The following is a 71,112-nucleotide window of genomic DNA, read 5'->3' on the forward strand; positions in this document are numbered from 1 at the left end:
ATCATAGTAACCTTATTTTGCAGTGAATAGCAGCTTGGTGATATTCAGTGGGAGTAGATGTCAAATATTCACAGCCTGCATTTGAACAGTAATTATGTAGACAAGTTAGGTGCTTCCAAAACACCTTTCAAAGTAGTACTTCATCAAACATTTATTACTTCTTTAATACATCTGCTAGGTGCTAGTACAGTGCTGTTAGAGATCCGTTTTAGCCCAGGACAACTATTTTGGTGTTTTGCCCTAAAATCTTTCACTGTGATTCTATCCTTAGTTTACTCTCATTGTGTTCTGTCACAATGTAATGAGGACCTAATTCCAGTTCAAATAGGTGCCACAGAGACCAGCATCTTAAGGGATCTGCAATACCATATTGGTTACAGCAGGATCCAAAACTATATCAAATAGCAAGGTCTGGGCAGAAGGCATAACTGTGTAAATTCTGAGTAAGTTGTCATTACTGTCATGTCTGCAGTACGTGCTCATTCACAGATTTGTTGTTGTCCTTGTTGTTATTATTATTATCCTCTTAACAAGGCTATTGAGTACTTTCCCTATGTTAAAAAACAGAACTGAAGCATCATGTAGTAAGGAGCTTCTCAAGAATATGCTCGTACACATATCCACATAATTCAGCGCTTGAATTCAGTTCTCCTTTTGTACCCTTACTCCACTGCCCTAAATAATAATATGTCCTTTATTTCTAATGTCTTTGATAGCCCCACAGGGAGTAATCCAGGTAGTTTATTTTCCTCTGCCTCAGTAACTTTTATTTGATTAACAGCGATTCTTTAAAAAACAACCTTCAAAGGAAAGAAAGGCTCTACAGGCTACTTTGTGAAAGCAAACCACTATATATATACATACATATATATTTATGTATGTATATATAGTGAATATCTTTTTCATATATAGGGAGATATGCACACATTCAACACACAGCAAACTAGAGAACACATCCATCATCAAACCAATCTGTGAGTCACCTCAGATAAACGCTAACTCTTTCAAGGCAATCCTATACAATAGATCAATAAACAATGTCTTCAGTTTGTGGCTGGGAATTTAGACCCAGTTATTTACAAGCTAAAAAATAGGTCAAGGAATAGTGGTGATAACTTGCCTTATCGTCAGGCAGTGTGCGCGTGTGACCATTGTCATCTGTAAACTCCTGACAAGCACGCTCACGCGGACGCCGATTCCTCTGTCGGGGCAACAGCACAGAAGTCACTGATGTTACAGTGCTGCAAACCTGAATGGAAGATCAGGGCCAGGATCTAAAAAAAGCTTTTGAAAATATGCATAACTGATACATTAAGATACAACAAACTTTTACAAAGAAAACAAATGCAGAAAAATACCTGAGTCAAATGAACACAGGGCTTCTCAATGGCCAGAGAAATCATCTGAAGGCAGTTTTGCAGACTCGATGTAGCAAATTCCTGCCGTGCATTCCCAAAGTCCCCAGCCTGAGTCACTCTGAGCTCGATTGCTCTCCAGGAGAGAGAGCTTGGAAGCTGATGAATCGCTGTTGAGCAGTATGTATGTTTTTATAATCTTCACTTTAAGGAATGCCCATTCAACATCTAAGCTAATGACCATCGGATAAGGGTGCAGATGGAATGTGGTTTCCACATTAGGAAACACACTGTGATGAATCTGTTCTTTAAGTGTGTTTATGTTTGAGGGACTTTGCATGCAGGCTATCTCCTCAATGGCATGTTAAACTCTGCTCTCCAAAGAGAAAAGTGCAAGAGATGAGGTAGAGGGGGGAGGAGAAGAATCCAAAAGGATGAAAAAGCTGCAAAACGCGTTTCTTTAGAAGCACTGAAGTCGAATCTGCAAGGTTTGAAGTGCCTTTCTTATTCAAAGGAAGAATATCAAACTGATAATTCACCACAAACAATTACATGTTGAGGGGTCTGAATGTGCAAAACTAGACACCATTTTCCAGTATCTGCACAATGAATGCTATTTGCCAGTATGTCCTGCGTTTGAACACTGAAATCTTTCAAAAAGCTTGCAAATAATTTTTGCAGAGTTTCAAAGCTCTATTAATTTTACACCATCTCCTTCCTTCTTTCCATATCTCCACGTGCACGCTGCATTGACACAAGCATTTTGCAGACCGACTACTGCAGTTTCCTACAGTTTCTAAAGCATGGAGACACTTGAGCTAGAAACTTATCTAATTTGAAGACAACACAGAATTATCCTCGGCTTTTCTCCCGGACTCGTGAACAAATTCCCCACTCCCAAAATAACTCGCAAGCTACCTTTCCCCCTCCTCGCACTTAAGTATTCCTCTGCACTTCCTGATTTTGGCAGGGATATTTCAGAAATAGCTATTACAATGATGTTTCCATTCCGAAAGAGGAAACACTGGGTGGGAGGAGTTATGAACGGAACAGAGGAAGCAAAGCTGTTTTCATGCCATCGCAGGCTGAACTTTTGCAGCAAATAGGTGGAAATGCATCTGGGTGTTGGGCCACCACAGCCCCGTCCTCGCCCAGCACCCGGCCAAACGCGAACCCGCACAAACCGAGGCGCGCGTGGCTCCTTGCATCACTCGGCACAGCTGACGCTGACAGGCAGCTCCGGACTGCTGAACAAAGTGAATGAAGCGAGGTCAGGAGGGAGCAGCAGCAGGCTTCCCTCCCTCCACCACGCACTGCTACATGAAAGGTGCTGCTGGGACGGCTCGCTAGTGCGGCTTTGTGTGCAGCAGTCATGCTGCAGAAGCTGCTCTGTCACATGTTTGTCAGCCATCCAAGATTTTAATTCTGAACTTTTCCATGAAACCAATAGCTATATTTTCTGGCTCTGGCCCGCTCTAGTGCTTGGCCAGGGCTATGGGAATGAAATGTCAAAGCAGCCTGTCTATGAATTGAGATTGCTTTCATGCGTCTCCACCTGCTGGCTGGCATTTCACTAATTGCAATAGCCTGTAGAGATGACAGCGTGCTTTTCGAAGTAAAGAGCTTACGTGGAAAATGTAACTCAGTTTTACAAGAAGATGAGCAAATAAGCATGATAGGAGAGATTATTTACTAACTTGATAAAGAGCAATGTTCTGCGTCACCGGTAAAAGGTAGAAGGCCGCTGAGATTTTCAAGTCATGCCTTTGAACTTCTGAAGCCTCAGCTGAGAAGATAAGCACTAAGCGAGATTTTTGGAAGGAATTCATGAAGTGTGGAAACACTAGCATGTTATTTCACGACCAAAACCAGATGCTAAGGATGCTAACGTGCTCTCATTGACACAGTGAAAGAGGGAAATTATTTGTTAATATCTGGAAGCATAAGTGTTCTGGGGCCCACAGCCTCGTTTCTGTGTGGTTAGGAAAGCAGTTACTTAGCAAATGCAGGCAGGCAGCTGTTTCAAATGGCGAGGAATAGAAATGATTAATGACTTCTGTGCTTTAAAGAAATGAACCCACAGGATTTCTTTCTTCTACTGTGCTGTCCCACTTGGCCATTTCTGTCATATGCCCTGGGACTTTTTTTGGAAGTTTTCAATGGTCTGACTTGAACTACTCTTTAGAAACTTACTGGACCAGATCTGGAGCCAGACAGATGCCAGCTGTGGATCTGATCCATTTGCACATACATTCACAGGCTCAGAGCACAGATTACCAACACTTGATATTCCATGAACTTTGTACTGCATCAGCAATAGTATATCTTGTTCTCAGATACTGCAGCGATGGGCAGTATTAAATCCTATTTAGGGTAGAATCAGCGTTACCATTTTCCTTTTTTAGCTGTGTTTTGTTCAGGATATATTATACAATGTAGAAGTCAAGGGGAATTCTCAGGAGATAAACCCATATGGGGAATGAACCCTTCCTCCGTTAGCAATCCATTCTGATTATTGATATTTTACCATCTTCTGTACTTCTAGCAACAGCTTCTTTTATCCTGGCAAAACTGCTGACTCTGTCATCTGTTTCTTGCCTGTGCTTTCATTTAGCTTCTTAGGCCTTCTATGCATGCTATCAGAAGGTGGAAAAGGTTAAAAAGAGGATGAGGAAGAGAAAGAGGAATATAAAGAAAAGAAAAAGGAAGGCTATACAAAACACAGATATTTTCACTGAATTGTTCACAGCAAATTGTTCATCCAATTTTATTAAGCAAGTATTTACTGAGGAGAGTGAAGTTCTCCTCTGTCTTGACTTTATGGAGTTATTTTGAATTTACTTGTGTACTAATGAGTACGTGATTTGATCCACTGGAAGTTCTTTTCCCATTTTTTCATGGTATGTTCAGGACTGCCAAAGCATGAAATATGAATGTTTGCTGTTCCAAAGTATTCCCCTATTTCAAAAGTGCTGTTCCATGTTACTAAGCATTGGGAACAGGATATTAACTACAGAAGGTGGTGAAGGTGCCCATTGCCTATCTGTATAATTAAGCCCCGTTAAGCACATTTATTGCATACCTAGACAAGCAACTTTCTTGGCAGTTCAGCATATCCAATTATTGTTAGCACTAGATATCTGACTAAATTACCTAGCGATGTGAACTCAAAACCATCAAGTAATTTAGAAGGTGTATGAGTTTAATACATCCTGAATACGTCTAATACCTTGGCTAAACACAGGCATTGAGCTAGAAAGAGTTCTCATAGATTACTTTAAGACACAGCGGGGCTGGAAGATGATATTTCCTTGTCTGCAAGTATATCGCTCTCAAGTCATCGTTTCAACACAGGAAGTTATCTGCTACCTGGGGCAACAATGTGCACTCGGACACAATCAGCCTGCTGTCTGATGATATTTAAGAATTAGCCACATAAGGGTTTCTTACAAAGTTGTCAAAAAGGCTCAACTGATTATTTTAACTAAGTCTATTTAAAATACCTGTATAAACTGATGTAAAATAAAAGTAACTTTTGCACATTTGCACTGCATGCTTCATTTACATCAGTTATTTCCCCTGTTCTAGGAATAAAGACCAGCTCAGATGAATAATGTTTCTTTTTGTGTATCTCTCTGTAGATCTCTGTCAGGTAGGCAGATGAATTAGCACTGATGCCACTCAAAGTTCACAACGTAAGGATGAGCTTTATACATGTTGGTGCAGAAAATCACATTTGGAGGTATAAATTCAGATCTCTGTTCAGTCCACTTTACTGAAAGAAGAAGCTGGTCCAATAGCATGAATCTTCTTTCAGAGGCTATTTTTGAAACTGATATCACTCGGGCAGGAAGTATGAATGTATGTATGTGTGTGTGCATTTCTGTGCTGCTGAACACCACATGAGGGCCGGATCTATTTTCTTAAGTCAGTTCTTACTCCTGGTCTTGTACTTGCAAAACACTTCCTGAAAAACTCTACCTAGTAAACCTACAGGGTACAGCAAGAAGTATTGAGGTTTTATTTCCACCTGGACCGTCTAGTTGATGTGCATATGGATTATTTTCTTCCTCTCTTGTTTTCTGACCCTTTTTATCTTTCAGACCAGTGCATCACTGAAGCATTTAGCATCTGCTCTTATTTGACACTGTCTCAGTTAACACAGCGTTTTACTGTCATGTTATAAATTCTTTAAAAATAGTCCCCAGTGAAAGATCCCTTTGTACTGTAATAGAGTATTTCTGCATGAAAGAGTATAAAAAAAAAAATGCTGTGAATTTTGTATGGCTTTCCAAAGTGTATCAATGCTGAGCAGAATGTGAGGTGGGTGAAGAGTCCTTTGCATCATTTGCAAATACACCAGTTGGTGTTCTCAGGCCTGGCAATTGCACTCCAAGTGAAGAAATACTGATTATGAACCTTTCGCTGTGAGTACTCTGATTAGTGTTTCTGTTTTGGCAAGAAAATTATTGCCTGCAAATCCTTTGCCAGTCTCTGAGTATAACGAACTATTACTAGGGAAAATAAAAGTCAGTGGGAAACTGATTGTCTGAGAGGCAATTCGGAAGTGTCTGGTGAGCTGTGCATTACCCTGACTGAGCCTATGTCTTACTGTATGAAAGACTGTGAAAATTAAGCGCAAAAATAGGCGTGATGTTACAGTCTGGGTAGGGAAAAAAAAAGTGTAAAGTTGTCCGACAGTTAGTGCACTGCTGGTGATACTAATGTGAAAGATACTTGACAAGACAGGCAGCTGCGTGCATCTCTGCAAAAGGACTGGAAAGCCAGTTTAGGCGGGTGGCTTAGAGGGGACTGCTTACAGAGGAACCCAGCCTGGAGACAGAGTTGTCCCTGTCTCACGTGAGCGACCAAGGAGCAGAAGGAAGCAAACCCCCATTCACACGTTAGAGACGCCTCAGTTCTGGCTCAGACCCTTATCCCTCTTTCTATCCTGCAAGCTGAGGCTTGCAAGCAGCTGGGGAGAAGCATGCTGTAGTCTAGCAGCACAAATGCTGAAGTAACTTACTTCCCCGGCTGGAACAAGGAGGAACCGTGGAAGGAATTGCAGCTCTCTGAGTCACACTTCCTCCTTGGAGTTTCTCTTGGAGTAGTGCAACTCTGCACCATGCCTGAGGCTGACACTGGAGCTACGCTCGTCCATCCTGTTACCCGCAAAGTGACAGGGAGAGAGAGAATGAGAGGAAGGAGAAAGACAGTGAGGCAGCAGATTATCATACCCTCAGATCTCCCGATTGCAGCTCTAAATATAGCCAAACAAGTAAAAATCTGTTTTTGGAAGCGGTACAACTATTTGGCTCCCAACCCTTCAAACAACATACATGCAGAAAGCAGCCAGTCCCCTCCCGACCGAGATGCTGGATGGGGAACCATGCTAAGCACATTCTGATCTCCAGCCAGAAAGCAAAAAATTCCCAACCGCCACACCTACCCAGGGTGTGACCAGAGACTATCAACTAGTTTATATTTGCACTTTGATACAGGGCGCAGGCTTAACATCATATGGTGTATCCTTGGAAAAAATAGCAACAAGTTTCAACACAGAAATTCTGTTAGATTGGGAGGCCAGAATAAATAAGAGGCAACGAGTTGTAGAATGACTCGAGGTAGAGCAAAAGATCTCATCTTAAAAATAACACGAAGGCAGAACACTGCAGATGAAACGCGTAATGAAAAAACATTCCAAAGTTCTCATCTGAGAAAAGATTACAAATAAAATAGGCTTGGGCATGCCAAGCGTGAAATCTTTGATATGGAAATGCAGTAATGGTTAAACGAAATGGGCTGAAAATCTATTTATCAACAGTCTGTAATGCCTCGTTGGATCGTCCCATGAGAAAAGCAAATAAGGAGTAGTAGGAGAACATACAGACACTGTTAAAAAGTTTACATACCTCCCGCCTTCATACCTGGACAGACAGTCCTTCGCCTAACTGGAGACATCTAGAAGGCTACAGGTCGGTAGGAAAACGTGCCTCGAATGATTCGGGGAGCAGACGCTGAGACCCAGCTCTGCAGGAGGGCCCAAGTGCGCTCAGCCTGAGGTGATCAGAAGGGCCTGGCCTCTGCAGAGTGACATGGAGTGTGCTGGCGCCAGGCTGCCGGGTGGCACGCGGGGTGACACCCCTGGGCAGGGGACACCCCTGGGCAGGAGACACCCCTGGGCAGGGGCACCACGGCTCCCTTCTGAAGGCCTCGGCCCGGGCCACCAGCGCTCACGGAGGCTGTCACGAAGGTGACACCGCACCGCTGGCTGAGGGCAGCATCGGGCCCGCTGGGTTGCCTCCAATTCATTTCTCCCTCTGTTCGTTGCCCTCTGTCACGTTATTGCCAATGGGCATGTAAGTCATTACTGCGCCCCGCATGTGAATCACAAGTGCGAGTGCCATGGAAATTAAACTCCTTGACCTGCTCACAGTCTTCTCTTTGATGTCGGTCTGAATAGGCATTTTTGACTGGAACATAGCTTTAATTTTGAGAGCTGGCAAGACGACCGCAACCTTTTCTGTAAGGAAGTTCTCCGAAGAGGTCTTTGTTGTTCTTCCCGAATTCCTCTCCTGCAGACAGAGCGTCGGCACGCAGCGCTACATGGGGCCCAGCTCAGGCTCTCACGTGTGCAGGTGCAGGAAACAAAAAGCATTACTGCCCTCCGGTCCATACCCCAGACACGTGGTGCTAAATACATCGGAGTGAGCTGTAAAACTCCCATTAATCTGACATGCAGCCAAAAGTGGAAAATGATTTCCATTCACCCTTCAAGCCCTGCTCTGTTGGGCTGGGACAGCGGCCGGGGGCTGACCGTGTCCTCTCAGGGGCCTCCAGCATCCAGAGGCATCATGGCCACAAGTGACCAACAAGGCCCCAGAGTCTCAAGGGAAGGACACGTGAGGACAGACCGTGGCACTGGGGGCCTGCAGCCATGCCCCAGGGGAAGCAGTAAAGTGGAGAACCCTGGCCACACACAGGAGCTGTTTGCTGGAGAGGTGTCCCAGGAAGCCCCCGTGAGCCAGTGTGGGACAAAATGTCACGGCTGCTGATTGGGGGTGCTGCTCTCTCAGAGGCTAGGGGGGTAGTTTGCAAGGCGTCCCAGGCCAATATTAAATTCCCGTCTGAAATCGTATGATGTTTTGCTGAAGCACTCTAGAGACGTCTGTTTTGAAATCTACAGTTTCCCACCTCACTGTTGCTGACCTGTTTAAAATAATAAAAACAGAAAGCTTTCCAAGATGGATGACACCGGGGCCAGGGATCAAAACCTCACTTGTGTTTCTAAAGGCTCTTTCCATGCTTGGAAACCTGGTTCTTGCATTCATCAAACACAGAGGACTCTTTTTTTTTTTTTTTCTTTTTTTTTTTTTTTCACACTGTCAGCCAGGCGACTTCAAAAAGGAAGATGCCCAGGCCACCTATGCTGCTAGTCTCTCTCTTTTTTTTTTTTTTTTCCTTTAAAATGTGGTTCTGAAAAGCTGCAGGGCTTCAGGTAAACAAATACTCCAGAACTACAAAATAAGCATGTATTCAAATTATACACCCATGCTGTTCTAAGGAATATTTTGTTTCAGACATGGTTATCTGGGAACTCTCATTGTTTTATACACTGTTCTGCAATTTGTCCACTCGACCTTTCATAGAATGCTCAGCCTGGCAAAGAGGAAGAAAAACAATTTTATGGCCAGGAAGATGGCACAGAGGTTGACTTGTCACCACTCCAGGTGGCCTCAAGGACCCACAGAAAGTCATATTTTATACTTAAACTGCTGGAATAGGAAATTTTCGTTGTGGAATCATTATACTAACTCCACCATTAAGATTTAAAGAACAGATTACTTATTTGGAGCCAAATTTTCAAACCTTCTCAAATCCACAAGGATAATTGATTGACTACAGAATGAATCTGTCAATGTCTGGAAGAAAACTTTGTGGTTGTTTTGTAAAGATGTAGGAGCAGTACTTTTAAAACTTCATGATTTTCAGCTTTCTTATGAGATTTGCTTTCTTCAGAGACGGGGAAAAGAAAATTTGAGAACCAGCCACTAGTTACCTCACTGCACTGCTTCTCTGGAGCTCTAGGATGAAATTCCAGGTGACCGTAAAGCCAGCAGCATTTTATCATTGATTTTGAAAGAACTGAGGTTGGCAGAAGATGGAGAGGGAAAGGCCAAAGCAAGTGCCCTGGCTTTAGATCTGCAGCGCTGGAAGATGTCACTGCAGGAGGTCTCTAAAAACAGAGTCGAGTCACCACACACTGGCCAAGCTGTATTTCTGTGCAAGCCTTTTATTAGCAGACAGGAGTCAGCAAGCAACACCATATCTGCTTTGATTATTTTATACTCTATACATGCAAGAACCTAATGTGGTAGAAACTAATCAGGAAAGGCTTATCACGTGACAAAGGTAGCTTAGCTTTTGCAGACAAAGTATTGGCTAGCAAAGTAAGTTTTTGAGGCTTATTTCCAAGAGATGAGGCTATAAAAGTCAGTTGCTTTGACCTAAAAAAATGGGCCACCTCTGGATGTACAAGACGTGTTTGCTCCCCTTGCCATTACATTTTAAAAGTTTTCTCGATGTAGCTGATTTTCATAAGCATAAAAAGGAGGCAAAATGTGTCTCAAGATTTGAGGAAGGACGTACATGAACTCAGACAATTGTAAGTAGCCAATGGAAACTGGATGCTCATAGGTTTGTGTGCTTGAGGTCTTGAATTTTTGCTAGTGAAGCATCGTTCATCATTACAGAGTATCTGCGAGTTTCACACGGGTGAGATAGATGGGACACAGACCCAACAACAGCCAGGAGAAAGCAAAAGCTCTAGCTATGACATGCTGTGCTGTGTTCGAAAAAGAATGAATGCAATGTAGAGAAACAAGAGTCCAGAGCTGCCCCATGCATGAGAAGTCTTCTGGTAAAAACAGTGTTTGGGCAGACGGTCTGGTTAGGTGGATATTGATGTTCTCTATTTGCTCCTGAGTCCTGCCAAATAATTCTTACACAGTGTTGGGCAAGATCATGAAATTTCTCTGGGTCTGTTTCTATGATGCAGGGAAAACAAAGAATGATTTCTGTCTCTGGTCCTCTGTTTCTTTCCTCTATATGAAAAGCAAGCTGTGCAAGACCGGGCTGTACCTTCGCTGGATGTATGTACAGTGCCTAGTGTGGCTGGCTCTCAGTCTCAGTATGGCCTCTAGGCACAAGGGTATTACAGAAATAATTAACTGGGAATGTGTATTTATTTAGTTAATTGTAATAACTTCAGTCAGGATATTGTACCTAATTTTAGTGTAGTGTAAGTCAGTTCATGTTCATCGATTGGTCTGCTCTTTCCCAGCCTGTTGCTTGTGACAATATTGGTTCACAAGCAGGATGTCAACATGTACGTGCTGTTTTCTATTGTTTTTCTTTTTCTTTCTATTTTTTTCCCCTGTGAAATGAGCAGGTGAGGATTCCTTACTGCCTGAAAGCTAACTGACTTAGAGCATATTTTAAATATACCTGATGCCTCTCAGCCTGTGAGGATGTAGAAGGACACAGTACAACTCAACCACTTCAGGAAGAACACCTTAATTACTGAGAGGCATGCTGAGTGCACCTCAGTTATCAGTTCTGGGACCTACAGGGGTATTTTCTCTTTAGTTGAGAACGATCACCAAAATGCTTAATTGCTAGTTACTGTTATATATTAGCACAGTTTTCCAGAAAGCTGTCTGGTGTGCTGGAAGATTACAGAAGCTCATCTTTGAGGGTACCATATTGCAATGTTTAACTGAAGATTAATCACGTGGTTCATCGTAGCATCCCAGTTTGGTGTAGCATCAAAGTTACTTTTTCTTTTTCAAAAGGAATTCAATGAATTCTCCTCTCCAACAGTGTTCAGCAACCTAAACATTACATAGAGACATCAGAAGTCTTTAATGCAGGTTTTCAGAGTAAATGAAACCTTTTTTCAGTGTGGTTGCCTTTGTAATAACAGTCTTCTTATTTGTTGGATACTTATGTAACATAAGATGAAAAGACGTTTTATAGCCTTCTGGCAAGAGGACTTAAAATTAACAGCATACCTGTGGCTGCCCTAAGCCAGGGAGGGAGTCATTTTCAGGCCATGGGAAAACTGCAGTTTTGCATCCTTCGCTTCTTCTGACCTCCTGGTATTCAGTATTTCCATAGGCTTGCTTTTCACGAAGGCATCATCATGCACACAAAGAAAGACCAGGGAATTGGTTCTGATGAAAGAATGGAGGCCAAGGTGGTGCATGATAGCTGCCACCCGTTAACATCTCCCCAGAGAATGCGCTGAAAGCTTTTTCTCTCGTTTTACTGCCTGATTCCCTCTGGCAGCCAAGCCAAGGAGGCACAGCGCCCACCTCCAGGCAGGAATCCCCGCCTGACGTGGCTCCATGGGCCACATCCTGCCGCCGGTCCTCAGGCAGGCAGCCTCCTGCTGGACCCAAGGGTGTTTTGCAAATCAGTGGCCCTTTCGCTGCCTCCCTGCTATGTGCAAAAAGGAAAACCACAACGAGATAGCGATCTGGGGCTTGATCTCACCCATACGGGCTGGCGGTGCCACCCCACTGACTTTGGCTGAGCTACCCCGCCAGCCAGATGGCTTTCACAGGCTTTGGGCTGGGCCTGCAAACAGATGTAAACTTGATCAGCATCAAGCCCAATCCCATTCATGCCCATTCTTGTTGCGAATATTTGTCTTCCCTTGCACGTTTCCACCTGGAACCTGACTGACCTCCGTGCAAAGTTTTATTACTTAAAGTTAACGTGACAGCTGCTTTCACACAGATAGTTACTCTCCACCAGAAGCACAGAGTGCTGCTAATCCCAAAAAAAGCTGGCCCAGTGTTCCCTCCTCCCCATTTAAGCACATAGCCTTTGGTGGTGCCCCATGGCTTCCGTGCCCGCACAGCAGCCTGCTGGGGTCAGCCAGGCCATGGATCTTCTCGCCCTCATTTGTGGAGGAGAGGGACGCGGTGGCCAGCAGCTTACGTGGGAGACATGTCGGGCCCTCAGCCGCAATTCTGCCTGGAAAAACCCCTCTGCCCTCCCCAGAGCCCTCTGCAATCTGCAATGGCCCCAGGCGGCGGAGCCCCCAGCTTGATGGCTCAAGGAAGTATGCAGCTAATTGGTATATTGCATCTGCTGGGATCAGACAGAGTAATGCCAGTGCTCCCACACGAGGCATGCTAATGCTCCTTAGCTTCTTCAGCCTTCAGACTGTTTGAACTTTTTCTCTCAGCAGTGACAATTACCCAAAACTCTAGAGCTGGTGGCGATATTAGATCTGAAAATGACTCATTATTGAGCTAGCCCTGTCAAGCAAGTTAAATACAATTTAGTTGTTAGCTAATCTATTTTTGTTTGTGTTCTCAATTCACCCAGGACAATGATCACATTGCAGCCTAGCATTAGGTATATTCTGCTACAATGTCCTTTGCTTTGTAAAGCGAACGTTCACGAATACAATAGCTGTATTTGTCTGTCAATATTACATCACTGCTGACGTACCGCGCGTCAGGTCTCTGTGCCATAACTTGTCGGATAATATTTTGGGTTTGGGGGAGTTAAATTATGGAAAGGCAACATTTAATCTACCAGCATTTAAGTAACTAGAAATCTCACCTCAGATGCACTTCTGATATCTGTCATTTTCATCTGCCAGCTCTTCCTTCCTTCGTCTCTGCGACTGCAGTTTTGTGGCTTGGTGCTGCGTCGAATCAGCTTTGGACTTTGTCACAATTTGGCCCGAGAAGGAAAGCTGACAGAGGCTGTTTTCAGTGTGCTTGTAGGATGCTTTCGCACCTTCATGCTGAGCTTTATCAGTGCTAGCAGATCTCAGAGGTGCTCAGTGCCTCCTAAATTCTCCTGAAACACAATCCAGGCTTTGGTATGACTTTGCCTTTGAGTTATTCATTTTCTTTGTGTTTCCTCTCCCTTTGTTTTTATTTATGTTAAGCACTTACTTAGCCTTTGGGAAGGCTATTTATGGAAATTAAAAATTTTCATGATAAAGAAAGTGTTTTGCAATTACGAGAGGAAGCCATTGATCTTGATAACAAGGAGAGAAACTTTCTAGCTTGCATGGTTGGCAAATCCATTACCAGCTGCAGAACTCTGCAAAGCATTAAAAAGCAAAGGTGCACGGTGAAAAGGAGGTGAAAGGCACAATAAAACAGGCGATCTTTCTCTGAATGTAATGCCAAGTTGGCATACCAGATAAGACATTTGTCAACTGTCATATTTTATGAAAGACTCAAGTAAAAGATCTTGCTAGATCAGTTCATGATCAAGTCTTTTTTTCTTTCTTTTTTTTTTTTTTTTCTGAGAATCAGACAGAGATAACTGATTATTTTGTGCATGCTGAGGAAAAAAAAATGTGGCTTTGCAGAGTTTCATTAGACATACAACAGGACTGCAATAATCAAGATTTCTGCTGCTTCTCTGCTTCTCCTAAAACTGATTACAATACTCTGCTGAAAGGACTCGGACAAAAACATTAGCAATGAATTTGCAATACTTAGGAATCCGGGCAGTTGTGGACGTTTTTCAGGAGAGGCAATGAATACACGCTTACTGTCCATCACTATGTTTCTCTTCTATTGTGGTGCTTTAGGTTGCTTGTTTTATTTCCACTGATTGTAAGAAATTCTTGCAGCCCCTATGGGTTAATCACGGTGCGTTAAACAAGCTGCTAAGTGATGTGGGAAACCATTGCAAAGATGCTCAGCTGAGCCTGATGTACTAGGCTATATAACCTCCTACCAGCTGATAGTGCTATTGTGTTGTATGGGCTGCATGGGAGGGGGCCTGAGCTCCTATCAGCCTGTGCTGATGGCCTCTGCCGCATTTCTCATGCAGATGGGTTCCCTGTCTCCTTGATTTAACCTGCGGCCGAGACAAGGCTCACCACGGAAAACGACTGAAGTAATTTCCATCCTCCCTCTTCTAAGAACGCAACGCTGTGTTGTAATACTTGTCAGGTATGTTTTAAGACAATAGTTTTATTTTTTTCTCATCTATAGCATCAGATATTCTTATCACTATCATTACTGTTATTACATGATATTATTTCAACTAGTCTGAAGTTGCATCCCTGCCTGCAATACCATCTCTCTCCGAAACACCCAGCTGAGCCAGGTGAGTGAGACAACCACCGTGAGGCCAGCGCCCTGAGCTGGGTGGGCTCAGCCTGCCCAAAGAGAGGGGCAGAGAGGGCTTCTAAAAAAGAGGCAAGTTGGTTATTAAGAGCTTATTAATTGTGCCAGCTTCCCTCGTCGGAAGAGCAGGAAAGAAGATCCAGTCTGAATTCAGGATCTGGCTTTCCTGGCAAGGAGATACACGGGAGCACCAGCACCCTGTCTGAGCGGTGTTTCCAGCCAGCACCCGTGGGCTGGGCAACTCAACTCTGGGGGCAGCTGCTGCCAGAGGCCAAGCCCTGAACTCCACCCCAAAGCGGTGCAACAGACCTGCAGCCTCCTCCCTAGCCACCTCCACTGCCCGCCTGCACTATAGCTAAAATCTTTACAAAGTGACTTCCTGAGGGCATTTTGAGATGCCTTATGGGCTGGCTACCAGGCATGCAATGAAAGCCAACAGCTGGTCTGGAAGCTTCCTCCTTATCTCCAGACTGATAGCATCAAAGACCTCAGTCTCTTCTGTTTTGGGCTGGTTCTTGCCAAACTGCAAATGACTTGCAAAAGTGGCTAAGAGTCAGATTTTAGCTGAGCTTAGGCACTGATGCACTCACTGCTGTAGCATCTGAGTTACAAAGGGCTGGATCCAGTGTAGGACTCAGGTACATGAAGGACAGCTGCCTTAACATCCAGTCTTACAGTGCATGGTCCCTGGAGGGGGATGAGGATCTGGAGCAACCTGGCTAAACCACATGAGGAGAGCAGGGCACTGGTGATGGCACCAACCAGTGTAACACAGCTGGGACCGCTAGAGAGAGATCAGCTTTAAGTCTTGCACGTGGCAGTACCTCACCTACAGCCAGAGGATGCTTTTGGCCACTGGGCTGAGGAGTGCTGAGCTCCCTCCTTGCAAATTCCAGGCATTGCACTTGAATGTTCACTTCTCGGTGCAGGAGCTGTGTGCACAGGGGCAGCGGGGCTCTTGGTCAGACTGTTTCCCTTCATGCTGACTGCACCATGGGAATGAGAGAGATCTTTGGGAGCTCTCCCACAGCCATCAAAAGGGCTGCTTAGAACCGAAGCCACAGGTGTGATCCAGTGAAAAGCATCAGAAATGCTAAGAAAAAAAAAAAAGTGTTTTCAAATGCTTTACATGGTTAAAATAGCTAAACATCAGAGCAGATCCAAGGCCTGTGGGGGCCCATCAGCAAAAGCCCTTCAGCCTGCCAGGCATCATCATCGGCCTCTGTTTCTCTGGGAAGGCATGCTGAGATGTGTGATGTTTTCTTCTCTCAGATGCTATGTTCAGCAATAAAATTCCCCTTTTTCCTTCTGGCCCTTGGCCATCCCAGGCTGCTTCCCACCAGAGATGGAACTGGCTCCTGTGGCTTGGGATGAAACCACAGGTGGCAGCTGTCTGTGCTGTAGGTCAGTGGTTAGCATCAGCAGTTTTCTGTGGAAGAAGATCCCATGGATGTCTGTCTGGGTCCCTGAGAGCTCCAGGGAAAGCTGAGGAATGAATCCAAAGTAAAGGAAGGTAACTTTGCGATACAAATGAAACCGACACATTTTCACCTACATTTTTGCTTATCATTAAAATAGTTCCAACTGTGGAGGCACCAGCTAAGAAGAATATGACCTTAGGTCCCCGTTGCGAACAACTGTAGCAAGGAGAGATCACTGCAAGACTTCTTACATTCAGTACAGGCTACAAGTTATGGACCTAAGCAGATAAAGTATCTATAAACATCACACCGGCAGAGACATGGTCATGAGATAACAAGGGAAAACCACACCAAAGTCCCTGTTCTTTGGCACTTACAAGCTTAATTGAAGGGTAATATAATCAAACTGGTAATTAATCATAAACTTTTTATCGATGGAGAGTGATAGACGTTCCCACCAAAGACTCCAGGGCCCACTTTGCTATCAACCTAACTTCACTGAGTACACACACTGAATATTTCCCTGCTCTGAAGTACCTTTATGGGCATCTGCAGAATCACACTCAGATGTGATCATCCTGAGGAGATAATCACAAGATAAGAGGATCCTTCCTTAAACATAGACACCTACACAGACTCAAGTAAATGGTTTTGAATCCATATTCCTACAGGCCAATAGGAAATTTTACTGGTACAAGTAGAGCACAGCTTTGGATGAATAAACTACAGGTTCCTTAAGGACATTACGCTTGCAGTTGTTGAGGTGAGGTATGAATCACCCCATTCCCAGCAGTACACAGAGTGGCACGAAGGACACCAATGAGGGAAAGCCATAATTCATCTTGCTGCACAGCGCTGCTACCGTAAGGCCGGGAAACAAAGGGGCAATTAAAGATGGGGCTGCTCATTTGCCAGGATGAAGTGGCCAAGCATTTGCATGTTCAGATTCCTGTGGAAGGATAGGAATAGCCTCGTCAATCCCCTCCTACAGGACCCTGGTTTTACTGCAACAACCCTGACGCAAAGCTAAGCCAGTCTGCATGTGAATGTAAACAAAGTCAGAGCAAAAACTTACATCATACTTTGGAGCAAATAAAGCCTGGGGGTAAAATACCTCTACCTTAAAGTATATGCTGATGTAAGAGCATGCAGCATTTCAGGGTCCTTTTGTAATAAACTCCCACGCCGTAGCCTTAAACCTTAATGGTCTGTGAAAGTTATTATTCAATGTTTTTAGCATTAAATTTCATTCTGACAGGACTTTATGATGTATATTACAGAAGAATACTGTTAACCTAATCATATTAATACCAAATCTTTGTAATATAATAGCTTCAAACATTTTGAGCAAGGCACAACTTGACTTTTCATAAATACAGAAAGACAAAACTTCTAATGATGTTATTTTCCTACTGCTTCCCCAAGTCCATCTGTTAGAATTGCTAAAGATCAAGGGCCATCATTTTTTTTTTTTTTTTACAGACTGAATGGTGGAAAACATGCTTGGCTTCCCAATGCCTAATCCTGCACTTTTTTATTCCCAGAGACAGTTTCTTCAGGCATTATCAATTTGTCTTTGTCTTTTTCTTTTTAAGACATGCCTGATATAAGTTATGTCTGAAATATAATTCCTGATTTCAGCTGCTGCTGACAGCTTAAATTATTAAGAGGAATTTTCGAGTTCTTTTTAGGTTTCTCACTTTTACAATACATTTTTCCTTTCTGCATTTCATTTGGGTTTGGTAGCCTTATTGGAGTTGCTTTTTCCCTCTGCTTATTAAAACTGTCTCTACCCTGCCTGCCTTTGATGAGCTGTTAAAGCCAAAGAAAAGTAAAAAAAAGCAAAACCAAACAAACAAACAAAAAAAACATACAGTCAAACAGCTGGTAATGCTCTGATACATTCACCTACGCAGAACTGCCTATGCTTAAGACAAAGTGAATTTGCATCCTCGCATTGCCAAGAAGGGCCCTTTAAGCTTGAAACAGGAGCAGATTCTTTTAAACTTTCCCAGAGAATAGCAGTGACCTTGCATATCAGATAACCCGTGGTCTACAAGAGTTCAAATATGTCATCAGGACTTTATTTTACTGCTTGATGTTCCTTGGCCTAGTTGTTCAAATCGGTCTAATTCCAACCCTCCACCCCCCCACCGAAACCCCTATGGGCTGCACAACCAGAACCAACGCCAGCGAAACAGAGCCGGGTGCGTGGCAGGAACAAGGATACACAAGGCTGTGTGTCGAAGGCTGGATTGCCACTGAGCATCTGTAATCTGGTGGGTACAATCTATTAAAGCCAATGGAAACACTTGATTAGAAGTATGATGGAGTTTTGTACAGAGCTCTATCACAAAGCCGGCACCGGCAGGCAGCCGAGTGCTTGCTTGCAGCACAAACAACAGGAATCTGCAGGGCCCAGTCTTCTTCTTTCCACAAAAGTTTGCCAGAACGATGTTCTCTACTGCTTTTAAGTTTTTGTATGAAGACACTCAGGTCTGGCCACCCTAAAAAATGCAGAGAACTCTGTAAGCACAATCTCACCAAGCCCACGACTTCTAGAGAACTGGTCCAGGAAGCCCCGACCTTCCCAAGGGCCCACCTTTGTGTCAGGCCCTCTGAACAGCCATGAGTCTCATTCAGTCCAGAAAAATTTCTGTTGGTTTGCCAGGAGATAATGTGGTCCTCCTGCTCGCAGCAAAACCTTCATGGAGGGCCAAAGAGAAGTGGCAAAATCCTAATCTTTCTGTGCTTGTTTCAGTGAGGCCAAGAGCCCACCAGTGATGCTGCTGGGACTACAATGTCCTCTGCCTCCTACCTTGAAGGAGAAGCACCTCAAAACACGCTGTCTCTTCTTGCTGGTGTTGCAGCCATCTGGATTCTGGTGACATTCTTGGTTTTCTGCTTCCTCACCCCTTGCTATTGACAGGAGGATGTGGGAGCCCATAAGTGAAAGAAATAAATACATCTTAGCCAGCCTAGGAATGGTTCCCCTTAGCTCTTTCTCGAGCAGGCTGCAGCTTGTGAAATCAAATATGGACTACATGTTAGTACAGATGTCGACTCCAGCATATCTCCACTGATTTTTAGTATTAACTAAGACTCCTATTTTTCTGAGAAGATGAATACTTTTCAGAGTCACTGAGGAAGCAACCAGTGCTGTGAGGTACCAACACCACTTGACTCCAGCATGAGCCGCTTCAGAAAAGCAAACTAGAAGACTAATCAATGCTGGCAACAGATGTTATCTAGACAAGTTTAACTTCAAATTGTACTCTCAGACTCTAGTTCAGCAGTGCATTTAAATAAGTATTTAAATTTTAAGCATATGAGTAGTTCTGGTGTTCTCATATTTTGACTTAAGCATATGTTTAAATCTTTTACTGAATGAGCTTCTAAATCATTTGCAATCCAGCCTCATTTCCATCTCTGAAAATCATAGTATTACATCACTGGATTGCTCCAGAAGTAGGAAAAAGTATTCTCAGTATTTCTCGAGACAGTTTTCCTGGTGTTATCCTACCATTTCGCTAGGATTCAGCTTCTGTAACCAACTCCAGCCCCAGCCTGAATTCAAAGCTGGGATTTGATGAAATGCCTTGGTTGTGGAGTTGTGGACAAAATATGCTCAAACTCTATACAGATTTTAAAGGGAAGATAAGGTTGGGGCTTTATTGTGCATTTCAAGAAAAGATGTAGCCATTCCCCTTTTCCAGATCCTCCTGTTCTCACCACAATATTCTGGGAAATTGCCTGCCCATTTCAAGACACGCCACAATTAGTGCTTGTGCCATGGTACCCATGCACAGAACACAGCTTGTGCCTAACAGAGATTCTGGGTGCATTTTGGGTTGGAAATAAATAGTAAGGTTTATATCGCCACCCCTCCCCTCCCTTCAGGCATTTGCAGTCTTGCTTTTGCCTGCTGTACCATTTTCCAGCGGAGAATGTGTCAGACGATCTCAACCTCACTGCGTCCATCCATATGTCCTCTTAGCCCAATGCAAGTGTAACTAGGGGATCCCATCAGAACCAAGGTTTCAGCAGCATGACAAACTTCCCTGCCATCAAGTGCATGGAGGTGTTACACATGCTGAGTGAGTCTTACCATTTGCTGAGTGACTGGTGGCCCTACCAACAGAGAGCTGCAGAGCTGGCACTTAGATAAAACCACTTGGCTCCCCAACCAGGAATCAAGAAAATGCGAAGGACAGAGGCAATTTAGAGTGGAGTGCCATCACACTGTAATTTTGATTGTTCTTTACCTTAAAAGTGAGTAGTGATGCTGCTACATTTGTACAACCGCTAGGCCAAGATAATACCATAGGAAGTTAATACCATAGGAAATTTTATACGCAGGAAACAAAGCATCTCTGATGCAGCAGCTCATGTTTTATTTTGGCTTTTCACTTGAATCCCTCTGAAATGTAACCCATGGTCAGAATGACAATTCCTCCCCACAAAGGACCACGAAGAAGCATCCACAGTTTAAGGTTGTAAATGAGCAATTTACTAAGTGATGTAAACACAAATGAAAATTAGCCAACAAAAGAAATTCAGTTGAGTTCAGTGGGAGGCTGTTATCATACCTTACATTCTCTGCCTGTCGCTAGTGAGACAGGTAAGAAGTAACCACAGGGGACAAACAGCTGCCCACTCGTGTAGCACCCTACTCCAAAAAAGGGATGGTAAATATAAAATAAATAGCACACAGAGATGTAACTGTAGGATTGTGTGTTTCATGGAGTATTCCATATTCTCTTATTTTAATCAAATTGAGCCGCACCGCAAGCACGTACAAAATACCAGCTACCACAAGGAGATCAAGTTAGGCATAAATATTCCTTAAGTGTTTGATAGGACCATAATCTCTGTCAGGGCTTTCAGTTCTTCCCTTCCTTTGCTGATTTATGGAAACAAGCAGACGGGGTTCCCCACGGCCTGTCGCCCCGTGTCGGTATCTGCATTTCTGTATTTTCCACCGGGTTGGTGCAAAATGGCAGCACCCTGCATCCACCACAGAAAGGTGCGCGCACACGAGGCAGAAGGTAGCAGGAACCCGGGCACTGCGGGTTTATTTGATCGTAGTCATTACTGCGATGCGTTACAGGCCCGATCCTGCTCCCTTTGATGGTGGTGGTAATGCTCCCATCGAATTCGGGAAAAAAAAAAAAAAAAAAAGCCTGAGTTTTGCGAATTTATCATTTTGTCATCTGTGCTTCAGGTCAGAACTATAACCCAGAATTACAACCCTTGGGGCAGGGCCAAGCGATCCCTACGGGCTCCAGGAGCGCCCGCCCGCCCCTCGGAGCAGCGCCGACCCCGGCGGTGCCGCCCGCCGGCAGGTGCGCGGGCCGGGAGGCGAAGCGCGCTCCCGGGGGCGAGGGGCGGGAGGCGCGAGGCAGGAGGCGCGCGCCCGCGGCCCGGCGGCACGCCAGGAATGCGCGCGCCCGCGGCTTTGTCAGCGGCGGCGGCGGCGGCGGCGCGCGGGGCGGGGTGACGTCATGAGAAAGTGCCGGCGGGGGCGGGGCTGGGGAGGAGCGGGGCGGGGGCACCGGGAGCGGCACCGGCACCGGCACCGGGAGGGGGGCGGCACGGCACGGAGGGCAGCGACAGACGGACGGACAGACGGACAGACTGACTGACGGGCAGCCCCGGGCTCGGTCCCACGGACCGGCCCCGTGCCGCTAAGAGGCCGTCAAGGGCCGTTAAGAGCCGTTAGAAAGCCGTTAAGTGGCCGTTAAGGCGCCGCCTCCCCTCCCTCCCCGCCCGGCGGGCAGGTAGCGGCGGGGCGGGCCCCGGCCGGGCAGGTGCGGGGCGGCCCCGTGCCGGGACGGGCCCCGGGGGCCGCCGAGCGCCGCGGGGGTCTCCCCCCCGGGCCGGTGCCCTTTGTGCCGGCGGGCGCGGGCGGCCAGATCTGCCCGGTAACAGCCCGGCGCCGCCATTGGCCCGCGCTAATGGGCGCTTCCTGCGGCCGCGCCGCCCCGCAACGCGCCGGGGGCTCCCCCGGGCCCCGCGCCAGCGCCGCGCCCCGGCCCCGGCCCCGGCCCCGGTCCCGCTCCCGCCCCGCGCGCGAGCGCAGCGCCGGCACCTGAGGGGCGGCGGGGGGCTGGCAGCGGGAGCGCGCCCCGGGGCCGCCCCTCCCGGCTCCCCCAAGCGGCCGCTCCCCGCCTTGTGCCTCGGGCCCGCGGCTGCAGGGTCCCCACGTGCTGCCCTATGAGGCCTCCCCGGCCTCGCTGCGCTGTGAGAGCAGCCGTAGCCGTAGGCATGGGCACGGGCACGGGCACGGGCACGGGGAGCGGCCCCCTCGCCGAGAAGCCCCCGGGGCAGCCCCGCGGGCTGCTGAGTGCAAGGAGAGCCGAGCTCCACGGGCGTCGCGTGCCCCGCGTGGGTAAAGACAAAATGGAGGCGAGCGGCCAGGCACGGCGCGGAGCGGGGCGTGCTGCGTGCGGGGAGGTTACGCAAGCACGCAGCCCTGCGCCAACATGCCCTGTGAGCCCTGGCACCGCGCCCCCCGAGGTCACGCACCAGGGATGCTGCGCGGCCCTGCAGCGAGCGTGCTGCGGCCACGAGACCCCGGCACCGGCGGTGCTTCGGCGATGCCATCCCGAGCTGGGAGCGGGCTGCAGCTGGTGGCTGTGCTCAGGGTGGGCCCACACGAGGCAGCGCCAGCCCTGCTGCTCGCGGCCTTCCCGCTCCGCTTCGGGCCCAGGCGTTTCTCCCGCGGAGCAGCCGCGTTGGCTTCGCCTCTGGTATTTTCCAGTGGGCCCCAAGCTCCCCTATCAGCCCGCGGAAAAGCGAGGAGTAGTTTAAAGGAGGCTTTCTACCAGAAACAAAGCCAAGCCGGGCGTTCTCAGGTACAGGCAGCCTGGCGGGGCTGGGGGCCGGGAGTTATTTACGGCAGGGCCGTGCGGCCACATGTCAGCGTGGACGGGCCGTCCTCGCCGCATGGCATGGTGCAGCACGGCCGGGCACGGTGGCTGCTGGCACCTCCCCCGGCTCATCTCCCCGTAGGTGCGGGAGGAAGCCCTGGCCACCATTTTGCTGCTCTGCGGGGATGTTTTCCGCTGGGTGGCTGTGCGGTGGGGGTGGGGTGCTGAGGGCGGCCTGCCCTCGCCATCGGCTGTGGCCATGTCCCCCGCCACCCCAGTGCCCCTTCGGGAGGGTAAAGCCTTGAAAGTGAAAGGGGAGGCGTGAAGGAAGGAAGGGAGGGAGGGAGGGAGATGCACCGTCTTTGCAGGAAGGGGGGGAGACCCCAACTCCTTTACGTTTCTGTCCTGCAGCAAAATCATTGAGGGGCTGTGGAGGAGAAAAAAAAAAAAAAGAAAAAGAATGAGGAAACGGGAGAAAGCTGCTCCCTTGGGATCGACTACAAAGGCTGCACGTCCAGGTCGGGAGCACGTGTGTTTAAAGGACAGATCTTCCAGGTACGCATCGCTGAGGGCAGGCACGATAATTGATAAGGGAGAGCGAGGCGCTGGTGCTGCCCGGCTCCCCCTCCTTGGCGCCCCCAGTAAAATAATACCAACCGCGTCTCCCTGTATTTATATCCATGTGTGCCTGTGTGTGGCCTAGCTCCATTCATCATTTGGCTCCCACTGCAGAACTCTCTCCATTTTTAAAATTATGCATGATACACTGAAGAGACAATTTGGGTTTCCCCCACCTCTCCCTTGCCCTTGAAGAAAGCAAGCCCTTGTCTCATTTGCATTTGCATTAAACCCCTGCTCTCTATAAGCTAAGCAAAGGGGAAGGACTTGAAGCCTATGGGATGGCTTTAGGGCTCTGCCCCTTGCTTTTGGCTCTCTCTCTCTCTCTTTCTCATTCTCTCTCGTGCTTTGATCTCTGCTTAACAACAGTAACGTCACAGTTTTGTTGGAAGTTAGAAAGTTTTGCAGCCTCCAGAGGGCTGTAGCGGCAGTAGCAGAAGCAGCATCCAAGGGACTCCTGGAAGGGGAAGAGAGAGAGCGAGAGACTGACTCAGTCCTTGAGAAAACTGACTCGAGACGAAGGAGGCAGACATGGAACATCAGCTGCTGTGCTGCGAGGTGGAGACCATCCGACGAGCCTACCTGGATGCCAACCTCCTCAACGACAGGGTGCTGCAGACAATGCTCAAGGCGGAGGAGACCTGCTCGCCCTCGGTGTCCTACTTCAAGTGCGTGCAGAAGGAAATCTTGCCATATATGAGGAAAATAGTTGCCACTTGGATGCTGGAGGTCTGTATGCTCCGGGGGGTTCCGCGCCGCTCCCCGCCGCCCTCGCCCCCCGCGCTCAGCCCCGGCGCTGCCCGCCCGGCCCGGCCCCGGCTCCGGCTGCGGCTGCGGGGCCGGGGCTGCTCGGAGCGGCCCCGGGGCCCCCCCGGCGGGGCTGCCGCGCACCCCCTGCCCGCGGGGGCCCCGCTCCGGCGGCGGCCGTGCGAGGGGAGCCGGGGGCTGAGCGCGGCCGGAGGCGGCCCCCACCCGGCTCCCTCCCGGCCCCGCCGGGCAGCCCCGGGCCGGCCCCGCCGCGCAGCCCCCGGGCGGCTGGGCGCTGCCGGGGGGTTTCTTTAAAATTAATATCCCTGTACACGTATGCAAGCGCTGCCCGTGCCAGTATTACGCGCCATCTTTGTTCTTTTATTGCAGAGCAAAAAAAAAAAAAAAAAAAAAAGTGTTTATTAATCGGCAGAAAATTAGAAAGTCCCGGGGAGCGCGCCAAGGGCGGCCGGGCGGGCGGGGGGGAGCGGGGCCGGGGCCGGGGGAGCGGGGCCGGGGGCCGGGGGGAGCCCGGCGGGGCTGCGGGCAGGGGCACGGCCGGAGGGGCTGCGGCGGCCCCCGGGGAGCGGCGGGGTGAAAGTTTCTTTGTTCGGCGCCGAGGGCGGCCGGAGCCGCGGTGCCCCCTCCGCGCCGCGCCTGTGCCGCGGCGGCGAGCCCGGTGGCGAGCCCGGCCGGGCAAAGCCAGGGGGAAAGGGCCGCGGGCCGGGGCGCGACGCGGCCGGGGGGGCTCCCGGCTGGAGCCCCAGAAGCCGGGCTACATTTTCGTGCCTTTTGGGCGGCCCTGGGCGCCCGCGATGTATTTTTAATTAATTTTTGAAAGCGCAGCGCCCTGCCTCGCTCTGCGAAGCGTCGCGCCCGGCCGCGCTGCGGGGCGGGAGAGGGAGGCGGCGGATTTCACTTCGGGGAGCCCCCCCGGAGCCCCCCCGGCGGACCCCCGGCACCGGGCTCGGTAAAGGACCCCCGCCGCTTCGTTTCGGCTTTTTTTCGGAGCCCGGGGGATTTTTTAAATATTTTTAAATATTTTTTGAAAAGATGACGTCTGGGGAAATGAGGCTGGACGCCACCTTTGTGTCTCGACCGGAGAGGGGGAATCGGCGGCACAAGGGCGAAGGGGATGGCGAACCCCACGCCGAATAAACGCGGCCGGGGGCCAGCCCTGCCCCGCAGCCCGCTGCCAGCCGGGGGGGCTCCCCTCGCCCTGCCCGAGCCCGTTTCTCCCTTTTTTCGTTGTTCCTTGCAGGGGCCGCCGAGACGGGGCCAAACCTCCCCGGCGCTTCCCCCCCTTTTTACCACGCATCGCCCGCGGCTTTCTGTCGCCGCGTTTCCCCCCGCTTTGTCCCCGGTGACTTTCTCTTTCATTTTCCCTGATGCTCCCCCCGTGCCCCCGGTGCTCGCCGTGCCCGCCTCTCCTCCTCCAGCCTTGCCCTGCAGAGCCGGGGCCGGGGCAGGGAGGCAGAGGGCGCCTGGCTTTCGCCCCCGTTGCATTCAGCACTCAACGACCTCTCTCCCTCTTGCAGGTTTGCGAGGAGCAGAAGTGCGAAGAGGAAGTTTTCCCCTTGGCGATGAATTACTTGGACAGATTTTTGTCGTTCGAACCCCTCAAGAAAAGCCGCTTGCAATTGCTCGGAGCTACCTGCATGTTTGTGGCTTCCAAAATGAAGGAAACTATTCCTCTGACCGCAGAAAAACTGTGCATTTACACAGATAACTCCATCAGACCCGACGAATTACTGGTAATTGCACGCTCAGGCACCTCAGGCGCAAACGAAGCCCCCCCCCCCCGGGCCGCCGGCCGGGACCCCCCTGCAGCGGGGCGGGCGGGAGGGGGCTGCCGGACCCCAGCGCCCCGGGGGGCCCAAGCGGCCGCCGCCTCCCCCGACAGCCGCAGCCGGGGGGCGCCGAGGCCCCGGCGGCCAAACGGGGCCGGGCCGGGCCCAGCCGCCCCCCGCTCCCCCGGGCCGCGGCCCCCGGGGCTGCCCCGGCCGGAGCCGGAGCCGGGGCCGGGGCCGGGGCCGGGCTGGGCGCGGCGCGGGCGCCCCCTGGCGGCCCCGCGGGGCTCGGCGCTGCCCGGGGAGCGGCGGGGGGCGGCCGGGCCCCCCTCCTGGCCGCCAGCCCCGAGGGGGGCTCGGCCCCGGCCGGGCCGCGGCGTGGCGGGGGGCGGCCCCGGTGCGGTGCTGAGCGGAGCTAACCACGCTTTCCCCCTCTTCTTCTTCCTCCTCTCCTTCCCCCTCTCCCCCCTTTTGTTTTCGCAGCAAATGGAGCTGCTGCTGGTGAATAAGCTGAAATGGAATCTGGCTGCAATGACCCCCCACGATTTCATTGAACATTTCCTTACTAAAATGCCTCTGGCAGAGGACACCAAGCAGATCATCCGTAAACATGCTCAGACTTTTGTGGCTCTGTGCGCTACAGGTATGAGCCCTGCACGTTAAGCAAAGCGTGTCGCTCCCCTACACGTGCCCAGCCCCCGGCTCCTAACGCCTCCCGTAGCTATGGCCTACCGTGAGCCCCCAGGGCTGCGGGGAGGTAGTTTAAGCCCCGATTATTGCCCTTGTTGTTTGCAGAAGGTGGATTACTTTGCAGAGGTAAGTTTCTCAGAAGATACTTTTCTTCTGAGCTGAATGCGTTTGGCTGGCCGGGGTGAGAAGTGCCCCCGCTCCGTGCCCCAGCCACCGTGTGCGGCCCCGCGCCCCAGGATTCATGCAGGGGCTGCAAAAGGCTTGCTGCCTGTGCGGGGAATCCCTCCGTGCAGATCCGTTCTCAGACGGCCTTTAAAAGAGGAGGGAGACTTTGCTTGTGAATAGCTCTGCGTGGGGGTTTTAAAACTTCCCTCTCCGAGTTGCCTCTTCCCCCTGCTCCGTGGTGGCGGGTTGGAGGAGGGCCACGCGGCGCGGAGGCTTTCCTGGCACCAGACCCAGCCCCTGCCATCTGCACCCCTCTGACCACGTGCTGAGCTGGAGCCATGTGCAGGGGCGGCCTCCAGAGGAGCCAAAGACGCCGACCGCTCGCTAGGCCAGGTTTGCAGAGGCCTGATCTTTGGTTTCAAGGGCACCGTGCCTGCGCGCGCTGGTCCTTTGAAGTTCCGTGTTTGCATGCGGAGTGTGTGTGTGTGTTTGTACGTGTACCGGCTTTACCCGCTGAACCCTAGCAAAGTGGGAAGGAAAAGCGTTTTGGGAGAGCCGCTCTGATCGCCAGATCTCGCGCGTCCCGCAGGCCGGAGCGGAGGAACAGGGACAAAAGAAGTCCTAGAGGGAAGATATTCTGTTTAAACAAAACGTGTTTGGTGCATTTGCTTTTCGTATGACAAGACAAATCCAGGAATGGCAAAGGAATAAGGAAGAAGAAGCAGCCAAAGCAAATGTTCTTTTGCAGTAGCACGTAAAGAGGAATGCCAGACACTCTGTTAACACTGATAAAAACGTAGTGTAAAGGAGATACAGCGCTGTATTAAATGTTAATGCTCAGTAGCAGCTGTGCTAAAAAAGAGACCGAGCCTGCATTCGGACATGCGGTGTCCGCACTGGAAAACCTTGTTGGGATATGTGTGGTTAGTGAACCCAATTAACGCTGCGTAGTTTATTTTCCAGAGATGGATTTGGTTTAAAAAAAAAAAAAAAAAAAAAGATTGAAGAAAGATTGCAGGCACTCGGAAGAAAAAAGTCGATTTCACAGAATCAGCCCTCCTGCAAAGCCTAAAGATAGAACAACCAAACCCTAACGGAGACATCTGTAAACACTGGCATTGCTCTCCATCTTGGGGCTAACATCCGAGCAGCGGGCAGCTCCCAAGTTAGCTTGCCTGCAGTAATGCTCCATGTTCAGAGCGCTGCAACCTTCAAACAGCCTTCAAACTACCTGCAGCAACGCTTTGGGAAAATCGGACCTACTCTCCGTGACAGATTCTACCAGATAAGGCCGCTGGGACTCTGAAGGTGCAACTTGCTAAGTTTGACACCACCTCGGCCGTTTGCTAAAAAGAACAGCTACCTGGCCTCCCCTTTGGATATGGGGATGTTTAACCTAGGTTGTTGTGCTGGCAATGACAGGGATGAAAACAAGAGTAGTTCAAAGGTTGGAGACTTGCTAAGAGTCCAGTACTTTGATCTACTGTCGGTGTTGTTATGTTTCTTTTAGGAAGCACATCCAGAGCCTTTATTTAACACTGTTACACACCACAGCTGGAGAATGGATCAGTAAATGAGAACCATGTTCTGGGAGTTTTACTGAGCTTTTAAAAAAACAGCGCTGAGCTCACCAGAATTGGGGCCCTCTTCAGCTCCCTACTGAAGTTGGGAATATTGCCTGGGGAAAGAGCGCTCAGGAAGGCTGCCACTAGGCTCTGTGTTTTTATTGTTATTTTTGGATGTCAGGATTCTCTCTACCTCTTGCTTTCCTCATGACTTCTTTGTTGGCTAGTGAAGATAACATGTGGCTTAAGTAGCATCTGGACTTTGCTTTGCTGTTGCTGGGTTGTGTTGTATCTCCCTTTGCCAAAACGAACCTAGATGGACTGCAAATGCGTTGTGCTGCCTGGATGCTGTGGGGCCCAATCCAAAGTCCACTGAAAACACCGTGAAACTCACTGAAGTGGCCTCAGGGGCAAGCGCAGTGTATCCTCAGTGTGAAGTGTACAGCCTGCGTCCTCTACCAAAGGAGGGGCTTGTAAGAAGAGGCGGCGAAATAATGCTTGCTTAGAAAATAAAACCTCCGCCAGTTGGCTTAACAAAGTGAAGGCTGTGGAAGTGTTCGTGGATGAGTGTGCATGTGTGTTCGCTCCAGAAAGAGAAGGTTACGTTGCAAGGTGAAGTTGAGGGGAATTCCTTCTAAGCTCCCTCTTCAGTTGTCTGGCTAGTAGAAGTGGATTTGTTTGATTTGGTTTAGTTTTGAAAAATCCATTTTCACCAAAGGATGTCTTTGTGCTGTGGTAGGTTTGGGAGAAAAAAGAGAAAAAAAAAATTACCAGGGGTTGTTTGAAGTTAACACATAATTGAGCTTAATGAATGGGGCTTTGGCATGGCCGAGCAAGGCAGGGAGAGCTCAAAAGGAAGCAGGCCTCTTTTGGCCCAAGTTAAGACCAGTGTTGAGGGAGAACTGCAGCTCTATACAAGCATAACAATGAATAGCAACAAATATTGGAGCTTCAGCATTTCATTATGTTCCTCTGGTTATCAAAACATACCGGGCTCCTTTTATATTATTATTATTGCTATTATTACTGTTGTTGCTTTCCTCCTTTCGGATGGAGAAAGAGAGATCTCCCTTTGAAACAACTGTGTTACAATTCTCCTATTCTCTGGCCTTTATAAAATTGGGAGTCTCAAGGTATGTGACCAGTTGGAACCTGTTGCATCTTGCAGCAAGTGATTTATGTTCGCAGTTTTGATTTGCCTCAATGAAAAGATTTTCATTCATAGCCCCCAGCTCTCCAGACGGATGGAATTGCTGCTCCATTTAAAAAGGAAAAGGGGTGACTCGCCTTGTTAGGAATTTTTTTTAAAGCGCTGCAGCGCCTATATGCCTGCTTTGTCCTCCCTTCAGGGTGGCTGGCATTCTTCTCTCTCCTCCCCCTCCCCTCTCTCTCTCTCTCTCTTTTTAACAACGCTGAAGTTGTTTATTCTTTTTGGATGAAGTCTCAGATAGGCTACTGGGGATGTGTGCTTCAATTGATGGGGCCCCCTACCCCATTGTGGCTGTGTCAGGTCTAATTCATCTCACCGAAGCCCCCTTGTTCCTGGGCGCTCAATAGCGCAAGATGAGGCGATGGAGGCTGACAATGATGCCACACTCTTCACTTGGGGGCATCCAATTACAGGCGAGAGGGGCCCCCTGATTAATATGCTGAAATTAGTGGCCTCTGCCACAAATAATTCCTTGTTGAGTTGCAACAAAAAGGCAGTCCATGCTGCTTGTCTGGAGTGGTTATAGGGACAGACACAAACTGGTCATTTAAACTTCATTATCACTTTTCCACCTTGGAAAGAATGAGGGTGTGACTATGAATTCATGTTCTTGTTTACTGCTCCATTTGAAAGAAGAACGCAAATATTAATGCCAAACGTGATCCTGCCAGGACAGACTCCTTAAACTGACACATCTTGGTCACCTTCTGTTTGTGGAAATCAGCAAATACCGGCATGAAGTCGCTGCCACTGCGTCCCCTGGATCCTGAATCTTGGTGGCATTCACAGTTGCCCACTGAAAGCCCTTAATGCTGAAGTCTACCTGCCGCTGTGTGTCAGTATTTCAGCTGGGGACCATCTCTGGAATGCTTGTGTTGTCAGTAACTGACCTGAACTACTTTGTTTTGGGCAACGATAGAAGCTTGCCTGGAGGTGTGTGTATTTGTGTCTGTCCAGAAATAGGCGGATTAGGAAAAAGGGGTAAATTACATTTGTTTTAAACATGGTAGCGTACATGAGATGGCTTTAGACCAAGCTTGCCTTGCAGCTTGCAGTGCATCACAAGAGTTTGGCCACCATTAATTGTATTGGTTTTAATTTGGAAGGTTCATAGGACGCGGGGTGAAATGCCCTTTTGAAGGTGGGTATTGGTCTGAGCTGCAGTGGAGCATCAGAGATGTCTGAACAGATTCAGAGAGAGGACTTCCACAGAGTCCCAAAGTCTTTAGTTTCACTGGTAAAGCATTTGCACAAAAGTTATTTTATCATAATAAAGGAGATGCATGATTTAATACTTAAACTGTTCCACTGAGCACTCTAAGCTGTCCATGCCTTTGATTTCATTCAAGGGTTTGACAGATGGTTTATATTTTTTCGACCCAGAGGAAGTTGTATTCTGATAAAAGCTGAAGGAATGTATCTCAGGTTCTTGTGTATAATGTGGCATTTCCCTTTCTTCCTCACAAAATTAGATGTTTACTCGTGCCACTTATTTCCTTTTGTTTCCGATTCTCCTCCAAGGTGTACGCTGCCACGGATCAAACGCATTCCTGTTCTGCAGAAAGAGTCTTAGCATTAAAATGTGGATTATTCTTATTAAAAACACACACACACACACCAAAAACATGCTAAATGGCAGAGATAGCCCCTTAAGGAATCATGGGAGTGGCTTTGTGGAGAGACCTACAGCAATGCAGTCTGGAAGGGGGCCCAGCCTCTTGTCAGCATGGTGTCACATCAGAATGTAACTGATTGTCCGCCAATTCTTGGGACCCCCGTCACTTAGTTATGCCACATTTACATTAAATCCCTGTTGCCAGGATGGATGGCAGCCACTGACAAGAGGCTAGGTTGAGACAAAGCATTTTTAAGATGAAACCTTAATTTAAATATGGATTATCTGCCTCCTGACGGGGTTAAGCACTCTTTCTCTTTCTTTCTTTTTGTCGATGTTCATTAAGGCTATATTCCTTTGAATGTCAGTGCAAAGGTTTCTGCTTTAAAGGGCCCGAGGACTCCCGATTAGAGTGCACCTAGGGGCTGACCGCGCGAGCGCAGGTTCTCTGGGATGTATAGCGCTGTTGACCCCAGTGGCATTATCTGTATGAGTAAAGTATTTTAACATTCGAAGAATGGGGGCCCTGCTTATGATAAAAATCCCTGAAGGCGAAGCCTCCCAGGCTTCGTGCTAAGCAGGGCTACTCACTCACTCAGCACAGTTGCTCGCGTGGCTGAGTGTCTGCAGGTTGGGGCCTGTAGCGGTGCGGAGCAGGAGGCAGCTTCTGCTACCATTTCCCTTCCTCTGGATGCAACAGTTGGCAGCTGAAGCCACGCTGGTAGAGGAGAGTGTATATGTATGGGCAGGCTTCTCCTAAAGCAATCATTTCAGTCTTTTTTTTTTTTTTCCTTCTTTCTTCATACAGATGTTAAATTTATTTCAAACCCACCTTCCATGATCGCAGCTGGCAGCGTGGTAGCAGCTGTACAAGGCCTGCATCTGGGGAACACTAACACTTTCCTCTCCTATCAATGCCTCACACATTTCCTATCACAAGTTATCAAATGTGATCCGGTAAGTGACTCTTCTCAGTTGATCTCCTGCCTTAGAGTTTAAGAATGAATGTCTGCTTGCTGCGTAGTAGCTAATCGGGCAGTAAATCTTGATAAAGGTCAAACCTCAGAGTGGGTTTTTTTGAAGATGTTCGCTTGTGTTTGTCCTAGTTACTTAGCCGTCCTTATAGCCATTAATAATCAGTGATTACACTGCTGCAGGTCACTGATAGGAGTGCCACATCCAGCTCTGATGTTCGTGAGAGGTGTATCTGACAATGCCAAGGAAACCCTGATCTGATTTTGAACAATTGCAGAAGCTGTATTTGCTTGTAGGCAATGAAACCAGTGGTCTGTGTAAAACAAAACTTTTAAAATAAGGCAAGGAAATAGTTACTGAGATTGCAATAAATGGACCTCGTGGTATCTCTGACCTTATCTTTGACCATTCTTGAGGCCTTTTATTGTGCCAAGTGGTGTGAAAAAGCCCTTCTTAAAAGAGTTCTAATGATCTAATTTGGTTTATTACGTGCTAGACCTGCACAGTAGCTGGTATTGAATTCCTTTTTGGAACAAATGTTTGTCCCACGACTTTCTGACAAGGTAGATGGTCCTCACAGGACTCTCATTTTGCCCTGCAGCTTCCAGGAGATGCACATCAGTAACTAGTGAGCAATAAACCTTTCATGAGTGAATGGGCCAGGAAGGGAGCCTACAAGGAAGACCTAAAGTCAATGATCCATGTCATAATGGTGTGTGAAGTTGGGGCAGAGTTGAGCTTTGTTTTGTAACAATGTGGAAGACCAATAAATAGATGCTTTAAAAAGGTTCTTGTGAGGTCTCCAAGCGCTGGACAATGAGTCAAATAAAGACAACTCTGTGGTTAGCGGCAGAACCTTTGAGATGCTGTTAAATTATTTTACACGTTAATAATTTAAATACATGGAGAGCTGTATTAGTCCAGACCCTTCAAAACTAGTTTTGTGTAATTGGACTTTGTTGACAGGATTGAGTGATTTGTGGAAAGACAAATGCATCATAATGAATTACTCACAAAAGAGTATTTTACGTTAGACTGTGTGAAACAACTGCTGACAAATACCATATCACATACTATTACTTTGATCACCTTTACCATGCTTCAGAAATTGGCATGTTATTTTTTGCTATTTAGATTACTGCAGCTAAAGTAGTATGGATCCAGTGCTGGTATGTTGAATACTGTAGGAACTTCAAATGCTGAAATCATATGCTGTAAATATCCCGCTGCTCAGTTTGGTGGGCACATGTCATACTTTTAGTGAGTTTGTGAACAGAGTAGATATGTGAGTGTATGGTTGGCCTCTATCCAGTGCGAGATATTTGAAGCAGGTACTGGGGACAAATACTAGGCTTGCTATCGGTACTGATAGTACCTGATTCAAACAAAAATATTACTTAATCATTCCTGATAGAGAGCATTAAAATAAATTTTCTCACATCTTGGAGAACAACAGCATGTCCTTACGTGACTTGACTTAGTTGATGACAGAGCTCTTTTAAAAGAAAAAGAAGTTTTACCAAGAAGAGAATGAATGCTTATTGCTTTTTATTGTCCAGAGTCATTGTAAGGTCGCAATCTGTATGACCTGAACTTAAAACTAACAGCTTTGAAAGGAAGTAACTCCCTTCCAGCTTTTATTGCTAAATATATTTATGTGTTAGAGCAGGTAGAGTTAGAAGCGTAAGGGTTTTTGTATACGTTACTACAGAAAATAAGCAGCATAAATTTTTACTTTACGTACATGTATGTTGTCGTGTTTGTAACATAATAAGGGTAGAGCATCTTTCACTGCTGCTGATTGAAATAGAGAAAATTGTTCGGTTTCATACATAGTGCGATTCCGCTGCAAAGAAAATCCCCCGTGAGACCAGCCCCTGTAACCCTGCTATTGCTCGTACCTGTTCCGCTAGCACCTCTATGAAGTTTGTTATGTGATGGTTCCCCTTGTCAGACTGCACGATTGAATACGCTTTGTATTGCATTGTCTTGAAATATTAGGAGCATGCATTTATTAACAACATGGCTAACATTCTCCCAGATTATCTATTAACTAGAGCAGCTGTTTGATTTCAGGTAACATAATGACGCTTTTTTACCTTTAGTCTCAAAGAAAGCTGAATCTAAAGTAAAATGAATATCACCTGATTGGAATTCCTTTATGGTTCATGTTTACATTGGTAGGAGTCCAATTTCCCATTTTGCCTTTGATCAGGGGTAATTAGAAGTCAGATAATCACAATTAGAAGTCTTGGGCTGTCTTCCATCATTCTATTCTTGACCCCATCATCCAAACAGATTGAATTTTACCTGACATTCATTTCCAGGCCAGAAATTTGCTAAACTAGATTAGATTGGGTTTCCATGCTGTCTGTTAGTACATTGGAATTCGTCTCCTGCCTTCCCCTACTCAGAGGCACCTTCAGACATGTGCTTGTTATCCAGAACGGGTCAGGCAGTAACAAAGGATTTCCAGGCAGCTTCTTTTTTTGTTGTTGTTTGTTTCCTTTAGTGTATCTGACCCTGGAGTCTGATCATGTCTTGTGTGTTAAAGGTATTTGACCACTACTAAGTCTAGTCTTTTTTTTTTTCCTTTATTTTTTTTTTTTCCACTGAGGAGCTTAATTAATCCAGGAAGGGTTTATGACCTTGAACAAACTGTGGGCATTGAAAATTTGGGTAGTGAAGCAGAAAAGTTGTTGGGAGAAGTTATCAGAATAATGCACAAGTTCAGTATTTGCTTTTCTGTGTTAGGAAGTATTCTTGCTAAGAATGAAAAAAGCTTTCATTAAGTTGGTCACAGTGAATTTTATATTTTGCAGTTACTTTTGCTAGTTTTAAGATTCCTGTAGACAAACTACTCATCTAATAGTTATCTGAATAAAAAATGATTTGAACCAAAATGCCTAAATCACTTTAAAAAAAAAAAAAAAAGGGTTCAGTCATTTGTAACGTAAGAGTACAGTTCATAATAAATTGTAAGGATTATGTTTTACAAAAATACAGTTATAATAGGCTGTACTCTGAGAATCTCACAGGAAAAAAAAAGCTGTGGTCAAAAATTACCTTTAAATGATGTAGTCCTATGTAATTATTCATGATTGGAGTCCAGAGAGAGAAGAATAGGTAATTTAAAGAAATCCTTTTGAATGGCTTGAGTTTTCAGAGCTCAAACATGCTATATGCAAATAGCATTAAAAAACAAACCAAAAATGGGATTTACTTTGGTCTGAAAATAAATTGGCTTTCAATTTGGAAACACTACCTTGTTATAACACTACCTGGCACACTACCTTGTTGTCACAGAATTATCTGCAAAAGTGCCTGGATTTGTAAAACTGGAAATCTCCCCAAACCTCTGTTCACCTACTATTTAACACACCCAAGTGCGGCTGAGGTACATGCTGCAGGACACACGAGTAGGAGCCTTGCAGTCAGGCCTGGGCTGTCGCATCTTGCGACGGGGTGAAGGGACTTCATCGAGATCTTACTGTGGAGGCCAGAGGAATGTAGGAGCCAAAGGCATCATGACTCTAGGATATGAGGCGTTTCTTTTTGTCATTTAAAACGCTGTGTGTCTCTGTCAAGAGGAAATATTACACTAGGGTTTAAACCAGAAAAGGTCATAGGTTATGTGTTTTCAGTGAGCTGTAACTGATGGTCTGATCTGCTTAGAGGTAGGATTAACCTCCCTCTCTCTCAGAAAGGACTTGCAGAGAATTGTTTGCTTGGGTTTCTAATCTTATTTTACCCCAAATGCCATGTGCCCTTATTGGTGGCAGAGGAGATTCTTGTGGTAGTGGAATCAGTGAAAAGCTGGTAGATCACACAAGAAGCCTCTGAATGAAGGCAGAATTGAAACTGGGAAATAAAGAAAACAGCAGGCAGGTCACCCTCTCAGGAAAACAACATTCATTCTCAGTCATGCACATCCTAACACTTTTGACGGCAATTTATCATGGAAGACTGGGTTCACCGCAAGGGCTAACACATGTCATAGGTTAAATCAGAAAAGGCGATACTTAAAGGAAACTTCAAAGTCCTTAATACACAGAGTTAAATATGTTGGGAAAAAGCGTATGATGTTTGTTGTAAAGATAGGAGTAAACAGCACGCTGGAGGAATTTTGGCAAAAAGTAGTGTGATTGTTTTGCCTGTTTGAGGCACCAGTTGTGTGTCCTTGCAATGGGTGTATGTGGCGCTGAGGAACATAGCTGTAATGTGCAGGAAGTTGGACAGGTTGAGCTCGCAGGCTTTCTCCAGGTTTCCTTGCTGTGGACCACTGGGTAGAATTGGCCATACCTACTCTGGGTATGCTTTAATGGCTGGGGAAGTTTTCCCTTTTCCCGCAGGAGATGAGCACTTGGTGCTTTTAATTCAGGCTGAAGTGGGTGCAAGAGCGAGGCCCTTGTACCCTCCCGGTCACTTGGCAGGGTTGTGTGGACATTGAGGGCTGAGAAACTGGTTGTGAAATGAGGGGAAAAAAGTTCTCACCTGAACTGAGCTGTTAAGGTGACTGCAGGAGCAAACTGAAAGCTTGGCAGCACTTTATAATGCGTGGTTACAAAGATGGTCAGTGGTGCTTCTAGATCTCTCCAGTTTGGGGTCATGCGGTCGGTGATGTTCTGTTCAGATGCTTTCTGAGTCAGAAATCAGTTCACTAACCTGAGCTGCCCACTGCTGTAGATAGTAGCGGTTGGCTGGCAACTTCAGGTGTGTATATCTAAATATAAAAATATGGCACTTCTAAGAACTTTGTATCATCAGACCTCAGCCTGGGGAAACCACCATTTATGGCCATCCCTTGTAATAGAGTGCACTGCTGAAGGCTTTTTTTTTTTTTTTGCGGTAAAAGTAGAAATCATGATGGCATCAGCAATACTTGGACCAGTCCTGACTCCAGCCCAGTTTTATGTCTTTTCCGTTACATTTAATTATGATTTGATTCAGAGTGCTGTCCAGTCAGAGAGCTTGTATTTTCAAAAGGTCTAAAAGACTGAGGTAAAAGATGGTATGGATGGACTTGCTGAAGTGTTAGCAGCCCAGGCAAGAAGCACTGCAATAAAGCTCCAACAGGCAAGCTCCATCTTGCTGTGCCAAGGCCCTGCCAGAGAAGCGAGTGCCTGTGTGATGGCAGCAGAGCGCTCATCGTGTTCCTCCTGTAGCCTTATGTGCTGAGACTAAGAGCAAACTGACAGCTGTCCTTTGTCCAGAGGTCCGTGTATGGAGAACGCTCACATTGGCCATGAAATAGATGGCAGGAGTCAGTTACTGAGTGCGGGATCCAGGCTAGCACCCTGCAGCAATTTGGGTAGCTCATCCAGTGCTCTCACTAGTTAGTGTTCCTCTTGCTCTTCCTGCTCTCCTTTGAGTGTGCTGCCCTCCCAGATAACGTCATTGTATTTCTCTTGGCTTTTCAAGAGATGGTACGTGGTCTGTGGTCTTGTATTTTTCTAAAGGACCCTGGGTCTTTTTTCTCCTTCCATTTAATCTTCTCTAGGATTGTTTACGAGCCTGCCAAGAACAGATCGAATCCCTCCTTGAATCCAGTCTACGCCAGGCACAGCAGCACAACGTATCTTCAGAAACAAAGACTGTAGAGGATGAAGCAGACCTTTCCTGCACACCTACTGATGTGCGAGATGTGAACATTTAAGAGGACTTCTTCTAATGGGTTTGCTTGGCAAGAGAAGCAGACAAAGAAAGGGCATCTGAGAAGGAATCAGCATCAGGATCTCCCCCCCAGAAACCCTTTTCTCCAGGACATTTTTATACCAGAAGGGAAAACCCGTCTTGTTATATTTTTTCTTGCTCTGTCTCCCTTCCATCTGTGACTTCAAACAAACAAATAAACAAAAAATACCCCAAAAACTGTCTTAAAAAAGAAAAAAATAGTATTTGCATTACCCCCAGGGGTTTGTGCTACAAAAATAGAGGATTTTATACAATAATAATCAACTAGTTTTTATATTAAAGTGTTCTTGTCTGTATGTTGTAAAAATAGGCATTAACACACAAAATGTCTCCAGGGGAGGTATTAGATTTGATTTCTTACATATAAAACAAACCAACCAACCATTTTTAAAGTAGAAGAGGGTTTTTTTAGATAGTAAATGAAATATTCTTTTTTTTTTCTTTAAAAAGCATAGCTTTAACGCAGTTCTAGGCTTTTCTGTATCTTGCTTGCTTATGCATTTAGTCACTTTATAATTCATCTGTAAATGTTTATTTTATTTCCTTAGTTTTTTTTTTTTTATCCTCTTCACCTTATAAATGGTTAACGTAACCCATAAGTTAGTGTATGTTAGTATACAGCATTATTATATGTTAATCTTTTTGTGTGTGTGTGTGTGCGTGCGTGCCTGTGGATTGCCTGTGCATTTGTAGGGTTCCAGCTTAGCATTGTTGGGAAAGGCCAATGTACTACTCATACGATACTCTATTATAAAGAGAAACCGAAATAGTGACATAATATATTATATTTTTGTAATCTTCATATTTTTGTAGTTACCTGTGTAAAAATGCTGGTCTGACCCCGCAGATATTCAGCCTAATTATGGTCAGGTTCAATCCACAGTTTAGTCTTTTTTTTTGTTGTTTGTAATATTCTAAAACCATTCCATTCAAAGCACTTTCAGTCCATTAGATATAGGAAATACATTCTTTTATTGTGTGGGAATTTTTTTTTTTTTTAATGGAATGGTTTGGAAATATATTAAGTGCTTGTTCGCAAACTTGGAATTGCAAGGCAAGTGCATTTAACTATGGTGTTAGAGGAAAGGTGATTTTTTTTTCCGAAGGTTGCGTTCCAGTGAGAGAAATTGCATTCACAAATTGCCAGGATATCTTCCTATCCTTTTCTATAGAAAAGTTGAAGTTTAGAAATCCTTTGGTGCCAACACATCTTTATAAATTAGGGGCCTTAAAGGTTCACATATAGGACACATAGTTTAAGGATTTTCTTTAGATGTTTTACAGCTGAAGGTTTTTAAACACTAAAATATATAATTTATAGTTAAGGCTAAAAAGAATATTTATTGCAGAGGATGTTCGTAAGGCCAGTATGATTTGTAAAATAATGCAATCGCCCCTTTTTTAAAAAAAAACTTTCTACCCTTGATGTTGCAGTTTTAACACAGCTTAGTAAAGAAAAAAGGACACTTCAGAGACCAAACCCAAAACAAAGCAGTCTATTTGGCCCCTTATACATTTTCAGTAGCAGTCTAACCATGAAAAAAACGCCATAGTTAATAGATACGAAAATTGGAGTACTTGAAAGAAGTTCCTGTTCCAGTATATGCCCCCCCCTTTTTTTTTTTAATTTAGCTACAAATAGAAAATTTGCACATCTTGGCTATGTATCTTTTTTATTATTATTTTAGGAAGTAGCTGAAGGGACGTGGACATAGCTGTTGAAGTTGATGCTCGAGGAGAATGTGATGGTGAAATGTATGTGAGAAAACTGCCGCTAAGGTGTTGATTGTAAAAAAAAAAAAAAAAAAAAAGAAAAAAAAGAAAAAACAGACAAAAGAAAAGGAAAAAAAAGAAAAAAAAAAGAAAGAAAAGAAAAAGAGAAAAGAATAGGAGCGGATGCTCCATTTTTATTGAGCTGCTATGGATAAATTCCCAGCATGGTTTGAAAAAAAAAAAATTAACATTGCTTTTCTGTATCTTTGTCATTGTGTTTTGCTGCTATTTTGTGGATCAGTTTTTTTTTTTTTGTTATACAATGTCATATACTGCCATGTTATAGGTTTTAATTTTCTCATAGAAAATTATATTATTGACATCATTTTTTTTTGTAGATTTTTTATGTGATCAATTTTTACTTAATGTGATTACTGCTCTATTCCAAAAAGGTTCCTGTTTCACAATACCTCATACTTCAGTTAACCGTGTCTAGACCAGGTTTTAATGTTCGTACACAGTGCCTCATAGTTCTACTGCAAATGGAAATGCATCGAACGTTATTCTGAATGGGTCTCGCGATTTGCAACTAGGTTGCATTAATTTAAAATGGCAGACATTTCAGAAGATCAAGTAATGTCAGTTTTTATGGTGTTGCGCATTTTATAAAGCTGGATTCTTTGTCTGATCTGGGGTTTATTATCATAGTAGTTTTAAGCTGTGTTATTAGCCACAAGTGATATATGAAAGGTGCATTATAATATAACTCTTATATGCCACCTGATGCGCTTACCCATCAATTGGGACACATCAGTTGGTATGATAGGTTATCTTCTGGAACTCTAAGTATTTTGTGTGTTTAATCTGTTATGATATACTAGTTTTTTTTTGTTTTTTTTTTTTAATTATAGCATAATGCTAATTTAAAAAGCCTGTAAATCTCATAAATAAGCCAGCTAACAGAGTTGTATGCTGAAGAATAATCTAGCTGTTGCCTGTATGCTGCTAAACCAAAACAGAATTAGAACTCTTTGAGGCAAATGCAGTTAAGATCCTACATAGTGCATAAACAAAGCATTGCAATGCTACTAGCAGTCGCAGGACCCAGGAGGACTGGATACATTCTGTCCAAATTTCAGGAACATTTACTGCTTACCTCATAAAACACTTCTGTTCGTGGCATCTCTGTGTCTCTGAACCAAACGTGATTACTGAGTTAGTGGTTGTCAGTTATATTATGTGTTACACTGAGTGGCAGTGTGTACTGCAAAATTCTTTAACTATTTTATGTACTAAAAGGCCAAATCCAGATAAGTGGGTTCATGTGCCAACAGAGATGCTTTATTTGTCACATTATTATAACAATCTGTAGTAAGCAAGCAATTCAGATTTGTACATTTTTATATTGTACTTATTGGCATCACTGGTCTGAAATGCACATTTTCACCAACAGACCTGTAACAGACAAGTTTCCAGCAAAAAAAAAAAAAAAATCTTAAAAAAACAACAACCTAAAGTCTAGAAATAAAATTGGTAAAACCCAGTGTCTGCTTGTTGTGTCTTTTTGTTACTTTCATGAATGCTGAATGGTAGTAACTACCAAATGTAATGAGTAAGCCACGAGACATTTTCTCATTTTGACTCTCCGTGCTTTAATAGTTGCAATGCTGAAAATTTTCTATCATTATTTTAGGAAAGTGTAGGCGTTTTTTAGAAATGGGTAGGTGACTGGCTGTCACGGTAATGTGTATTTTAAAAAAGCAAAACAAGTATTTGCTTAAGATTATTTTAAACATCTAAGGTAATTACTCAGAGTAAAATACCATTTGGTGGTTCTTTTTAATAAAAGGTGAAATAAAGTAGGTGTTTGGTACAGAACGCTTGTCTGTATTTATTTATCAGTGTAAGGTTTTGTGTCCTAGAAGACGTTAATAGAAAATAGTTTTAAAAGAAGTAAAGTTAAACAGCTTTATTTTCCTTCCCATTATCTCTTACAAAGCTTATGCATACTGTTGCATCACTAAGATAATAACAAATTAGGAGCTACTAAACATAAGTAAAGAACTGGACTTGAGAAGGACAAAAATGTAACAGTAATTACATGTGATTATTTATAAAACAAAATGAGAAAAACTTACAACTTGTGTCCCAGATTTGTAAATGGGATGCATGTTACCAATTGCAACAACTAGACACACCAGAAACAGCATATTCCTAGTGATGAATGGTCAAGTTTTTAACATATGTATTGACTACCTACTCTAGGAAAACGTGATGTCATTACTGGCTTTAAAACAAATACACGTAAAATATGAAGTGCTTGTCTCCCAGATCAGATACCTGTCTATCTGCCTTCTGAATTTCCCACTGACTGAACTTCACAGAACAACTGATTCTATGCAATAGCTACAGTAAAGGAAGTGAAAAATGAAAACTCTTAAGTTAACACAAGCGTGTTGGACACCGTCTAGTGCTAAATCAGCTCGTCCTACTGCAGTTACCAATAGATGGGAAGCCCCCTGTATCAGAAGAATCACAGCTGAGCCTGTATTAGCTTGTCGATTTCCCAGCCATTTCAGACAGAAACCTGAACCACGTGGCCTACCGTAAACTCACAGATGGGGAGGTTCCTATTAGTACATAGTGGGCCTGTAATTTTGTCCTTTAGAAATCGGGACCTCCTCTATATGGTCAAATTACAAAGGCAGGCCACTGAAGCAGACTCGTGTAGCAGTGAGATGGTTCAAAACTAGATGTATAGTGACTTTAAATACAGATCAAGCTGAAGCTTAAATTGGACAAAAAAAACCCTCATTTTTGTCCCCACGCAGATCTTGTATTGGTTTTCTGCAAAATTTCAGCATATTTGAAGGAAGGAACGGGAAAAAGGCTTTTGTATCACTGATGACCAACCCCTCTAATTTCAAATATTTTGAATGAAGACATACATACAATCTTGATTTGGGACAAAAAGCTTTTTGCTGAAAAAAACTCTTAGAAATTTCAACCTGCATTTTGTTTTACAGGTTAAGCGTTTTTTGCCTTTTCTATGAGTATTTTTCATCTATTAAACTGACTGAGATTCCGTGCTTTGAACAGGTTTAAGCCCACAGTCAGCTCCGTTATTTACATTTTCCTTCTATTAAACACCATCTCTGAATGGAGCCTACTAAATTTGAATGTTGGGTGAGCTGTGCCAATATTATTCACATTGGAAAGGATGGGACAAGAATGTAGCAAGAAAAACAACTTACTATAGGCTGTAAAAAAATATGCACATTCAGCTAGACTATGCTCTAGCTCATTTAAAGGAAAAATGCTATAGCAACATCAGATTGAGAAACCTACGTAGAAAAATCTCCAAAAAGCATCCTCAATTCCACTGCTGCATTTAGACTGACAAAGCTTGTACCTTTACTAAACATTAAGTTCATGTATTCTTTACCAAACAAAAAAAAAAGCTGTTAAATGTAAAAACTTTTAAATCTACTTACAGGCAAGTGTATTTGGCACTGTAAGTGATGGAAAACTTCAGAACGTAGGAGAGAAAATGAAGTTTCAAGCTACTAACTCAAAGGAGCATAGACATGACCCAGGTGTGTGGGCTAGATACTCTGATACAGGCTCCTAGAGGTGGCATTGAAAAGCTACTATGGGACAAAGGCCATAAAGCTATAAATGATGGCACTATAATGAATTCACACCAACATAATTTTATGGGAAATTAATCTTTTCAGACAAACACGGTGTTTTTATGATCCCTCAAACATACCTGCTAATGGTACGTACAGCAGCATGACAAATATAAGATTCCTATCTGGCTTTTGACTGAGTTCCCCCACAATATTCTTAAATAATAATGAGAAAGGGATTGCAAAGTTTTTTACTGGATTGCACTGAAAACGTAAGGCTTGCCAGACTCCTCATTTCACTCTTTAGGTTCAAGGAGTACAAATGTAGGAGCAAGGTAGACGTTACCCTTCTGCTTCTTAAATGCAATAGACATTTAATAACACAAAACAAATAATTTCTTGATGATCCCATTAGCATTTGCATAGCCATACCAAGAAATCACTAAGTAGCCATAATTTTCATGAGCGCTCTTACCTGAAGAGGGAACTACTGGCAGAAAGACTGGGTGCTCGCAGTGTATCAGGAATAAGGCACAGACACAGCATCTTAACTCTGCACGTGCCCTGCTGACGCAGAGGCACCACCCGCAGTGCATGGTCTGCTCCTGGGGCACACGCTGTGCACACTTCCACTGAACTCCTGTATTATATAAGAAAGGCTTTAATGTCATCTTCAGAGCACCAATTCCTACACAGAAGAGTCCCAAATTTATTTTTTGGAGCAGTCACTACTGTACACAGATTAACACTAACAGCTTTACCTCTCAAAAAGTTGCATCTCTGGATGCAGGAAGTTGTATTTAGTAGCTGCTAGAGGTATTCCCTCTTACACGGTGTGAAAAAAAAATAAATCCATTTGTGTGGATTTAATCTCTCTTCTCACTTTACTTATGGCTTACACTACTTTCTCATTTATAATATCTTTGAAGAAATACAACTTATATTTACTTCAGGTAAATGAAACACACATGTAGCAACCCATCTCAAAAACCGAACATCAGTCTGCACACTCACTTGAAGACAGAAACAAAAGATCATACTCTCTCACGTCCACAATGCATACTAAGGGACAGTCAGTACAATCTTCCCTGCTAACATGTCTGTCACGTTCTGAAGCCTACCTGAAAGCCAGAGACTGCCCAGTCAAATAAGACTTGGACTACATCTGCTCAGCTCTGACTAAACTGGCATGAACTGGAAAAGAAAGAAGCAAAATATGAATTTAATTAGGCAAATGTTTCTAAATTCACACTTGGTAACAGATTTGGGGTGGGAGACTGTATGGTGATGGGAATCTCCTCCCCAGTAGTAAGATGCCTTCAACACAGGTAAAGCCAAACAGAGCAGCCTGGGACTGCTCGTGGTGACAAACACAGGAAGAAACAACTGGTTACGAGCCTTGGGGCTGCACAGGGCTCCACACACTGATATCTAACACAACTGAGAAAGCAGAACCAAAGGTGGAGCCACCCCATGCGTGGGCCAAGCTGCAAGCCAGGACCTGCCATGCTGACTGGTCTGGGCAGGAGTCCTCTTCCCTGGGCCCATGTGGTAAAGGCCGAGGGTTTGGATTTGTACCTGGGGTGTGTGCATATCACAGAACAGAACTGCCATCTACTCACCATTCCCAACCCAAGCAACTAAATCTGAGGTTATATATTGCTGAGTGGTATGGCTTTGTTATTTCTCCCATCCCAGCTGACCGCCCTGTGACACTTGCCTGAATCCACCCAAAGGCTGTACACCGCTGCTCGGCCTCTGTGACAGCTGGACAAGTCACCGTGGCCTGTGAGATGTTGCCTGCAGTATTAGCATCAGTCTTCAAGGAGCTGGGCTGAGATGGACAAATCATTTAACACAGGCCACTAAGTCACCACCAGAGCATTACGACAACTCGCCCGAGCCAGTGCAACGCAAGTGACCTGGTGTCCTAAGTCACGGCTCTGATGGTAAACTGTCTGAAACAGACAATTGAGCATTTTGATGTTTTATTTCTCCTTTTATTAGATTTTATCACTGCAGATTGATTGAAGACGTGGTATTATTGTGGTATTATTTTTGAACAGCTTTTTTGCTCCTTGAATACACACAGGCCACAGTTCTTTGCATTTAGTTGCTGGCCGCGTTAACTACTGGAGACTGGGCTCTTCAGCAAATTTACGCTACTCGTTATAGGTATGTTCTCTCTACAAGCACAGGCGTAACATCTTTTAAGTTTTCCAGAAGGAATCAACAGCTTTTTACTCAAAAGTAAACATTATTTCTAATAAACCTACTACATTTATTTCATGTTTTCAACTTAATGTACCTGCAGCTGTTTCAGTCATTAAGTAGGATCACTTTGTTTCTTTTAGGCAACGCATTTACCAGCCACGTATTGATTCTGGTTTCTCTTTTCATGGCAGCCCTTGGACTGTGAAGGATCAAAAAGATTCCTCCCTTACAATATCTTTCTAATATAAGAGAAACTATTCACCTGCCTTCATTCCTGCATGATAATGCCCAACAGAGTTGTAGAGTCAAACAAGTATATGCCAACTCTTGCATGCCTGTGGGAACACAAGTGTTCTCTCATCTTCAAACAGTTCTCCAAACATCTAAATATAGTCCTTCATGTTTTTAAACCCCTCTGTAAACATGCTTCAGGTGTATTCAGGGGCTCTTTCCACATCTCCCATAATTCTGCCGAGGGAGCATCATTAGGCAAATTACAAGAAAATCTCATTGAAAACATCTCTCCAGATTTTTCTCTAATGTTGTTTCTCTCTCATTATTTCTCAAACTAATTGATGCTACTGGATTTTTTGCAGTTTGTCCTCATCTTATTGCATAAGAAAACATGTATGACATACAAATGTAATGGGCCAGACGCTCACCACACAGTTCCAGCAGTGTACCTACAGTGAAACTGGTTTATGAATTCCCAAGTTGTGCTCAAATCATTCTTCATCTTACTAAGCTGTCCTGGATATGACACAAAAATGATGCTCAAAGTCCATGTGGTTTTAGGATGACAATGTGCTTGACTAACTGCACCACAACCAAGGTGTCCTCAAGAAGAAAATACACTGCAGATACTTAGCTTTAGCTTTCCTATAAAAATAAAGTAGTATTATTTCACTTGTATTTCAGAAACTGACAAGTGCTTATCAACTTTTTTTTTTTTTTTTTTTTTTTTAGGTAAATGAGGGTCTCAAAAATTCAGTGTCTGCACATACGCTACAGGAAAAAAAAAAAGCCAGTTTAGAGAACAATGTAGGCATGTGTTTTTAAACTACTGTTCGTGCAGTCTGGTCAGGACTGTGTGACACAGTATACAGTGTTTTGTCATCCAAGGAATGTCTTTGATCAAGAGTTTATGCAAGAAGGAAAAAAAAGCCATGAAACCCTAATCCGTTCCCACAGTCCAGTAAACGTGAGCTGGACAAACAGTGGACAATAGCAGTAAAGCTTGCTGCTGGAACAATAGCTGCAACTAAAAAAATTAAAGGGTTGCTGACTCACAGTTCCTATAATCAAGAAAGATTCCATGCCTTGTTGATTATTCCACAGAATCCTGAAGATGCTGAAGGTTACAAATTGTAACTACATATTACATGGAGATAAAGCGGCAAAATATGCTGCTAAACAATCAAAAAGAAAAAAGACAAATACTGACGTTGATTCTGCCTAGTGCAGAGCTGATATGCAAAAACTGAATAAGCAATCTTCTTCCTGCCTAAACAGGACTTTTGCTAAAAGTAAACTCCGTAATTTTATTATAAACTAAAGCAGTTTACTTCTTTCTGACAGTGCACTACTATTCTAGGTGCTATCCATACAAATTCTACACTACAATCAAACTTGCTGATGTTTCAGTACAAAAGCTATATGCTATTTCTTGTCCTTATTCAGGAATCTTCTGCACGTAACTTTGTCATGCCAAAAAAACAGCCACACAGAACTGTGGAGCTGGTTCATTACTCATGTATATGAAATACGATAGAACAATTAAAAATATTGTACAGCAAGCCACTTCACAATCAACTGACGCTTACTATGGCTTTAATGTATTTCATATAAGAGTGAACGGCCACTACTCTGTATTAATGAGGATTTCCAAAGCCTTGTATGTTGGCTATGTTCAGGGGCACTTAATGACCATGTTTCCATTTGCAGAGTACTACCTCATTTGGCAGAGCTGTGTGTTATTCAAGAGTTGCAAAGTACAGAATCTTAGGATGAAGAACGCTGCCAGAATATAATGATTACACTTCAGAAGTGAACACTCCTGTGATTAAGGAGGAATATCCAGCGTGAAGCTAAAGAGATACTCAAGTTAGTTCCAGATGAACTAACTAAGGACAGCGAAGTGCCTCAGTACCAGATTGCTCCAGTTAGCCTTGTATGTCGATTCTGGATACCAAAACTGGAAACCAACTGGAAACATGCCACAGGACTCCCAGATCTCCGTTCTCTCTGGTGATATATACATTTCTGTGGTAAAGCGTACTGTCATAACTTTGTCCACTTAAAAACAAACAAAAAACCTCTGGCAGACTGTAAAATGAGAATCTTTGTGGTTACTTGTCAAACTATGAAAGCTGAAGTTTTAGGCTGTAATTAGACCAGAAGCCATAGCCATGAGAAGTTGCAAAGGGCAGTAATCAAAGGCACTAAAATTTATGCTGGGAAGCACCAAGAATATGAAGAATTGTAACATTAGAAGAAATATTAAACTTTTTATTATACATCAAAACCTTTCTCTTGGAGAAGGTCCTGATGAGATGTATCACACACGTTGTTCTACCTGCCTGGTTCAGCTTTTTACAACCTCCTCTGGAGTACCCTCAGAAATAAAGATTATAATCCAGATGAACTTCAGGTAATTCTAATATTTCAGCAGGTTTCAAACTATAGGCCTAAAATCATTAAGAACACCAACACTGTCAAAAACATTTAGTGCTTCACATTGCTATCACTGCAGAAATTGTTTAAGAAAGCCCATGGTGGGGGGGGTGGAACTGGATGGTCTTTAAGGTCCCTTTCAACACGAGCCATTCTATGATTTTGTGACTCTGAAAAGTTTTTAAACCAGCCTCTATTTTCTCTCCTTTAGATGTCATATACCCAGAAAGCTGGCAACATGAGTTTGCACAGGTTCTATGCACAGACTAGAACGCACTATTGCTTACATACTTCATACCTCAATAGCAATCGGATCATAACCATAACCAAACAAGATATGCCAAACTGGGAAGTCAGACTTTCCTTACAAATCCAAATGTAATATGTCGTAACCAGGAAAACATAATAGGATCCTACAAGGCTGATTTCTAAGTGAGAAATTGCATATACAGATATATATATATATATATATATATATGTTTCTGATTTCATGCATTTCTGTTCATTAGAGACATATCTTCAGAGCTGAAATTGATTCCATTCATATTACAGCTCATGACAAATTAAAAGAAAGCATGCCTACTTAATGAACGAGCATTGCAACAATGAATTTAACTTGGAGACTTTAATCACCATCCCATTTTTTTGCCCTCCTTCTCTGTATCCATTCTAAAAATCTGTCCGTAGAAATGCCGCCTCAGTAAAGAGGCCTTTACTGTACACACGTAGTACAATGACGCAGATAACACACAAAGTCAGATTTACACGTGCTGGTAATGGTTGATTGGGTATTACCAGCTGACGACCCCACTGCTGTAAGACAGCACTGAAATCAGCATGGAATTCCACAGGGAGTTGATTCTCTGTAGTCAGAGCTCACCTTCCCACTGATGCCTCAGAACTCACTATCTCTTGTACTCGTCACGTAACATGGAAATGAAAACTGCAAGTCTTCTGGACTGAAACAACTTCAGTACATTAGCAATAGATAGCTTTGCATCCATTTTTAAATGGAAACCTACATTCAACAGCCTGAGCTGAGAGAACATCATGAAGAAACAAAACAAGCTAGAACGCAGTCCAGACAAGTCAGAAATTTGAGAGTTAAATGTTTCAAGCATTCCTCCCTAACTGTAACTACTGAGCATACCTAGAGGTGGTAAATACAGCAATATATTTTAATATATTTTAAAGACATAGTACCTTCAATAATTTTGGCAGAATTTTTCCATCCTAACTGATTTTTATCAGATCAAGTACCTCCAGAAAAAATTAGACCTGTTTGACCATACAGCACAGAGCCACAATTTCCACATCCTACTTTATTAATAACCAATATAATAATCTACAAGATTAATTTTTTTTCCACACCTTCCCCTCCCAGAAATAAAAGCAATATTTAAGTTGCACAATCAAGCGTTCAGACCAGGAAACGTCTGAATGACCATGTCCCGCAGCAGTTTTATTCAGCCTCTCCACACACAGATCATCTGATAGAGTTTTTAATTACAATTTAATAGTTGCTTCCACCAGAGTCCTGACAGGATGAGTAACCAGGATGTGGCATTAATGAAGCCATTTATATGTATTTTTTTTTAATTTGTTCCAGATTTCAGGAAAGTGTTAATAAAACAGCAAGGGCATGAAAAGAAGAGAAAACATATGCTTATGACTCACAAAACTGAATAATCCTTTGAAGAGTGGTTTTGCTAAATTTTGATGGATTTTTTTTTCAGTAGCGCTGTAGTTTAAGCACATGCCTTTCTTTCACACGTGTTTGCTAACTCTTATACTCCTCATTTTCCAGGTAACTCCCCTGAGGAACAGCCAAGAATACAAACACGTAAATAGCCACTCAGCGTTAACAAGTAGCACGTTCTGAAGTATTCAAGCACTTAGAATGCAAAATTATTTGCAAGAAGTCCCACTGGTTAAGGCGAACCAATATTCCTGATGTAATCTGGGCTTTAGCTCCTCAGCTGTAAGTACAGTGTAAAAAACCCTCTGTGGTATGCTGTTACAGCTCTAGACATCACAGAAAACCCCACAAATCTGTTGCAAAAACATTTTTAAAACTTTGCACTGAAGAAAGCACATGATTACATATCCAACAGAGTTTTTAACTGTGGCTCATTTAATACACACCATCATGCCCATACAAGACTTGAGACAAAAGATACTCAGAAAAATACAGATGTTTGGAATAAAAGATTGCATTAGCATGAACACATAAGTAGCTCAAGGAAAGGCCTACGAGGCAACCCTAAAGATGTCATATCCCAGATTTTTTTTGAAATCCTAGATGCTTCTACCATCTTTATGGTTAAATATATATTTTTATGTTTACGTTACAACTTCTCAAACAAAATTAATGTTTAAATATATGAAATAGTAAACCAATAGTAGAAATTTAGCCACCAAAACAGTTTTCAAAGTAAGTAATTATCTGCTTGGTCTGCAGAGATCCTTTTCATCCTTAAGCCAACAAGAATAATTTTGTACATGATACAATCTCTAGAGTGGCGTTTTGCATATGACTTACATATCATACATTTCTAGTAATCAAATGCTTCACTAACTTTGAACTCTCACATCCCTACCCTTGTCTTTCCATAATTTGTGCAAACCATGCACAAAGATTCCAAAAGCGGCCACATTATAAAATTGGAATACTTAGACCTCCAGCGTTTACTTCTCTTTGTACACTGAGAGGAACATCAAAAGTGCCTTTTTGAGACCAAGAACCAGCTTGCGGGGGGATCGCTATCGAAATCTCTGTATTATGTTTTAAGCAAAAAACATTTTGAGTCAATCACAGACGAATAAGTAGTATCATTTCATTGCCTTAAAGTAAACAGGTAAAATACTTTGATTTGCAAAAATAAATTATGTTGTGGATCCTGAGACAACTTTTTCAAATCCGGATTTCTCTGAAATAATTATTAAGTCAAATTACGTTTCCCTAGTATGTGGTCTTTTTGTGTTGTGTCTATTTATTTTACAGAGATTATAGGGTATGCTATTCTTTTGTGCTTTCACTTAAGTTTCAAGTACATGCACTTTTGAGCTTGCTCTGGTTGCCCAATAGTTTTAAGTTACATACGAATTAAAAGTTGTACTTAAACTACCATAAATGAAGAGACCATCAATGCTGTCATGTCACTTCCAAAGTCCCAAATGAAGAAACAGGCTACAAGTAAATCCTACCTCAATACTACTTTATTTCAAAGATATTCACCACGTCATCAGAAGAGCTGTATTATGCATGGATATATTCTGTACTCTTTACTTGAGCAACTTCATCTATATAAATATTTGTGAACTATTACAAGAAGCATTACTTACAGGCCATTTTTACGCACTATAAAAACCTCCTCCACTAGATGGCTCTGGCACTACGTGCATCAGAGCTAAAACAAGCACACCAGCAGCTAGTTATTAAGAAAGGCATCTGATATTGGCAAAGTAATATACTCAGGAACAACAGCAACAAGATGATTTTGAAATAAAGTCCATATATATACGCACATGTATTTAACAAAACATTTTTACCTTTGAGTTAAAAAAAAAAAAAAAAGGCAGAACATATGGTCTTCACATCCCAGACGCAAACGCACAATAAACATTTTGAAAATTCAAATTACTTATTTTCTTGTATAATAAAAAAAACACTATACAAGTAAAACAGACGTGAGGTCTAGATGGCACCATGAATCATTCAAGAATATGGCAATACTAACACATTTCCTTCATCTGAGAGTGTTTGCTGTGCATATAGCTTCCAATATGCATGCTAGTCAAATTTCTCATCATGAAGCTAAACTATGCCATGTAAACTTAGCCAAATAGGCATACGCTACAGCTGATGAAAGCCTTCTAGAATTCATTATACGACTGTATTGCAAATGGTATGCACTGACATGTAACAGCCCAACCTAAAACAACTCTCAGGTAAAATACTTGACTGTATTTCTCAAACTTATATAGTTGAATAAATAGAGACTAAACAGCATATTTAAGCGTAGAAAATAGTGCAAATTTCAAGTTCAGAGTTGCAGCTACTTTATGAACTGGTATCTTAAAGTCTTCTTCCTTTGCATTCTGACTTCACTTGTCATTCTACTCTTTAACCACAGAACTGGTTGCTACTGCAAAGTCTGCAGGCAACTGATTATTTTTTACTTCACCTAAAACACCTACACATTGTGTAAACGGAATGATCTATATACATAGATTTTTTTTTTTTTTAAATAACATACATCCTTTAAGTAAGGAAACTTCACAAATGCATGTTTTCCTTTTCAGGAAAGGGCTAGTGACGAATTAAAGTCGACACTTTCATTTAACAGGTTTTTAGTGTTTCCATGATCTGTAAAGCCTGGAGAGAATAAATTATAAAGGACATATGAGGAAGAACTATTAAAAGATCACTGTTTTTCCCTTACCACTTTGATATTTAGCAGATCTTCGCTTTGTTTAAAATGAGTAAACACTTTTCCAGTTATCTGTTCTTTTAATATTTCTTCTTTGTTCATCCATGTTTATCTTCATCTGTTATATTCAAAATGTTAGTGAAGATCTTTCAGTACTGACTCTAAAATCAGACTGAATATTTAGCATTGAACAAACCTAAAAAAGAATACATGAAAGTGTTTCAATGTGTCTGTTTTCCAAAAGAATGCTCAATAAAACTACCAATTCCTCCGTTTCTCTTTTTCTGGTCCTACTTGTAATTCATTGTCAAATAATGTTTTTCCTTTAATTTCTTTCCTTTAAAAAAAAAAAAAAAAAAAGAAAAGAAAATGTTGCATTTGCTATCACTTGGGGAATTTCCTATTCTAAGTATTTTTATATTGTGACTGCTTTTTGAACAGATTTAGAGATTTCTTGCAAAAATTAATACTATTTTGTGCTAAAAATACCAACTTGATCCTACAAACCTGTTTAAATTTTCCTCTGATTTTTTCCAGATCTTCTTGAAGCTTTTCGTAAGTGGCGTCTTCATATGGGAACTTCTGAATCATTCCTATTAATGAATCCAGAGCCTTTCTCTTTTTACTACAAAACAAAACACAATAATGAAAATTAGCCTGCTATAGAAGTTCTCTGTCGGTATGAAAATGATACCAATATTTTATAATTCAGGGCATAGAATCCAGTCTTCCATCCTTCTTTCAACCTCCCTCATTTAACTCAGAAATTAAGCTGTAGCACAACTGACAAATTTAATGTTTTGTTTTTAACTTACCTGGCAAAAATGAAGATATATTCAAGAAACATCAAAATTACCAATTAGATGACTGAGTGAAATAAAGAAATGCAATAAAAAAGTTCACCAGAATACACGTCAAGATAGCTGAAAGCATGGTGGCAATTCTTTCAAATAAATTAATCAAATCTGGACATAAAATAAAAGATTAGGTTATTCCAAAGGAAAGTAATCAATGCATGGAAGTATATGCACCTGTGCAGCAAAACACAGAAGTAATGAAAAAAAATGAGGGGAGAAGATGGGAGCAAAAGAAATGTAGCAAGATCTATTTGTGATACACCTCTAAAACAAACACTACCTTCAGGTATATAAACCACACAGCAAAAGCGCGGTGCAAGATAACTTGATTTTGTATGATCTCTATACTCCCACCCCGAAGAAGAATTCTAATTTTTAATCAATAATATTGTTTAGCTATTAACATGTCACCCTTTTAACAATATCATACCTTTTAAGTAGTTAGAAAAGGTCTATCAGTGGTCAGTACACTTGATTCTTTCTGATGCTGAAGTGGTGTTACTAGCATTTCATAAGCTTGTATTACTTTCCATACAGACAACAGAATGGAAGTCATAGAAAAATATAGGTTGTAAAGGAAGTCAGGAGGTCATCTAGCCTGCCTTCCACCCAAGGAAGGACTAACTTTAAGGCCAGAGAAAGTTACTTGGTACCATCTCCAAACATATTTTGAAAAATCTACAACAATGGAACTTCTGTTGTCAATGTGGTCAACCTGTCCCACTGCTTAGCTGCTCACACTGGTAAGGACTTTCTCTTTACACCCTATCAGAAATTCAATAGTTTCAGCTTGTGAAAGGTGGTTATTATCCTTTGCACACTGCTGCAAGGAATGAGTCTCTAGGACTTCCCTTTATGTAGTACAATTAGCTATCTCCTTTGTCTTTTCTTCTTCAGGGTGAAGAAACCAAGTTCCCTTATCCTCTTTTCAGTATCACGCGGTCCAGAATATGATATAATCCCAATGAATCTCTGCTCAATCTTCTGGTTTTCAATATATATATTTTTTAACTTGGGAGGAGGCAAAACTGAACAATATAATTTGAATAATCTGAAAAACTATTGAAGGAACTTTTTTTTTTTTTTTAAACCTTACCTGTTCTTTTCATCTGTGCATTTGCGGAGCAGACACTGCCAGGTCAGCGCGAAGCCAAGGTAGCTGCCAATCTAGGAATTTATAAGAATACCATGAAAAAAAAATCATTAAACATATGCATACAGATCACTAAACAAACGTATACAAACAGTACTACATTATATCCCACTCTTCAGGAAACAAATCATTGCCTATACAAACACATTTCATGTTGAAAAGATCAATAAATCAGGGTAAGATGAATGAGGGATATCTGTGTTACCCAGTACAACAGTCAGAACACTTCTTGTAAGAAATCTGTTTAGCATCAGATGACAACAGTATTTAAAACGCAGCATAAACAGCAATCCTGCAAAACACTATCCATACTTTATGCCCTCTGAACCTCAAAATTTATGAAACTGATGTATGGCAGTAGGGAAACAATTCAGAAACAACCTATTTAAGATGCTTTGGTAAGTATTTGTTTTTGCAGCAGTGTCAGCTTAAGCAGCTCCTGTACAGCCCCAGAAAAAGCTGTACCAGCTTGGCTGAGGGAGCGGCCAAGTCAACCAGACAGGAAAACACATTTTTTCTGAGTTAATATGCAAAGAATTTTACTAGCCTAACTCATGAGGGTAGCACAGAATCAGAAAGAAGCACAAGAAGCTGACTAAGCCAGTCTTGCTGCCAGAGAGCTTTTCATTACAACTGTAATCAAATAGGAATATACAGAAATATAATAGGAATACATGTTCTTCAATGCACCAGCTTGTTAAGTCAGCTGGAGTTTCCTTCCAAAGTGATTTAGAATTCACAGAAAAACAACACAGACACTTAAAACATAAGTGAGCTGACTTTGAGGTAGTTAAGTCCAAAATTATAGCCTAATCCCACTTCAGTCCACATGTGCATACACCTGCCATTTAAACGTACAAAACATAGTTTAACTTGGAAATTCCCATAACCTTCAAACCACTTCAGAGTACAGCAGCAATGTCTGGGAATACCAGTCTCCTGGCAGTTATGTTTGATATGGTACACAGATCAGCTTTTGTTACTTCGTGTATTTTATTTATTTATTTATTTTAAGGCTCAAACATGGGTTTGGGACTTAACATCTCATTTAGTGCTTAAGCATATTTGAAGTGAGGCGATTTCACCTGCGTGCACCAAAACTGCTTGGAGACTCCAGGAAGGTGGAGACAGCCCACAGACTTGGTACCTAGCTGCACCAAGATGCCGAGGGCTGGGGACATGTGCCCTTGGATGCTTCACAGCGGTATGCTCAGCAGAATTAGCAGCGCCCTACTAGGGGCACAATCTTCTGCTTGAGCCCTAGTGGATACTGCGTCTAATACCGCCTAAGGGATGTGATGGGTAACAGACATTTTATTTGTAACATCTTAATTTAATTCTCTATCAAGCAAGGCCCCTGTCAGATCAGTACTGTAATTCTACTCAAGGCTGACAGTTCAAAGACTGCCCAATTCATCCCTTCACATGACTCCCTATCTACAATTTTAGTCTCTTCGGGAACTTCCCAACATAAGTAGATCAGTGCACTTCTCCTATATCATGGCCTACACAGGACAATTTTGCATACAGCCATCTGTGTTTAGAAGCTGCTGTTCAACACTGTTTTCTTAGAACTTCAGAGCTGTAGCATCACTAGGAAAATATTTAATCACTATACATCTCCATATCACACCAAGTGTAAACCAAAATTTTATAATAACCATTCTTTCAGAATTTGGGTTTACCGATTTCATTTCATAATGGATTAACATAATTACTGCTGTTCTTCCAGTAGCAATATTCACCTGACAAACTCTCCCAGTGTTAGAAGTATCAGAGAGTACAACGCAGACAACCAGAATTGTCCTGTTGGAAAGTGACTTGGGTGAAGAACCAACATCGCATGGGTTTCCCTAATGCTGAACCACAGAGGATGGTCCGGGGGTTCCTTGGCCACAATTTCGGGTTAAAGAAGTCAACATACACAATTTGTCTTGGGCAAGTTTGTTTGATTTCTCTCTTATCCTTCCTTTCAGGGAAACAAAATAATATCAAAATGGGATCAAATAGACTCAGAAAACGCAAAAAAAAAAAAAAAAAAAAAAAAAAAAAACTATTTAATCGTTTCCTCGCGACACAGCCCCCAGCCCCGCGATTTAAAGCGCCTTCCCCCTTACCTCGGCGCCCACCCTGGCCCCGTGGCGCGCCCCGTGCCTCCTCCCCTCAGCAGCCCCGGCGTGACGGCCTTCGGCGTAGCCCTCCTGGTAGCCCTCGCCGTGGAACCTGCGGACACACACACACACACACACACGGACGGTTTCTGACGCTGGTTCCCACTTCACTTTCTGGCGTTTAGACGCCAGGTAGGGGGGTGCCCTACCTGTGCTCGGCCATCACGATCTCCTCGAACATGTCCGGGCCGGGTCCCGGGGGCGCGGCGGCCGCCATGACGCCGCCAGAGCCCTCCCTCAGCACGGCCCCGCGGCGCGCGGCAGGCCGGGAGCGGACGGCGAGCCGTTGGGGCCGCGCGCGGGAAACGCACGTTGAACGGCCGCCGCCAGCCCCAACGGCCTGGGCCGGCCCTGAGGGCGGCAGGGGGCGGCAGCGCGCCGCCGAGAGAGCGGGGTGGGACGGGGAAAGGGAATAGGGAGCTGTGGGCAAGCTGCGCCTCCCTCCCGTGACAATACCGGGATGGATCCTTACTGTGCGTTAAGTTATGCCAGCAGCCTGATTTCTGGATGGCGCAGCTTGCGTTTGTTTTCCTGTCAGCCTAGCTGGCGGTTGGCAAACACCAAGTCATGCACCCAGCGACCAGTACGGCTAACTCCTGACAGAAGGAGTTCTGGAAACTACCACAAGCCCCTTTTGTTTGGATCCGAGACGCTTTCGACTTTCAATTAGTGTATTTTTTTTTTAATGTATTTAGATGGCCAACCATTAGTATGCCGGTCTATTACAACGTTCACTTATTATTACAAATGAACACTGGTAAAACAAAACATTTGTCCTTATTTATAAATACATACGCTAACTTATTGGTTCTTCAGGTAATTAGACTTGAGACATTTCATGAAATGCGTGGCTCTGCAGACACCAATCCGAGCAGTGGTACAGCCAGTCTGTTAGCCTCTGAGCCAAACACAGGCAGGGGATTGAAGAGACTGCTCCGAGGTCCTAAGACATGTCTACAGAATAAATAAAACGGCACTAGAGCAAAATCAAATTCATACTAGTAAAGGTTTAGCTAACTAGAGGCACCAATCACTGTTCATTAAAAATGTTCCATCACAACAGGCTATATTGATTTGTAAGGAGTGACTGCAGTCAGTCAGCCAGCTCGTTTTCTGCATTAATTTAATGTTTAGGTGTCAATGTACATTACATGAAATTAAATCACTGAAGGTTTGCAAGGCGTGTATCTACTGTACTGTCTCATAATCACAAACACGTATTGTTCACTAACCATATGATGCCAGTGGAAATATAAAGTAACTCCAAAGCTAATGACTACAATTTAAATCTTTGGAAGTTAACGCAAAGCAAGGGCTTTGATCTCAGTAGGTAGGTGGCTTGATTCATTATGTTGCAAATATAACTATTCTAGCAAGAAGTCTACCAAACACTGCTCTCATTTCGGGGCATTCTTACGTGTTCTCAGCAATCCGTTTCATATGTCAGGGTTCCTGAGAAACTTGTTGTATGCCTAGACTGTCACAAAGTCACCCGTAATTCAGAGTCTAAATGATGTGTTTTTCCTACTTCCAGTTGCTTCCAAGGCAAACATATCTCTGCTTTCATCACGTCTGATGCTGCCTGAAAGGAGGGTTGGCTATCATACGTTTTTGGAGAAAAGAAAGTACATTTATTTTATTATTATTAAATGAACAAGTCCTTCTCCTTGTCCCAGGGTTTCCATGAACATAGTTTCAGTACTTGGAGCAGGGGCAACACTGATACTGGGGTTCCTGAATAAAGGTTTTACAGCTCTTCACACTTCCCCAGAGTGGAAATGGAGATGCCCAGTATCTCCTTTTCTATAGCTTTCTCACTACTCTTACAACTCGTATTTACACATCATAGCTTCTAATTGAGACTTCACAAGGAGACATTTGACACCTGACCTTTTAAAACCCTTTACAACTGTAAAACCTACTCCTGCAAAGGAAAGCCTGGCAATTGCCTTACTGTCTTTGAGAGACAGTGATCAGCCAAGGCTCACACAGTGCAGAGCGAAAACGTGCGCGGTGGTGGTGCTGTTTACGTTCCCACAGAACCAAACACAATGGTGTTCGAAGGTTTTGCACACCAAGTTCCTGACCGAGTCAGGTGTCTAATGGCAGGGAAAGCATTTTCCAGTAATCGTTCCACCTCACGCAGGGATCTTGTCACTTTTCATAAGCAAAGCAGCCAGGCCTGGTCAGAGCTTGGATGGGAAACCTCCAAGGGAAACTAAAGTGCTTCAGGAAGTGGTGTGGGTAATTTAGCTCCTGGCATTCTTCCCCGTCTGAATAAATATTGAACCAACCTCTAACCATGCTGTTACAGTAAGGAACACCGTGCTGGTGGTGGAAGATGCAGACCCAAAGGTGTCAGCAAATAGGGTCACAAGGTGCTATTCACATATGTAAGGATGCTCGACTTTGTGCTCTTGACAATATTCACAATAATGTTAAATCTACTTTAAAATCTCTCACTGGTTAATGTAAACAGTGTGCCCCCTGAATTCTGTCATTTGTTGTGTTTCCCATCAAAACTGTCTTAGTTTGCTTGTGTTTTTTTTTGTTTGTGTTTTTTTTTTTTTTTTTTAAAGCATAAAATAGAGGTTTTGACCAAATTTTAAATATTCATGTTCATTTCACTTTGCTTTCTGTTCTTTGATTTTTATGAAAGGGTCTTGACACATACCTGATGTTCAAAAATAATATAGTGTCTGATCAAAAACAGAAATGAAAAAGAAAAAAAAAATAAACAAAACAAACAAACAAACAAAAACCAGAATACCCCAAGCACAAAAACTTTTGAAATAAAACAACTAGAAAATCAGGACTGCGTCTCCCAACACATGAAGAGTAGGAGCCCTCCGGATGTGTGGCAGTGGCTCAGCACAAAGGAGAATATAAAACACCATGGGAGACGCTTTGCAGCCAAGAAATCTGCAACTCCTGTGAGTCACCCTTGCAGCATTTCCAAACTGAAATGTTCAGTCCCTCTTTTCCTGCCAGAAATAAAGATCTTTTTCAGGCAACACGGCCATTTCCTGCCCCCCCAGGTGCACTGATGAGTATGGTGCCATTCTGTAAAAGAGATCAGCCTTCTACCTACATCGTTTTTGTGTTTTGCAGGTGGATGGTTGATGTATTAATATAAAAACACACATGTGGAGCATGTAGTGTGGTTCAAGTCTGGTTGGAAATTGCTGCCTTCAGTGCCCGCAGTGCGCGGATGCTGGCATACCGGCATGCAGCTTTGCCTGTGCTGGAAATTTGCTCTGGCTGCAGCCATCAGCAAATCCTCGCTGAAGAAGGAGCTGTTTCCAAAACCCTTCCATAACAAAGATACTTTTCTTAGACTTGCAGTTTCATGTGGAGCTCAGCAGCAACTGGCAGCAGATGGACTCGAAGTCCAGCATTGGCCCTAACTGGCTTTGGGAAACTCGCTCTGTGTTGTACCTCAGCTGCACCTCTCCACACAGACTCCGTGGTTTGATAAAGCTCCTTGAAGCGTCTACTTCACAGTTACAAAAGAATCAGATACATTTCCATGTTGAAGATGATTTTTTATTGCAAATGTACACATTACACTACTGATAATGCACAGAAAAAGCTATTGTTTCCTAAAATTTCATGATTACAAAACTTCACAAAATTTGTTACAACTAAAAAACCCACCTTCAAGAGTATATAAATAGAATTTCGCGCATAAATAACAGTAACAAAATAAACAGATGTATGTATTCAATAAATTAATTATAAATATTGCATTGGCAATGAAGTGCTAGGTCAGAAAAAACACCAGTATTTCCAGTAGAGCTTTTGTACAGAAATCTCTATTATAAGTGAACCTTTAGAAAGGAGTGGAATCCTGAACAGTTTTTGGTTTTTTATTTTTTTTTTCCTTTGGTTTCAGTTTGTTTATTCCTTTGTCAAATTGCTATAAGGGGAGAACAGAACTGAGGACATCAGTCATATGTTTTTTAGCCACAAGGCAGCCATGATCCCTTCCTGCAAGAAGCCTGCATGGCTGTCCCAGTTCTCGTTTATGTCACTATATTGTCTCTCCACTGATTTCAACTGATGCAGAATCATCCTGAAAGGACTTAAAAGAATTGCTGGTGGTTACAGATAAAACATGAAAAATCCGCCTTGCAATTGATGTGACCTATGCATTATCCATTTTCAGTCTTTATCGCCATTTGCTCATGACATACATTTGTATATACAACAGAATCTGTATTTGAACACAGATTTGAACTGCTTATTCCCTACGTGAAAACCAGAAATGCTAGTTCTGTACACACTTCAACCCCCATGCTGAATTCCCACTAATGTTAATGAGAAATCTATGCTGGATGATGCAGATCCCACAGTGAACATAAATTAGCCTATACAAGAAATCAAAGATCCAGTTTTCTGAAGTACCCCTTAGCAATAAGGGAAGGAAGAAATATTTCCCTTTCGTCCCTTCTTTCCTAAGGGAAGAAAAAGCACAATATACAGGCAGAATTGTTTTTCAGTGGTATGCTTTCAATAGAAAGTTCTCCCAGAACCTTGTCAGCAGCTTTTCAAGAGACAGCATTAACTCTAGTTCACATAACCACATTTGCTAGGTCTTCCTTAATCATGTTTTGTTCCAAATGTTTGTCTTTAGTCTCTGAAGCTACCAGATTTTGAAGCCTCTGAAGCTACCAGATTGTGAACCTTCCCGTGAACTGCAAAAAGGTTTTCTGCATTTGCTCCCATGAGCAGAAATAACAGGTGAACATAGGTGGCAATGAATTGGATGTACAAAAACTGTAATTATTTTATCATCACCACGTTAATGGAGGAACTCCAATGAATGCATTAAGCTTTTCTTATTTAATCCTTCTTTCTCAAATAAAACCCTATGGATAGGCAATTCTTTAGAAGATAGCCTCTGGGCACTCATCTCTTACCGGTACAACACACTGTATGGAAAAGGCTGGCTCCATACTGAAATATATAAAAAAGTTTGAAACATCACTACACGAGAAGCTAACCACCTGCAATATTCTGCAACATTTCTTTAAAACCGTGTGTGTAATCAGCATCATTTCTGAAAGCTGGGGCTCTTCACTGGAGACAGTTTGGAGGTGATCCCAAAGGGATCCATGCTGTCCGTTTCAAGAGGCGATGAGTATACCTCTGGTTCAAAAGCCTGGCTATAATCACCATATTCACCAAAGTCTGTTGACTCCACTGGCACCGTGTTGATCATAGGTAAGAAGTGAGATAGTGGAAGAAAATCTTTTCCTTTGAACTGTTGTCTTTGCTTGGCGCTACTCAAAGACACCGATATCCCGTATTTCTTTGATTTATATACGTTGTAGCCGTCTGGACGAATCTCCTCTTCAAAGGAACAATCTTCAGTGGAATACCTGAGCTGAACAGCAAGGAGTAAAGAGGATTACAAATGTGCCCACCAGATTCACTGTGTTTGCTGTACAAATTCACTATACTCAACCACACTGTACACTGTACTCAGCCACAGCCTAAACCTCTGGCACCAGTCCTCCTCCCTCTCTGCCTGCCTGCTGTAGGGACACATGCGGGACCTGTGGTGCTCACTATGGCTCTGATGGCTGTTCTTTGAGTTATGGACCAAGGCCCACAGGATAAGTCTAAAGCTCCCCATGCTGCACACAGCACGCCTGCTAGGGGTCGAGGCCATTAGAAGACCTAATGCAGAACTCCTGAAGCTTGTGCATGTCTGTCACACCAGATACGCTTTGAACCAGGATGTGTGTGTACTTCTCCACATCTACCAATGACCCTGTCCTGAGCAAAGGGAAAAAGAACCTCAGTTGGCAGTGCTTATTTAGATAAACTGTCCTTATTTGCTGACAGTTCTTGTCTGAGACCTAATCCAACAGCCCTATGATACAGAACTCCAGTGCTGTTAGAGATTCGCCTGTGTAAGGGCTTTGGGATCAGGACAGTAGAAAGGCAGTACTGTCAAAGCCAGCATTCACACAAATGTGGCCAGAGATTAAAATAATACTAAAAAGGTAACTGCCTTTTTTTTTTTTTTTACTCAGCATTTATTGAAATAACAAAGGAACAATTCATGCAATGTTATTTTCTCATTAGACTTAAGTTAGAACTGTCAATTTAATAGCAGTGCAAGTTAAGATCTTGTATAGGAGAATATATTTTCTTCGGGATGAGTTCGTAGAAATACACTTGTGACATACTGTGCAGACATCAGGATTTAGTATCACCAGGTTAGATCATTTCATAAGCACTGCATTTCTTACAGCTCTGGTGTTATTTCAGGCTCAGCCACCACAGGTGATTGAACTCACGGTCAATAAAAGACAATTGCTGACAATGGCTCAGTCTTCAGTGATAAGTGTTTGTCCACGAATGCTCTGCCTGTCTAAATATAGAACATGTCTGATACTTCTCAGTCATTCCTCAAACATCATCAAGAATATGGAGTACAATTAAATGCTTGCATTTGGCTGTCATTTAAAAGCCCCTTTTAAACTAATCAAATATTTTTTTTCTTAAAAAAAGGCATTTTCTCCAATATAAATTACACAGTATATGTCCTTCCACACACAATGTATCTCAGAAAAGCATACATATATGGCACGTAATCATGGCTGAATTGTTGCCTGTCCTTATACCTACGAGTGGTCAGCCTCACTAACGAGGATGATGAAATAGCAGAGCTTCTTGAGCAAGTGCACATAACAAACCATGACGGTTATTGATTGAGCCCCCTGTGTCTCAACTGGATCGTCCCCTCTTGACTACGTTGGGATTGTCTCTAGCATTATTTTTAATAAGTATCAAATGCACTTTAGGTATTTCCAGGTTATTTTTTTTTTCCATAGGAGGAATTCATAATATGTTAATGCATCAAGCAGTTTAACAGATTTCTGCTAAACTACAGAATTCCTGAGACAGGCTACAGCACACTGCACATTCAAAACCAGCCCCAGTGACTAATTTTCCATGGTGTTGGAAAGGGGCACGTCTCAGGAGGGCACGCGGTCACTGAGTTCAGTCCCCAGACACTGCATCTGCCCTTTCGTTCTTCCACTGCTGAAGACAGTGCTGATAAGGCAAAGGCTTCCCTGCAGAGCTTGTCTACCCCAGCTGATAGCAGAGAGGTGATAGCAGGTGTCATGAACGACCTGATTTCTCACCTTCAGCCTGAACTGGGCACGGTCTCAGCAGTGTTTCTTTGGCAATCGGAGGAATACAGCTGGCATATGCTAGAAACCATCTATTTCTCCCTTCCAAATAAATACACCCCTAGAGCAGAGTGGCTATAGGAGAGGGGGATGCATCTCTTAAGAGAAAACTTCTCTCTGTGTGTAAAATCCTATTCCTTTCACTTCTGTGATTATTGTTGCTGAAGCCAATAAAACTATTTCCCAGAATATGGCAATAAAATTGGTCTATGACACAAAGATGTGATGGTAATGGCAAAAAAAAGCCAACAACCTGCAATGGATAGTATACAGCAACAAACCCAGTCAAGGGATAATCATTAGCTTTCAAAATGGTATTATTGAAAGCTATTTTAAAATTCTGTGACTGCTAAAGTCCAGCCGGCAGCTCCAGTGGGAGCAGGACCCGGACTCTGTTTTGTTTTCATCGATCATTTTGCTTTGGATTTACATTAAAACTTTAAGCTAATAATTGACCCACCAGATGATCTGAGCCTATACACCTTATCACTGCATCGATTGTCTGATTCTAGCCCAGAAAAGCAAGGAAATTGAGATAGAAAGGCTAAATCCTATGTTGCCTATTCAGTCCATAACTTTATCTGTCTTGCTCTCATAAAAGACACCGGGAGTTCTGACAACGGGCCAGGTCCTTGCCCTACTGAAATCAGCAGAAATTTTGCCAGAGTTATCAAAGCAGAACCGAGCTGTATCTTTACTACAGCACAGTAAAAAGCCATCGCTCCGTGCAGCTCAGGCTCCTGTAGAGCAGTTACACAAAGACTGACTCTGAGCTCACATCCTAGCAGCTCATGCATATGGCTTACCAACCCAAGTTTATATCGCTGATAATGCCCAGCAGACACGCTAGCATACCGAGATGAAGAGCACGAGCTAACACTGTGGGATCAGTAAGTCACTAAACTCCTCATCCATCAAGAGTCCTGCAGGTGTGCTGTTATCCCAAGACAGAAATGGGACAACAGGGATGAGCCCTTCCTGCCCCCAAAGTCCCATTTCTGTTTGGTACCACCTAGGGGGTCAGCAATCCCGTGTGGTGGTTATCTGGGTGCATCTCCCTTCCAAAGGAGGCATCTTACATATATATATTTTGGAATATCTGAGCTGAACAGCAAGAAATTGTTCAGATCCGATGGCCTGACTTAATCTGTTTCTGGGGCAGAAACGCAGCCTCCAACCGATGAGACTTACAAACGCCCCCAATTCTGGTCTATACTATATTTTCTGTATGCAACAGATTCGCTGCATTGGGAACGCTGTTCCCGTGTCGCCTCCTTCTAGTAATCCCTTTCAGGCGACGCGAATCGCCCTCCGGTCCTACAGCGAAAAGGGGGCGCCTGGGGAGGGGATGCGGGGTGCTGGCAGAGCCGGGGCCGGGGGTCGCAGCTCACCTGCCCGTGCAGCCGCCCCGCCTCGTCCATGCAGAGGTAGCGGGAGCTCCGCACGCCCTTGATGGCCACGGTGCGCACCGCCACGGCGCGGATCTCCAGCAGACCTGCGGGGCAGAGGCGAGAGAGCGGCGTGAGCCCAGCCCGTCCCGTCCCGTCCCGTCCCGCCCCGTCCCCGCAGCGCCCCGCTACTCACTGTGCGGGCTCTGGCTGCCGGCCGCGTCCACCCGGCCGTCGCCGCCGATCCTGAGGAAGCAGCTGAAGAGCCCGTGCTTGCTGGCGGTGTAGAGGTGCCGCAGCCGGATGGGCTCCCCCCAGCCGTAGTTAACGTGCGGGCCGGCGTCGGGCAGCGGCAGCGAGCGGGCGGCGGCGGCGGCGGCGGCGGCGGCGAGCCCCAGCAGCGCCAGGGCGGCGCGGCGGGCAGCGGGGCGCGGCCCCATCGCGGGCGGCACTGGAGGGGCGCGGAGAGGGGGGAAGCCGGGCGCTCGGCTCGGCTGGCGGCGCGGCGGGATGTAGCTGGGGCGAAGCCGGCCCCCCGGCCTTTTATAGGCCTCCGTTATCAGCCCGATCGATTCGGCTGCATCCAGCTCCAATATAGAGCCCGTTTCATAGCGGGAATTGGCCGGGGCGGGCACTCCCCCCGAAAATATTGATCGAGTGACATCATGGCGCAGGGGACACCCTGAAGGCGCTCCCTCCCCATCCGCACCTCCAAGCTTCGCCGTCGGGGCTCCGGCCGCGCCCCTCCCCGCCACCCCGGGCTGCCCCGACGGGCCGTGCCGGGCCGTGCCATGCCGTGCCGGGCCGTGCCGTGCCGGGCGGTCCCGCAGCCCAGCCCTGAACTGAGCCCCGGAGCACACGGGGTCGGGGGTGCGCGACCCGGAGGCGTGGAGGTGCCCCGGGGCACCCTCCGGAGCCGAGCCTCGGCGCTGCCGCTTGCCCGTCCCCCGTTTCTCCGGTCAGAAACCAGGCGGCTGCGCCCCCGGGGATGCTGGTGCGAACAGGCTGGGAGAGGCAGCCGGGGCTCCGCGGCCGCCGCCTGGCACCGGAGGGCTCGGGCAGGGCGGGGGGCGCCGCCTCCGCTCGCCCCCCGGCTGCTCCGGGCCGTATTGCCGCCCGGCCATCCCCCGCCGGGTCGCTAGATGGAGCCTGGCACCCGGTGTGCGGGCTGGCCTCGCCGTCGGGGAGCTGCTGCTTGGGGGGCTCTCCAGCTCCTCTCCTTCCCTGACCGTACCTAGAAATAGGTGGAAAAAAAAAAAAAAAAAAAAGCGTGTGTAGTAAAACTGCATCGCCTTCGGCCAGGAGCCCGGCATAAGCATGAGGCAGATTTTGTCCCTGACCGTGTACCAGCAGTTTTTCCCAGGTGGGCTCTTTTCATGGAAAGAAGCAGACACATGCACCTCTTGTTTGCTCAGTGCTTTCTGCATCTCAGGGGCACGCCAGGGGATCATTGCTGACTCTTCTGTTGTCCATCCAACCTAAGCACTAAAGGAATTTTCTCAGATCCCAAGAGAGAAAATATGCATTGATGGCATTTCATAAAGAAAGAAAAAATCTTTCCCCCACGGGACACATAAACTAACAGTTAAGCAAAACATAACCTTGCCCCAGCAACTTCTCTGAAGCAAGCAAACAAAATCTTCCTGTCAGCTCCCAAATATTGTTTTACTACCTGCTTAGTTTCATCTTTTTGTCCAAACACTTGCATCTCTGTCCTGTAAACACTCATACAAATAACTTTACTTTATGACTAATCCTAGCTCAGAGAGGCTGTACATTTAGACAAGGCCATGCAAAATCATGGAGGTTTGAAGGACGATGACTTGCATGTGCATACATGCTTATATGGTGCATAATCACCACATGTACCTTACGGCACTGAAGTTACCACATCGGTTATTTAGTGTTTGAATGATCAGGGCCTTGCATCACCAGCTCCCTGGAGCAAGGGATTATATGTCACCAGCCATTTCAAAAGCAACCACTGCTTTTGACTACTTCTTTTTCCTTTCTGATGGTCAGTTTGAGGAACCCAGAAAGAAGTCCAGTTTTCTCTGCATGGGTGACGAGTAATTAACAAAAATCAGGATGGCATCACCTTCAGGTGTCTCCTGCTGCATCCTCCAAATTACAGGCTGATTTGAGAAATTATGTCCTTTCAAACATCACACAAGTTCACAATATTATGAAAACAGTAAATAATAGCAAGGAGTCTGGGACCTTATTTATTTATTTATTTATTTATTTATTTATTTATTTATTTATTTCCCTCTGCACAATTCTGCAACATTATTACATGGCCGCGACAGAGGCAGTTCATAACCCTGGGCCCCACAGCACTTGTGCACGTAACTCACCCTGGCTGCATGTGCATTCTTCAAGGTATCGAGCAGCCACCACACACACAGAGGTTATGGTCGGAAATGAATCTGAAAGGCTTTGGTCCATTTTGTTGTGCATCCCAGTGAATAGAAACTATTTTATGTGTACTGATGATCTCATACTGTAGTGTTAATAATATTCACCATCATAAATATACACTGGTTTCTTCATCAAAATGTCAAATTTCTTTCAAGCAGCAAAGAATTGATGCTTGACTTGCTTATTCATTTTAATGGTATTATTCCTTAATGAGGATCAAAAACTGAGGTGGGAAGGACAAATCACTTGCACTAAATGATGCTTCAAATCAGTGAAAAAGCTGGCTATAGGTGAGAATTGCTTACTGATTAAGAGCTTTTAAAAGTTATTTTCATTGTTACTATTCCTGATGTTACATGGACTGATTTTTAAAGTCTCAAATCAGATCAAATGAAAATGAAGTGCTTAACTCTCTCTCTCTCTCTGGAATTACCTCTCTTAACTCTATAGAATTACCTCTCTTAATATAGGAATCTTTCAATCTAATTCATTTGTCCAAGTTCCTCTGGAGCTAGTAACCGAGGTTAAGAGCCTCCATCTACTTATCTGGATTGGATAGTACCAATCCTACCTCAAAACAGCTTTTTAAGAAATAAGGGTTAAATAATCTATTGAAGTAGTTATTCCTTTATTGGCTCTGGAAAACAAACAAACAAACAAACAAAACCTTAGTGATTAAGCCCTATTCAGTACCTTAGTTTAAACTAGAGCTAAATGAGCTAACAAATCTCACCATTTTCAACATATAATAGCTGTAGTGTGATTTTCATGTCAGTTCCTATATGTATCACTGAGCTTTATCATTTATTGGCATCCTTTTACTAAAGTTCAATAGAAATGCATGTCTTTGTGTGTTTCTACAGATGTATTTGCAAAGACATTACAGGGGAAATCACACCATCACTTCCAGTGCTGTATCTGCTCCCTACACAAACAGAGCAAGGAAACCTGGTAGTGTAGGACTTTTAATTTTTCTGGGGACAGGAAAAAAAGGAAAAAAAGTCTTGTAGAATAAAAATACCTCTAGAATAGTACAAAATAGTACACAACTGAAAAAGCATTTTCACCTGTTGTAATGAATCATTTATTTCCACTGCTGTTTTCAGTGGCCCTATGTAATTTCATCAGAACAAAAACTTCATCTTTGTGTAACACTAAAGCTGAACTGCATGTGGTTTGTAAGGACATGACTGCCTATGTTTTAAAACTCAAACATCCAGAGATCCTTGAGCATGCCAAAATGATAACAGAGGGTTTATGCCTTAGTAGGCAATAGCATTACTGGAACTAAGTGAAACAAATCCAAAGAAGATTGCTACATACTGGTCAGACATAGGGCATGAAACCACCCCTGAGTAGAGGCTACCTTGTGATGGAGATCAAAGGAAAAATTACATAGGAGAGTCACTCAATGCTGAGTGAGGGTCAAAATGTGATGAATTAGATCTGTCCAGGATGAAAAGGCATCTGTTCAAAAGTAGAATAACTTTAGAATATCTACAGAAGATAATGGTGAAAACTTTCTATATACAAGTCATTGTAGAAAAAAAGAAAACAGTACAGGAATTTTAAGGACTTTTTACTTCTGTTGAGGTATCTTTGGGATCTTCCCCAGATTTAGGAGCAGGCATTACATGAACGTGATTCAGTATTACTTCTGAGTAGAGATCTGTAAGTCTTTTCCCGTTTTTGCTGAACTCAGAAGCGGAAGAATTACAGAGGCTGTAAGTACTCTGAGGGGAGTAAGGTCCCAAGAAGAGCTGGAGGTGTCAGTGCTAATTCCTTTAGTTCTGAGTTCTGCTACCGTTCCTGCATGCTGTCCCATAAGTGACAGCAAAAAGACAGCCTTTAGTTGCCCCAGTGGCAGTGGGATGGCAGGACAGAGTCTGTCAGGCAATGAGGGACGGCAGAAGTGAAGACACAGTACACTGTGATATGCAGTCATTCGAGCACGGGCTTGTTCTATAAAGAGCCTTATCCACGCAGCACAAGTTAAAAAACCTGCCTAAGAAGGAGAGGTTACTCCACCATATGTCAAGGACTGCTCTGCTTCCCAGCTGCTTCTGCAATCCAAGAGGCATAAAGGTGACAATATTTCTCCCTGGGCTGCAAATGAGCACAGAATTAAGATTCCACAGTTCCTGCTGCATGCATCCACTGACAGGATGTCTTGCAGGCATTCACAAAGGCTCTCCCCAGATATCATGAGGATTGCAGTCCCCAGTGAATTAGCAGGATCCAAATGCATCAGATACTTAAAGATTTTCACATAATCAACTTCTGGAGGGGTCCCTGTTCTAAAACTGCTCTACCAAGTGGTCACTGCACTGGAGAGATTGTTGCTACTGTAATTGGTAGTTGCATGCGTTATCGCCGGTTCTTTCTTATGAATACAGCCAGACAACTAATTCAAACATGTCTCACTGTTCTGTTATCTAATGCATTCTTAACTATTGCTATCAGTCAATGCATTCCTGAGAGCAATATTTAGTCTGGAATTGATTTGAAACTTCCACAGTCAAATGATATCTTGCGATTAAGTCTACTGTAAAGCTCACCAAGGTTTCATCAGATTCAAGTGACCTGGAAGTATTTTTTTTTCCCTCACTCTAAGCAGTTATTGCATGGGAGAAAAATAAACATTTCCTACAAAAGTGAGGCTTCAAACTCACAAAAATATGTAGTCAGAGCTGTGGTCCTGTTCAAATACATCCAAAACCCTGCAGAGCCAGAATTAATCAGGTGATCTTAATCAGTCCTGTTCAATGATACTTGCCATGAAATTACTGCTAAAGAACACAGTAGGAAACTGGAGTGTGCAAGGACTTGAGCAATGAGCCCAATACTGACACATTGAAACAAACCTGGCCATGAAGCAATTTTGCTGAGTTATATCTGGGATGAGTTTTTTCCATGTAGGTGAAACTTCATTTCATAGGAGGTGAAAAATTAACAAGGATGCTTACTTAGGGACTCTAAGGTGGTCATATTTTGGCAGTCAGAAGTAAGAAAGGGAGAGGATGTGAGAGGTTTGAATTGATGCAGAGTAAGACACATTCTTTATTTGCCAGACTAATGTTAAATCACTGTTGTATTCTGCAACAGGCTTTGTAAGGTTTCTAGTCCAGCTTGATGATGCTGGCGCTTTTTTTTTTTTCTTTTTCCTCTATGAGAATCCCACTCTTGCTAATACATAGGTAAGATCTGCAGACACTTGCTACAATAAGTTTCTTGGTGGACAGACATGGAGTAGTGCATGGCTTCTGATTTTTCCTATAAAAGTTAGTTTCAGATTGCTAAGTTCTCTTCAGACTGAGCATGTGGATGTGGAAGGTAAGAATTATATGTGGCTGG

General features: G+C 44.1%; 3 protein-coding genes across 14 annotated transcripts; 1 reads left to right on the plus strand and 2 right to left on the minus strand.

The window, feature by feature from the left end:
* Nucleotides 1-23,254: 23,254 nt before the first annotated feature.
* CCND1 (cyclin D1) lies at nt 23,255-38,826 on the plus strand. 3 transcript variants are annotated; one of them, XM_082762604.1, is made up of 6 exons: nt 23,255-23,378; nt 23,811-24,170; nt 25,727-25,942; nt 26,462-26,621; nt 32,032-32,180; nt 37,699-38,826. In XM_082762604.1, the coding sequence occupies exons 2-6, from the start codon at nt 23,973-23,975 to the stop codon at nt 37,852-37,854; spliced, it is 879 nt and encodes a 292-aa protein (XP_082618730.1). In that variant the 5' UTR covers nt 23,255-23,378; nt 23,811-23,972; the 3' UTR covers nt 37,855-38,826. The 3 variants fall into 3 exon arrangements, with proteins under 3 accessions (XP_082618730.1, XP_082618731.1, XP_082618729.1); XM_082762605.1 differs by lacking the exons at nt 23,255-23,378; nt 23,811-24,170 and adding an exon at nt 24,707-25,158; XM_082762603.1 differs by lacking the exons at nt 23,255-23,378; nt 23,811-24,170 and adding an exon at nt 25,251-25,551.
* Nucleotides 30,148-56,990, minus strand: LTO1 (LTO1 maturation factor of ABCE1). Of its 10 annotated transcripts, XR_014317688.1 has the most exons (8): nt 56,888-56,990; nt 56,685-56,790; nt 54,511-54,581; nt 53,065-53,182; nt 52,570-52,675; nt 44,359-44,431; nt 43,713-43,877; nt 37,813-37,877 (listed from the first exon to the last, which is right to left on the minus strand). XR_014317688.1 is itself a non-coding variant. In XM_082762607.1 (6 exons), the coding sequence occupies exons 1-5, from the start codon at nt 56,953-56,955 to the stop codon at nt 52,601-52,603; spliced, it is 438 nt and encodes a 145-aa protein (XP_082618733.1). In that variant the 5' UTR covers nt 56,956-56,990; the 3' UTR covers nt 30,148-31,163; nt 52,570-52,600. The 10 variants fall into 10 exon arrangements, 6 of the variants coding, with proteins under 6 accessions (XP_082618733.1, XP_082618735.1, XP_082618736.1 ...); XR_014317687.1 differs by lacking the exon at nt 44,359-44,431; XM_082762607.1 differs by lacking the exons at nt 37,813-37,877; nt 43,713-43,877; nt 44,359-44,431 and adding an exon at nt 30,148-31,163.
* Nucleotides 56,991-61,794: 4,804 nt separating this feature from the next.
* FGF19 (fibroblast growth factor 19) lies at nt 61,795-65,777 on the minus strand (the record flags this gene model as incomplete). Its single annotated transcript, XM_082762236.1, has 3 exons — nt 61,795-62,127; nt 65,341-65,444; nt 65,534-65,777. The coding sequence occupies 3 exons, from the start codon at nt 65,775-65,777 to the stop codon at nt 61,795-61,797; spliced, it is 681 nt and encodes a 226-aa protein (XP_082618362.1).
* Between the last annotated feature and the right edge of the window lie 5,335 nt (nt 65,778-71,112).

The sequence above is a fragment of the Aythya marila genome, assembly GCF_965140915.1.
Source record: "Aythya marila genome assembly, chromosome: 5".
Classification (NCBI taxonomy): Eukaryota; Metazoa; Chordata; class Aves; order Anseriformes; family Anatidae; genus Aythya; species Aythya marila.

Bases quoted from the DNA above. Each gene is read 5' to 3' on its own strand.
- CCND1 (XM_082762603.1), top strand. From the start codon at position 25,324: ATGGCGAACCCCACGCCGAATAAACGCGGCCGGGGGCCAGCCCTGCCC. The intron at 26,622-32,031 runs GTATGAGCCCTG...TTCTTCATACAG, and splicing joins TGTGGCTCTGTGCGCTACAG to ATGTTAAATTTATTTCAAAC. The intron at 32,181-37,698 runs GTAAGTGACTCT...AATCTTCTCTAG, and splicing joins AAGTTATCAAATGTGATCCG to GATTGTTTACGAGCCTGCCA.
- LTO1 (XM_082762607.1), bottom strand. From the start codon at position 56,955: ATGGCGGCCGCCGCGCCCCCGGGACCCGGCCCGGACATGTTCGAGGAG. The intron at 53,183-54,510 runs GTAAGGTTTAAA...TTTGTTTTGTAG, and splicing joins TGCACAGATGAAAAGAACAG to TAAAAAGAGAAAGGCTCTGG. The intron at 52,676-53,064 runs GTTTGTAGGATC...TGAATATAACAG, and splicing joins TCAGAGGAAAATTTAAACAG to ATGAAGATAAACATGGATGA.